This window comes from Aricia agestis, chromosome 14, assembly GCF_905147365.1.
Source record: "Aricia agestis chromosome 14, ilAriAges1.1, whole genome shotgun sequence".
Classification (NCBI taxonomy): domain Eukaryota; kingdom Metazoa; phylum Arthropoda; class Insecta; order Lepidoptera; family Lycaenidae; genus Aricia; species Aricia agestis.
In genome coordinates this window covers 7,774,030-7,846,118 of record NC_056419.1, presented here as the reverse complement: position 1 = coordinate 7,846,118, position 72,089 = coordinate 7,774,030, and the positions used below count along the sequence as shown (strand labels likewise).

Here is a 72,089-nt window from a genome sequence, read left to right as displayed (position 1 = left end):
TTCTCACAGAAAAAAGCGTGAAACAGCGCTAGCGCTGTGTTTCGCCGAGTGAGTGAGTTTACCGGAGGCCCAATGCCCTAACCTATTCCCTTCCCTACCCTCCCCAATTCCCTTCCCATCCCTACCCTCCCCTATTACCCTATTCCCTCTTAAAAGGCCGGCAACGCACCTGCAGCTCTTCTGATGCTGCGAGTGTCCATGGGCGACGGAACTTGCTTTCCATCAGGTGACCCGTTTGCTCGTTTGCCCCCTTATTTCATAAAAAAAAAGAAATATATCACTTGGAACTCATTTAAATAGTTGGAGATTATCATACTAAGAGTTACCAAGAGGTTTTCCGATGAATCTATAATAGAAGACAAAAGAGTTCTTTTTTTTTCTTAACTTAATAGAATGCAGTGCGAGCATTTTTCACATAGCTAGACTAGAAAGGTCAATGACCGCTGGTGCCGCCTTAAATTATTTTGACTTAAAGGGGGCGACTAACCCTAAAGTGTCGATTTTATAATTCATTTTTATACTTGAAAATAAGCCCCGAATTGTTTCATTTTCTAAAATTAGATACTACATAATTATATTTCCGAGAATTCGATCTGAGTCAAAACACGATATTTTAAAATTTTCTCGATAGAAAAAAATCACAAAGATGCATCTAATTTTCACGAATTTTTCATTTATTGCCATAATCATGCATTGAACTAAGTTCATATTTTAACACATTGTATATAATTCTATCATTGAGAGATCGACCTAGCGGATTTTTGAAATGTTGTATATTTATCGAGTTATTGAGAAAAAACTCATTTGGCGATGAATCCGCGTCGTCCTTTTTCACCTGACATATGAAAGACGGGCGTGAGTATGAAGAGAGAAGGACGATGTTTGATTTTTGGGGTTAGTCGCCCTCTTAATAGGTCTCTGCTGCGTTCAGAAGATGGTAGTAGACGAAACGCTACCTAGAATACATACTCAACTTTTTACTTTACATTAAATTCTTACCCTAGGCACAAATCCCTTATAAGTACTGAAAACAGCCTACTTTTCTTGCGTAGTAACTAAATGCCGCCCACTTCAAAATTATTGTTTTGGCAAAAATCTTATTGATATACTGACACTTTGTAGGCTTTTCCAGATCATAATTTATTCAATCACGGCCATTGGGATAGAAAATTATACGTAAGTTAATATTAATAAGGTGCTATGAGGCTAAGGAGATGAGGCGGCCCCGCCAGCCGCCTACACTCAACAAATCAACAAACTACATTATTACTTTCTTATAGGTTAATATTACGTTCTGAATCTATTTATACCGAATTGGGAATATTCTCGCGAAGGTGAACTGGAAAATTTAGGTTTTAGAAATTATTTTAATAAACGGTAAGTATATCAAAACTAAGTGTGTGCTTTATGGTGTTCCTTATAAAATACAGGATATAAAAAAATATTAATTATTACGATCAGGGGCGGATCTTGAATTTGTGGGGCCCTGGGCTAATACTGCTTACCCTACCTAATTACTCAACTAATTGCCATTTTGACAAGAAACTGTTTTCTGTAGTGATGTAATATATTATGTTAAGTACAGGAAGAAAACAGGAAAACAAAATATTTAATTTTTTTATCTATACTATAATATTATAAAGCGGAAGAGTTCGTTAGTTTGTTTGAACGCGCTAATCTCAGGAACTATTGGTCCGATTTGAAAAATTCTTTCAGTGTTAGATAGTCCGTTTATTGATGAAGGCTATAGGCTGTATTTTATCACGATAAGACTAATAGGAGCGAAGAAATAGAGAAAAATGTGGAAAAACGAGGAAAATTATTTGAAAGGGCTAATTTGAACGCGCTAATCTCAGGAACTACTGGTCCAATTTAAGAAATTCTTTCAGTGCTAGATAGCCCAGTTATAGAGGAAGGCTATAAGCTATATTTTATCATGCTAAAACTAGTAAGAGCGAAGAAATAGAGGAAAATACAGAAAAACGGGGGAAATTATTTGAAAGGGCTTATCTCACGAACTACTAGAGTATTTTTTCTGTTATTTGGATCAGATAAGAAGTAGACCATTCTAAGATTTTTTAACTGAATGCACTCATTCACTAAATATTCGTCTACGGCATTTGGATAATGCGCCAACCTTATGATTGGACTTTTTTAAATTCTAGATCATTTTTATTATTGACAATATCGTCTATTGGTTTCAGTTCGGTTGGGGGCCCTCTGTATTTGCGGGGCCCTGAGCTGCAGCCCAAAAAGCCTTATAGTAGATCCGCCCCTGATTACGATATGTATAATGAGTCACAGCTGTTTAAAGTTTACTGTGAGAGAAATATGTGGGACACATACGCACCCTACGGGGTTAAATTAATAATAATAATATTTATGGACGCTTCATACCACGACGTGAACAAACTTGACTCTAGATAGTGATACTCATAATATTATAAGGTAATAAAATCAGCCAAGTGCGAGTCGGACTCGCGCACGGCGCGTTCTGTACCGATACAGAGCAAAAATAGGCTAAAAATTGTGTTTTTTGTATGGGAGCCCCCCTTAAATTTTTATTTTAATTAAATATTATTATTCAATATTGAAGTATACATATAACAAAATAATTTCTGAAAAATTCAAGTGCCTGCCTCTTACCATTATTGATATAGAGCGAAAAAGGCCAAAAAAATCACATTTGTTGTATGGGAGCACCCCTTAAATATTGTTTTCCATTTGTTTTCACTATTTGTTGTTTTAGCGGCAACAGATATACGAGTACACAATCTGTGAAATTTTCAGAAGTCTAGCTATGGCAGCTCTTGAGATACAGCCTGGAGACAGACAGACGGACAGACAGACGGAAACAGACAACGAAGTCTTAGTATTAGGGTCCCGTTTTTACCCTTTAGTTACGGAACCCTAAAAAAAGACGAAACGCGTGTAAAGTCCTATTCTATAAAATACACGAGTGTGGGAGTTAATTTAAATACAAGATAATTAAATATCAATACCAATTTCGAGAATAAATAATTGAACGAAACTCGTTGCTTCCTTATAAATTGTAATGTGAAACCGGTTAAGTGCGAGTGGTGCAATTAAACCTTCCGGCCAAATTTCGATATAATATGTTATTGATCCTTGTTTAAAATAAAAATACACGTATTTTGCTTTTAATCACTCAGTACTAAAATGTTGAGAAATAGCTTCCGAAAGTTATCTTAAAAAAACACTACAATTAATGGACACTACGCGTCACCGGCGCGTGCTTTCCGCTCCCGCCCTGATGCCACCCCCCTCGTTATCCCCGCTCTACCCATCGCCGCGAAGTGACCGTTCTGCAACGATTTTAAGTGGGATACAATATGTTATTGTAAAAAAATTAGCACCCTATTTTTATTGGTTAATGGACTCTCCTAATGATACGTAAGCCCTAAAAAATTTGGCCGGTAGGTTTAATTGCACCCTGTATATACGCAGATAATAATGGGCCTACGTGATGTATTCGGATTATACTTAACATATGCATAAATCGCAGTTTAGGATTCATAACTTATTATAACCCGACCAAATAACGTAGGTTATCATACTTCATCATGTATGCCTGAATCATTTCTGATGGTAAGTACAAAGCGTGATTTTAAATTTTTTCGTTATGGGTCTTGTTGTCTTCACGAAGTAGCACGCAACATATTATTATTATTTTGTCATTATGTGTGGAGAACACTCGCAAAATCTGTATGCGTGTTAAATAAACATAAAGTTATGAGGTTATATACAAGGGTGGGCTATGATTGATGATATTCGATTAGCAAGACTAGGGGAGCCGGAAAGGGGATTTCGCGACATTCTCGAGCGTGTCAGATTAAGATTTTATAGACTTCCGACATATTGTATCTAGTTATCATGGTATAGAAATCAGATTTCTCATATGGTGGGTTAAAAAAAGTTATTTTCGAGTATTAAAATGTCATCGGATCTCTCAGATTAGGTAGGGGATGTTTAGTATACCCCAAAGAAGCTTCCACATAAAGCACTGGCGATTTAACGGTTAGGTGAGCCTGTAGGGACATTTTAAAATATAAAAATAAAGCTTTATGTTATCCTAACTAAGCTTCGCAGATATTTTATGTTGCACTAAGCTAAATGATTTAGTCCTTGCTGTTTAAAATCTTGTAATAATATATCTAAATAAGCAATATGCCCCGAATATATTTTATTTTTCATAATTTTAAAATGGCCGTAGTTTTTGAACTCAGTAGAAAAATAAAAAAACGATCTTGTTTTTTTATAGTTTTACCTAACCTAAAAAATCTACTAGGTCTCCATGACGCTTGAGTAACTACACGATTAGCACTCTGGGCGCCCCTACTATAGCGCCATTGTTACGTATACCCACCGTATACGGCTGTTAATATTACAAATTACCGTAAACAATGTTCAACGATTTAATATAATGCTTTGTATACTTTATCTAATTAGTAGGCTCTTATTAGTTCACATGATATATTTAATTAAACTGTGAGCGATGTAGTGTAAACGTTACATTATATATTTTTATTATAATTATAGTAATTTTGTATTATATACAAGACTAATACTAATATTATGATAAAAGTATTTTATATTTTTGAATCGAATTTGATTTCAAACTGATTAATTTAGCATTAAAATAACAATATGAATAAGTACATTGGTTACATTTGATCGTGGTCAAATCCACGGCTGAATGTGGAGTTCACCCGAGACCTCCCGAGCCTCATAAAACCATTGTAAAATTGTTGCATAGAAAAATAAATCTGGGTGAGTTCTCCTAGTTTTATTAAAATAAAAAAGTTTGTATGCAAAACGAAAAAATAACTAGTGAACGTGCCTGACACCCCGGTACGAGAGATATAAAACGCGGGCAAATGATTCGCATTTCCACGAAAATCTGTTCCGGTTACAATACAATATTATGAAACATAAAATATAGAGTTTCACTTGAGAATATACTTCAAAGAAATGCTAGCTACGAACGAAGTCACATTGCTTCATCAGCTATGTCCACACTGCACTTTCATCTTCAATTTTCGTCATCAACTTTCATATTGGCGCATTCAATAATTGAATGCGTCAAGGAACGCAACGCCAATATTTCGGATACGGTCAGAGGGCATGCGTCGCGGGCATGACTCACGTTCGCAGTTGACTGCGCTATAACGCATGCCCTTGACGAACAGAAAAAGGCACAGTGTGGATAAAGCTATTGCGTTTTAATATAGCTTATATACAGGATTTAACGAAATAAAGTGAAAATACTTTGAGATGTGTATAAGTCCCTAGTATAGAGTTCACTGTGTAAGTTTTGTATGGACAAATTCATGAGGTTAGAGTCCGTTACAAATTACAAAAAAAAAATGTTCCTTTAGCGCTGCTATTTTTACAGTAAATACTATTTTTAAAAGTGATATTTTTACAAAAAATATACCCAGAAGTTGTATTCTCACTTTGGTTTATTACACTCTGTATATTTTTATAATAAGTATGTTTTGTTGATGCTTTAGACGCGGCCTTTGTTGAAATGACGAACATTATAAAACTTGTTCACATTATAACGTAATGAGGCGATGACATACAATTTTAAATAATCTATTCGAAATTGGCATTTCACCCCGGGCGGCAAGTCTATCAATATCAATTCAATCTATCATGGAAAATATCTGCGTCTACTCCGGATCACATTTTTACGAGCATGGATCGGATTCGAATCAGATATAATATGAAACCGCTCCAGCTGTTCACAAGACTTAAAATCTTTGCACTTTTATCTCCATATATATATAAATTAGAATACTAAGGAATATTTTCGCGTAGGTGACATAAACCACTTACTACTCTTAGGGGAAAAAGAAAAAGGAATTCGTCGTACTCCTTCAACAATAAGAAATATTACTAGATTATGACGTGTATACAATGACAATACCTATTACTTTATATTCTCAGTGAATTCACTGTAAATATTTACTTCTAAAATCTGTGGTAAATATAAATCGCATATTGATATTTGCCTTTACCATTGAACATGTTACATAAAAATTAAAAAATATTCATTTAATATACTTAACTCATACTTTACAAGTATACTAATACACTATTATGTACGAGATTACGAGTTTATTAACCCTTAGCTGGTTTTCCAAAAAAAGGCAACGCATCTGGTATCGGGGGCAAAAAGTGACCCCACACCAATGAAACATAAAAAATATATCAAAACAGCTTTCTTTCAAATTAATTAGTTTTGTATATTGAAATAAATCTCCTAATCTAAATAAATTTCAGCTATTAAGGCCAATAACATTAATGTATAATATTTTTTTCTTTTTTTAAAAAAATTATCTGAGTTTTCGATCATACTTAGACGACTGTAATTACTTTAGGAGCCCATAAATATATTTAAAAATAAACTTATCTTTTTTTTTCTAGTTTTTATATATAAGTAATCTTAATAATAAAACACATGAATTTCTTTTGATATCGACTAAAAATAAAAAATGACAGTGCGAAACAAGAAACTAAAAACTACTCGTAAAATTTAACTATTTTCTATGTGATTTTGGCAAAATTTTCTTTACATTACAATAATGAATTGTTTTACTCGATATACCTTCTTCGCTTTTAGAATTTTAAGAAGCCGAAACTGTACCTATTATAATTTCGCTAGAACAGCTGACTTCCCTCCTCTCCTTACGATCGTAAACTTCGTCAGCTACGTGCTACGTCAGGTACGTGCTACGCCACTACGTGCTACGCCGCTACGTGCTACGGCAACTACGTGCTACGTGAGCTGCGTGCTACGCCGCTACGTGCTACGCCGCTACGTGCTACGGCAGCTACGTGCTACGTCAGGTACGTGCTACGCCGCTACGTGCTACGCCGCTGCGTGCTACGCCGCTACATCAAAATATAAATAGGAAATATTCTTGTGTTTGATGTTTTTTCTAAAATTTTCAATTTTAGGTATACCAATTATAAGGTTCCTTGCTCTTTATTAAAAGAATTGAGGACTTCGCCTAAAGATTATTAATAATCTTGTCCAGACTGAACTGACGATCGCAGATCGCCATACACGGCCCAATCGGCATGATCCAATCGCCATGATCAAGCCAAAAAAATTGAAATTCGATTATACCGTCAAATATAACTGTCATGCCAATCCACTCCCACACAAGTTCTAACTGATCCAATCGGTAGCGTCAAGCCGATTGGACGATAGGAAGCATGGTGTATGGCCGCCATAAAATGCTCATCCAATTTATGAGAAAAATGTAATATAACAGAAAAATTGTTAAATAGGCAGATGGCGGACTTACGTAATTTGGCCAGGTTATGCCAAACTCGACCAAATAACTGGAACTTTCGATAGCTTAAAACAAACCATTAAATGATTATATTCTATGAAATGTAATATTTGCTTTAGAGATAAATCCATAGACAACATAATGCTTTCCATTAGCTCGCACTGCGATTTAAATTAAAGCCTGATCAGTGACGAGGGTACAACTTTGTAACTATTGTCTTGATACTTGTCAGGACTAGTCCTATTCTCCCTAAATAACAATTTGTAAGTATAATGTAATCAGCTCCTACTCCAGAGATTATTCAGACTGAACAATTCGTCAGCGGTAAATTACTGATTTTATGAAATTTACATCGGAGGTATTATTACGGTACAAATATAATAAATAATGTTTCGTGATAATTTTTTTTTTAAAAATTACCTCCAATATTATAACTTTATAAGTGACTATTTTTTATGGGTAGAAAAATATTCCTAATATGAAAACTTTAAACTTACGTTAACATGCTTTGCGGCTTTTTCGCTCGACCGTGGCTTTTGCATAGTGTTGATGGAATCTATATATATAAAACTCAAAGGTGACTGACTGACTGATTGACATAGTGATCTATCAACGCACAGCCCAAACCACTGGACGGATCGGGCTGAAATTTGGAATGCAGGTAGATGTTATGACGTAGGCATCCGCTAAGAAAGGATTTTGATAAATTCCAACCCCAAGGGGTTCAAATAGGGGATGAAAGTTTGTATATGATAATACTTCTTAACGCGAGCGAAGCCGGGGGCAAAAGCTGCTATATAATAAGTAATATAATAAATATCGTTCCATTTGATGGAATACCGCCGAGTTTTGTGTAGGGCTTCGTCTACTTACCATCTTTTGGAGTATAGGTTGGCGTCACGGCAAGAAGCAAAAAAGGAGAATATTCTTTTTATAATAGACGCCGTATATTATTAATAAAACTTAAAACGGAAGAGCCACCTACATAAGCGCTTTATGTAGGTGGCTCTTCCGTTTTAAGTTTTTCAAGCGCTTCTGTCCTGATTTATGTCATAACTGATAATAATAATTATAACTAATAAACTAATAACCCATGGACTATGACGTAATTTCACAAGAAACCTTATCGATGCTAAAACCCAGCAATCAGTTATATTGTATTTCAATTATAAGCTTCAGACGATTTATATTAAATCTCTTATTGTAAATTGAAGCCTAGTCTGTAATTTTACCAACGACTTCGCCAGTTAAGAATATTTTATGTACTAATTGGGGGCATTTATAAAATAATAAAATGACATTTAAAATAAACTTTTAATTTTATGTCAACATATTAAATTCACTTTTGAGACACAAAATACATTATTGTATTGAATTATAAACATTGGTTTCCTCAACAGTAATATAAATACACATATCACTAAGTTTGTCCACATTCTATGTTACATCTAAGTCTAAGCTATTAACATTTTTTTTTATTTCATACGAATAAAAAAAATAATAAGGAAAAATAAAAATTGCCACCCTAATTGGGGTTGGCCAAACTATGACCACAGACACCCAAATGCCAACTTTGCCTAACGCCTTAGGTGGCGGTACGGTTCTAAGTTCCATGCCACGGCATGGTACTTAGAACCGTACCACACGATGCGGTGCGGTGCCGGTGCGGCGTCTGACCGGTGCCGTTTCGGTTTCCTACATACAACAATGTATGGTATGCCGTATGACACGCGGCGCCATCCGGTGCGCTCCGGCGCTGCACCGCACGCGCACCGGAATCGAGACGAGGCGGGGAGGGGTGTATTTATTGGTGGAGCTCAAGTCCGTCGCTGATACTATACTCACCGTGTGGCCGGTAGTCCGGCGAGATGGCCTCCGGTGCGGTGCCGCACCGCGTCGTGTGGCATGGCTGTTACTTTGTAATGCGAACGGATAATAACGACGTTTGTTTTCTTACGACTATGTAGACACACTAAGTATCTAAGGTGTTTACAGTGTTACTAGAAAATATTCATTTAATTCATACAATTACACTATTAAAAATCATATTATGATTTTTTGAATTCGTAAACTAGCCAACCATTTACATAAGTATCCGAATTTCTTTGAAGTGAGATTTTAATGTAAGAGCCGCCAATTTTTGCACTGAATTACTGCGTTAGTAGCGTAGATTTCTACTAGAAGAAAAAATGTCTACGCTACTCTACATACTAAAATGGTAGCGAATTTTTATTTCTACGCTACCGTAGCGTTAAGAAAATCAAACTTATCTCTATAAATAATACGCAATGTGGTTTGTATTATAGTCCCAAACATAGCCCTTTTGACTACTCACATGATGGCATTGATAGTTTTATGTGAAAAAGTATTTTTTACTTACATTTTGTGTCACAAAAACACTTCCTTTGAAAAAACTGTGTACACAGCCCGCCTGAGGTTCAAATGGGAACTGTCGAAAAATAGCGGATAATTACGAGATTTTCCATAAGAGTACGTAAAAAGTCAACATTGCCACCTTTTTTTTATTTTTTTTACCTTCCCTAACACTTAACGATAATAACAAATCGGTATTATTGATGCCGTTTAAAATGTGGGGTAGAATTGATGTTTCTAACGATTCATTTGATTAAAGAAATTTATCTTAAAATGGTATAAAAATTAGGAGAGGTAATAGCCATTTATATTTATAGAGTATTCATAACATATCCGATTTATTTCCAAATCTGTCATACCTGCTACAGCGACAGTTTAAGTGCACCTCTTCCACGGCGGATGGCATATTTTAAGCCATTTTCTTATCTTCTTTATGTTATCGCTCTATATTTTTTATGTTTAATTGTAAATATATTTTTAGACTATGATTTGAACCGTTTGAACCGAAATAATTCTGATGCATTCTTGAATGCTTTATTTTCTTCGTTAGAATCAGTTATCGAAATAATTTTTAAAATTGCGAGGGCGGACAAAAAATATTACCAAATCAGCAAAAATTGGCGGCCTCACCCGTAAGGTATACATTAACCTTTCCTGTGTACCTTACATAGGAACGGTTAATATAACCTTTTAGAAAATCTCCCCAAAGCCCTTACGAGGTGGCAGGGATGAAACTGGACACTAAAAACCTCTTGACCTAATTAGACAGATGGGTCCCATAATTATTTTCAGCCCCTTAAGAACGTCTTTGATCCAACATCTTATACAGGTACTTCCTAAGCTTAGTTCTGGTAGCAAAACTAAATTTGCCTAAACAACCGCAATAAATATACATTTGTAGCCCCGGGGCAGACATAAATATAAATCATATTATAAAGGACGCACATGACGGATAAAATGGAAACATTTTAACTGTGCAAATAATAAATATTAACTCAACTGAGAGTCGCGTTGGGAAGAAAAACGAGTGATCGTGTTCAATATAGGACATTAATATTATAAATATACATCCGATATAATCATTATACAATATACCTGTTGCTCTGCGTCATCGTTCTCTCATTACGGAAAAAATATTTTATATCAGCTGTCTCGGCAAACGCTTTTTTGCCATATAAAGTATTTCGCCCATTTCATCAAAACAGATTGAATAGTTTAAGCGAAAATCATAAAAGGGACAAAAGTATCCCTTGTCCTTTCCCGAGACTCAAAGTATCTCAATACCAAAATTCATCAAAATCAGTTGAATAGTTTAATGCGCAAATCATAAAAGTATATTGTGCAGTAACCGTACATTCTTCCGGGACAAAACGAATCCTATGTTCGTCTTCGGGACTCAAAGTATCTCTATGCGAAATTTCAGCAAAATCCGTCAAGCCGTTTACGCGTGACGTCGTGACTACGCGAAAATGGATTCATTTTATTTATTTATTTATATTTATAGACTCGCCAACAGAACAGCATTTGTGATATTTTAAATTTCAAGTACATAAAATTTGTTTTAAATAGATAAAATGAGTTCTAATGACAGGTGAAGTACAGCGTGCGTATGCGACAAAAATTAGACGAGATGAGACGTAGTGAATATTATTATGGTGATAAATGAAAATGATAAAATATGTGTGTAACAAAAATGATTTCTTATTTTTTAAACAAATAATACTTTGAAATAAAACTAAGTATTAGTTTTATTCCAAAGTATTATTATATCACAAAATTTGAAATTATAACTGTGACAGTACACCAAGTAGTTAATTATATCTTATATCTTAAAACGAGCTCTCTCTCATCTTTATCTAACAATTTTCATGAAATTTAGTATATAGGGGGTTTCTGGGGCGATAAATCGATCTAGCTAGGAATCATTTTCAGAAAATGTCTTTTTATTCGTGTTTTATCGATAATCGATAAACTGAAAAATATGACTCTTCCTGACATCTATTGGCGAATAATAATACCATTTTGTGAGCAACTAATTGTTTTAACGACCAGCAGATGGCGTTATTAAGTAACACGAATTCAATGAGTGTTTGCTATACCGAGCAAAGCTCGGTCATCCAGGTACTTATCATTATAGTAGTAACTTTACTCGCCTGTTTTTATTTTTATATAATATACAGGGTGTAACAAAAATAAGTGATAATACTTTAGGGTGTGTACGTGTGCGTTGAAAGACCAAAATTTTTTTTTACTTTTGTATGGGGAAACTCGTGACGCTCGGGTCCTTACCCATACAAAAGTGAAAAAAAAATCGTCTTTCAGCGCTGCTACTTTCACAAGGAACACTCTACAAGGAACACGTACACACCCTAAAGTATCATCACTTATTTTTGTTACACACTGTATAGATTCTTTCCCAGGACCTCATCAATTGATCAACACACGCTAGTAAAATAAATATTACAGTAATTGCGCTGTGATGTCTAGGTAATTTCTACATAAAATTCTTATCACACACTTATAATTCAATTCTGGATATTTACATAAACTACAAAGATAATCATAATTAATAGGATTTGTAGATATAAAACGGGCAAAACAGAATAACATTCGTTGTACAATGATAAAAATACGACTATTGACTAGAATTTATGACATCAATTAACTTTATCTATATTGTAGACACTTTTATTTATTCACTACTCAAAGTATCATCTACCAGACGGATAAAAAAAATCGTTACTACCCGTTTGCCGCTGTCAACTACCGTTCTCTCACTCACTCACATTCACTCACAGAACCGAGTGAGTGAGAAAACTGTAGTTGGCAGCGGCAAACTTAGCGCGAACGGGTAATACATTATTTACACTACACTTATAGCCTGCTTATAGGTTTCGTGTTTCGTGTGTTCACACTTCACGATTAGTCACTGTGACAACCACTAGTTTATATCCTATTGGGATACAGTAGTACGCCAGAAAGTGCAGTCAGCAATGGCGCTGCGATGTGTGTGTGCGGCGCTGAGCAATAAGCGCGCGGTTGTTGCGAGCAAGCGGCAACATCTTGCGCGAGCACCCACGCCATCTTGCGCAACAAGTTGCCTGCGCCCGCCGAACACGATCGGCCAGCGTGTGCGACGCACATTATAAACGCGTCACGAGCGCTAGAAAGAAAAAAAAAAGTTAACTAACGCTAGAAAAAAAATGTTTTGTTTATAATCTTCGTCGATACTATGATTTTTTTAATTTAGATGTCATGATTTTATATTTAAGTTAAATAAGTGTAGATTAAAATCGGAACATTCAATGTGTCATGGCCTTATTACATACAAAAATTTCAGCCAAATTATACAGCCTGCCAAACAAAGAATAACAAAATTCAAAATCCTGTAAATGTTGTGTAAGTTGTTTGTTATAATGTTGATAAAGCAAAATATTTACTGTCTGCAAAATACATGTTTTAACTTTTATCTAAACAAAAAAGTTTTTCATCTCAGCTTTCGGGGTAAAATGTAAACATCCTTGTTTGCCTTCAAAGGTTAATGATGAGATAAAAAATAAAACAAAGCTACTTCAATATCGAGGATCGAAAAAACATTCATCAAAAATATATTATATTATTCTAAACGATTAAGTACTAAAAATTAAATAAAGTTTGTTTAGTCGGGTCGCTTAGAGATAATATTTTTATGCTTCGAAAGAGTTTTTAATTCTGTAGTCCCAAATAAGTATACTTTTATTTATCCAAACGGGGTTCTGAATCATCGGTAATGTAAATAAATGTCTTTAACAATTCCCCAATGAGAGTGAGAGCCGTAATGGTTTTTTAACCATATGATTGATCCCACGATCAATCAACAATGGCATCGCACCAGCTTGTATGCAGCTGGGGCCTTTGTGTTAGGTATTTGTTGTATGCCTTTGAATTTCCTATACAATAAACTTATACAAACTACATACATAATTAGTTCCTGAGCTCATGTACTATAGCTGTTACGATTACGGCAAGTACATAATTGTAATGTGATAACAGGGGGATGTGCCAAAATCTTTTCGTTTTCGCTTCGTTATAGAATCGCCGATAAAAATGTATGGAATTGACATAAGCGTTCGCTAGTATGATGTTGACGTTCGACTCGTCTTATGTCAATTCCATACATTTTGACCGGCGCGGACGATTCTATAACGAAGCGAAAACGAAAAAGTTTCGGGTAAATGGCCAGGTATCATGTCATTATATCCTAAAAATTTGAACTATCTGGCATTATCCAAACCAAAGTTATGAGGGTTCAAAAATACGACGAAACGTTTTGAGAGAAGTCGGTTAAAAAGGTAGGTAGTGCCCTTGAGCTTCGCTTGGCTCGCCTTGGCGGGGGCACTAGCGTGCACCCAGATCTCTTTTCGACGTATCATTATATTTTTTAGACAAATTTTATATCATTATTATCTTAATGTGTTGCTTATTACTTGTTATTTCTTATAAAATCAAAAGTATTATTTAGCAAAATTAGGATTTTACAATACCAAAGTTACTCAATTCAATTAAATATGTATTTTGTGTAATACTTTCACATTAAGGGATCGCTCCTTCTTTTACATGAAATCTTATTTAAGGGCTTTTGACGTAAATATAAGAGACAAGGCGCCAAAAATTAAAGATACCTACTGGCTTTTACTCGTCAGTCTTCAACGGACGCTTCTAATCTTGACATTACATTTTGTCTACTGCCCACTTTGAGAGCAAAATATTATGTTTTAGCGCCCCCTTTGTTTCAATTTATCCCGATGAAATACATTAGCCCCAACTCCCAAGCCTTTACATAACGCCCCCATTTTTTTCTGGGTCCCACATCTTTAGACCTTCAGCGCCCACTGGGGGGCGTTATAACCACTTTGGGAAAGACTTATGTAGATTGTAGCTAAATAGAATAATTTAATCTTATTTTTTTTGTTTTAAACGTACACATGTTTTAAGATCCCGATAAAAAGACAGTGGTAAATGGTAAACAGTTGTTGTTCATTAGAATACACATTTTTAATTACTATAATCAACTACGAATAACAAAAACTAAGGAAAAGTAACTCCGTCAAAAAACATGCTCCACAATACTTGTCAAAAAAGTGTACCAGGTACACATTTCAATACATTAGCAATATTTAGGTGACCTTGAGCGGTACTAGGCTGACGTTACATGACAGATCAAAAGGAACCAAATTTAAAACGGTAATAGTATGGGGGTTACGATTCCTTAGTTTTTATTATTCGTAGATAATCAATAATATTATAAACCCTGCTTAGGCAACGCTAATCTAATTTCCAATCTAGAGTTTCCTAGTGTGTTTGCCTTGATTATAAAATCGAGATATCAAGTCGGAGATGGAAAATTCTATTTGTATTTTGAATTATATGCTCAGTACAGTGTATAAGAACAATATAGTGTGTTTTCTTTTTGTATTTTTATCAATTAGTATAAGTAACAATAGCATTTATTATTTAAAACTAGCTGTTGCCCGCGACTTCGTCCGCGTGGACTTTAGTTTATAGTTGTCATCAGGCCCGATCTAGCCATTTAGCCGCTCCAGGCAAAGATCATTTTCGCTGCCCTTTACATATACAGGAAACATATTTGTTGGGGGAAATTGGGAGGAGCATTTAAGTAAAATACTCAAATATTTCCACTAGCAAACTTAAGGTAGGTTACCTGGTAAAATTCTCAAACTTAAGTGGTGGATGGCTAGGTTGGAAGATAGGAATAAGTCAATTTCGCCGCCCCCCATTTTTGCCGCTCTGGGCAAATGCCCGGCTCGGCCCTGGTTGTCATCGATTGAATAGTTTACGCGCAAATCATAAAAGTGCGGGAAGTATTATATTTTCCAGGACAAAAAGCATTCCTTGTCCTGAGATTCAAAGTATCCCCATGCCAAATTTGATCGAAATAGATTAAATAGTTTGGGCGAACATCATAAAAGTTTATTGCGCGGGAGCCTTTCCGGGACAAAAGTATCCCTTGTCCTTTCCCGAGACTCAAAGTATATCCATACCAAAATTCATCAAAATCGATTGAATAGTTTACGCGCAAATTATAAGAGTATATTGTGCAGTAACCGTACATTTTTCCGGGATAATATTATGTTCTTTTACGGGACTCAAAGTATCTTTATACCAAATTTCAGCAAAATCGGTCCAGCCGTTTATGCGTGATTTCGTGACCAAGGGATTACCAAGGGGCGTAGCCAAATGGCAAAAAACGGAACCCTTATAGATTTGTCATGTCTGTCTGTCTGTCTGTCCGTCCGTATATTACAGCCACTTTTCTCCGAAACTATAAGAGCTATTTAAATATACTATTGAAACTTGGTACCTAAGTAGATGTAGACTGTAGTCTGTGAACCGCATTAAGATTTTGATACAAAAATGGAAAAATTTGTAAAAATTTTAGGGGTCCCCTGGATAGGTACTACTGAAAAAAAACCGGCCAAGTGCGAGTCGGACTCGCGCACCGAGGGTTCCGACAGCTTAAAGGTATTATAGACCTGAGTATTTGGTATGAATTTCAATTTAATACCTCTACGCGTTTATGAGGAAATGGGTAGTAAGTTTAAAATTATTAAAAAAAAATATATTATGTGATGTAACTAAAAATTTATGGTTTTCGTAATTTTTCCTTTATCTATGCTATAAGACGTTGCTTCGTACCAAATTTCAAGATTCTGAGTTCACGGGAAGCACCCTGTAGGTTTTGATTCCCTTGCAAGTGTCGAAAATTTGCGGCATAAACGGCTGTATCTTTTGATTGCGTTGGCTTAGAAGTTTGATTTTTTCACAGCTTCAAGGGACAGTAGACCTGAGTAATTGATATAAATTTCAGCTTCATACCTCCACGCGTTCCTGAGAAAAAGGGTCTTGACAGACGGACAGACGGACAACAAAGTGATCCTATAAGGGTTCCGTTTTTTCCTTTTGAGGTACGGAACCCTAAAAAACATTTTTTCATCTAACCTATAGTTTATTTTAATCTAAACCTAGTTTGCGAGAGAGACTCCTCTAATGTGGTAAAATGTGTCCCCCCCCCCCTTTAACTTCTAAAGTAGGGTTCATAATAAATCTAAAAAAATATGTGATGTACATTACTATAAAAACTACCAACGACAATTGGTTTGAACGAGATCTAGCAAGTAGTTTTTTTATACGTCATAAATGTTAAGCCTTAAACTTGTTTTTTCATCTAACTTATGCGTGTGGGGTATACCTAAATAGTTTGCGAGAGAGACTCTTCCAAAGTGGTAAAATGTGCCCCCCCGCCTCTAACTTCTAAAGTAGGGGTGTGATAAGTCTAAAAAAATATATGATGTACATTACCATAAAAACTACCAACGAAAATTAGCTTGAACGAAATCTAGCAAGTAGTACGTCATAAATGGTAAACCTTAAATTAACTTTCACAAAATCAACCGAAATATAAAAATATTTCAAAAACCTTTTAATTTCATAAAAATAAACCTTACTACTGCTGCGGAACCCTTCATGGGCGAGTCCAACTCGCACTTGGCCGGTTTTATTTATATAGATAGCCGAGGAATTTGACCTATGTTTCACTTTAATAATTATTTAACAACATTTAGGTGACTTCTAAATGATTTTTAAGAAAGTAAGGAGTAAAAAAGAGGGCGGATCGCCTGCTGGAAAGCGACCTACGCCTACGCCCATAGACGTTCGAAGACTTGCGAGTCATTTTAAACTCCTTTTCCCTTAAAGGTTTAAAAGTCGTATACTGCATAGTTTTTAATAACGCTTACTAAAACCCTTACGTTATAAAGTGATCGACCAGTTCAATTTTAGTAGTTAACAAAGTTTAACAAAGTTCTAACACATTTACAAGTTGTAGTTTGATGCTGGGGGCGACACGATGCCATAAATTATGCTCGCATTAAAACCAAACTCGCTCCAAACTTCGCGAGTTATAACGATCGAGACATGTGGACACCGCTCTTGGTCTAGTTTGTTTCCGACATTTACATAATTTACTCGAGTTTTGTGCTGTACTTTATCTGTTACATATTTTGTTTGACCAATATTGAATATTACGTATCAATTAACCATAATCAATCTTCTCCAAAGCAGCTAAACCGATTTAAACGAAATATCGTATGGAACATAAGTAGTTTTTACCCTAAAAATGTACGGTTCCCGCATGATATACGTATAATCTAGTGATATTGTAGAAAGTTGATCGCACCTAATATTATAATACTCGTAATAGCACTATACTGAGCTTTGGTTGAAGAGGTGATACGATGCATAGAAAGACATAACTCTGCGTCCGTTTTCTTGCACGTGGAAGCAGTTTGTCTACAGTCGAGCCTTGCGTGTAGAAATCTAATACCAGACACCTGTTTCTTGAATAGAGCTAGGCCATCCATAATCTATACTTATAAAATTACATGTCCTGACTGACTGACTGATTCATCATCGCTGAGCAAAAACTGTAAAAGTTACAGCCACGAAATTTGGTGAGTAGGGTTATTTTATTAAGTAGACACCCACTAAGGAAGGAATTTTGAAAATTTTACCCCGAAGGGGGTGAAGTAAGGGTTGAAAGTTTTAATGAAAGTCCGTCATTTCTTGAGTTAGAAACATGAAACTTTATTTTTGGGTTATTGATTAAAAATGAATGGATACGTATTTAAGCGTTTTTGGAAATTCTACCCCCAAGGGGGTGAAATCGGGGTTGAAAGTTTGAATGAAACTCCGTTATTTCTTGAGTTAGAAACATGAAATTTTATGTTTGGGTTATTGATTAAAAATGATTGGATACGTGTTTAAGCGTTTCTGAAAATTCTACCCCCAAGGGGGTGAAATAGAGGTTGAAAGTTTAAATGAAAGTCCGTCATTTCTTAAGTTAGAAACATGAAAGTTTATTTTTGGACTGCTGATTAAAAATGAATGGATAGGTATTTAAGCGTTTTAAGAAATTCTACCCCCAAGGGGGTGAAATTGGAGTTGAAAGTTTGAATGTAAGTCCGTCATTTCTTGAGTTAGAAACATGAAACTTTATTTTTATGCTATTGATTAAAAATGAATGGATACGTATTTAAGTGTTTCTGGTAATTCTATCCCCAAGGGATGAAATTGGGGTAGAAAGTTTCAATGAAAGTCCGTCATTTCTTGAGTTAGAAACATGAAAGTTTATTGACGTTTGCGTTTGACGTTTGCTTAAATAGGGTCCGTTTTTACCCTTTGTATAAGGAACCACAAAAACAAAAAGGAGAAAACTATCCATCTTTGTTATTATACTATGTTAACGCGGATGAAGTCGCGGGCAACAGCTAGTATCATAATATGGGGGGTTCAGTGGAGTTGTCGTTCGTATTTCTAACCTACGAGGCGGCATAAACAATGAATTTAAAATAAAACCTACTAAAGGACTAAGTTCTAATTTCTAAAAATATCTTCAGAACCTCTTAAATTGTTTTAGAAACGAAAGTTTCTACATTGTACATTGAAAAATGTACAGGTAACAGAACATACCACCAATTTAAATACTACAAAATTAAACCCGAACTGGTTTAATTTTGTAGTATTTACTTATCTGACTTCACCGCCCAGTATCGGCTCTTTTGGAAAGTTAGCGAAAGTTTCTGAAACTGTCATTATTCAGGAACATACCAGCACAGCTCGGCGTTTCTATTGAAATTAAACTTTTTAATCGGGACTTAACGCGACTTATTTAAGTAGTAATGCTACTACGAGTACATACTTTTTCTCGACTACTTAAATAAGTCGCGTTAAGTCCCGATTAAAAAGTTTAATTATAAGGCAACGCGAAAGTTAAAAATGTTTCTATTGAAGTGTAGGTGATGTGGTGTGACCGCTCGGAGATGTCTCGCACCGCCTGCTGCAGCTCGTCCGCGCAGCGTGACCAGTCCGGCGACACCATCGCCCAGCAGGTCGGCTGTTTCAGAAACTCACAGTGTTCAGAAACTTACCAGCACAGCTCGGCGTTTCTATTGAAGTAGGTGATATGGTGTGACCCAATGATATTCTACTTATACAGATATGTTACGTCCATACCATTTTCCGGCTTAAATCTCTTCCGAATAATTTTCAAATTCAAAATTGCAAAAATTGAATCGTATGTTTAAAAATAGAACTGTCTCTTTCTTCGCCTGAGCTGTGACGAAAATTCGATTTTTTCCAGATTGTTCGAAAAAATGTAAATAATCGAGGTATTTATTGCAATCAAAACATGTGGTAAGAGATTCCATGTGTTTTGTTTACTTTCGAGTCATAATTGGTACATTTTCGAAACACGCACGACGTCATTTTCAATTTATTTAGGTAAGACAAGACGTGGCACGTTCGTGACTGCAGACTAAATAACAGACGGCCCAATTAAGCCGTATTTGATCTTCACAACGCGCGCGGTATTAACATATCTGCTTTGAGTTTTTCATCATTGGTGTGATCGCTCAGAGATGTCTCGCACTGCCTGCTGCAGCTCGTCCGCGCACCGTGACCAGTCCGGTGACACCATCGCCCAGCAGGTCGGCTGTTTTATAAAGTTTCAGAAACTCTCAGTGTTCAGAAATTTACCAGCACAACTCGGCGTTTCTGTTGAAGTAGGTGATGTGGTGCGACCGCTCGGAGATGTCTCGCACTGCCTGCTGCAGCTCGTCCGCGCAGCGTGACCAGTCCGGCGACACCATCGCCCAGCACGTCGGCTCTTTCAAAAAGTCTGGGAAAAAGTTTTAGAAACTTTATCGGAGTTTCTATAGGTGATTTTACTGTTAGGTTCACTGTCTAATTAGAATAAATTATCTGCGTTGACCACTACGTGTTATTCAAAAATGCTTCCTAGAATTTCATTTGCCTCGCGCCATCAGCGCCGATGCTTAGCTTTTTCAGAAAGTCTGCGAGAAAGTTTCAGAAACTTTAGGAGCTTGGTTCGCAGATTTTATTGTCGCGCAGACCGCACGCAGACCGTTAGCGACGACGCCGAAATGTATGAATCATTATTATCAGCGTTGACCGCTACGCGTTGTTCAAATACGCTTTCTATAATTTCATACATAGATACAGTCTATACTAATTTTATAAAGCGGAAGAGTTTGTTAGTTTGTTTGTTCGTTTGAACGCGCTAATCTCAGGAACGATTTGAAAAAATCTTTCAGTGTTAGATTTATCGAGGAAGGCTATAGGCTATATTTTATCACGCTAATACTAATGGGAAGAGCGAAGAAATAGAGGAAAGTGTGGAAAGAACGGGGGGGAATTATTTGAAAGGGCTTATTTGAACGCGCTAATCTCAGGAACTACTGGTCATTATATACACATATAATTATAGTAAATATCGGTATCAAAATTGACAAAATTTCATGTTATTTTAATTAATTTTCAGGGAATTTTCATTTTTGTTTAACAACTGAAATATTAACTATTTTGTACAAATTTCTCTTACTGAATATTCCGTTTATTTTGAAACCGAAAATAATAATTTTATAAATATAGATAATTGTGAATATTGTAAGTGCCTCCCTATTCCCATTATAAATTATTTGCTAAGAGTAAAACGGGACCATATTACTGAGACTTCGATGTCTGTGCGTCTATCTGCCTGTCTGCCTCTACTCTCCAGGCTACTCTCAAGAATCGCTACACTAGTTGTATATTATAATTGCTGCCTTTTATATACGATACGGAACCCTAAAAAACAAAAAGTGCAGTTAAACAAAAACAACTATAAATTGAGTTTACTCTGTTAAAAATCCAATCTCACCGTGTGAATTTATATAGCTCAATCCGTCTGCATACTAATAGTGCAACAAAAATGAAAAGCGACGCGACGTTCCTTTTCAATATGTCGGCTCTCGCTTTTAGAAAGTCGCTAACAATTTGAAATTGAAAGGAAAATTGGTGAAGGCAGACAGAACCCAGTTTATTAAGTTTAAAATCAAATAAAATGAAACCCCAAAGGAAAATTAAATATTCTCAAGTAAACGAAATTTGTCCGAAACGAAATTTGAGTGGTTCAAAAATTTCGTACTAAAAGTTTTCCAGAGTTTTAAAGCAATTAGCTCCCAAGTAAGATGTGAAATCAGTTTTTTAGTTCATCTCATTACGAGTAGGAATTTGAAATAAAGTCCAACTAAAAATATAAAAATTTGGTATTTTATTAACTGTGCAAGTGAATGAATACTAAATTTTTAGAAACTTGTATTTGAAATTTAAAAAAATCATTCTATTTTTCTTCCGTGTAGTCTACTATTTTAGAAAGTACAAGACGGTATTATAAAGGTAGCTTTTCGCAAGTCTCGGGCAAGAACATAATATTTTATATTAAGATAGTTTTATCCTGATTCCTGATAAATATACTATCCTAGTGTAAATAGCGAATTCTGGTGCAATAAAGTTGACAAACAATATATCGCACCTCCAGTCGTAAACTGGCTCAATTCAAAATTCATGTTTTTTGGCAAATGACCAAAACGTGTTTCGTTACTCGTCAGTTTTCTGGTATTCACACTATAACTTAATGAAATATTGAGCTATTCTCTAAATTCAAAGTGGTATTGATTATTTGGTCTATCCACTACACGAACGCATTAAAATTTTTGTATAAATAAAAAAAAAAATTAGTAAATTGGCTCTGAAAAAAAAACTTCAATTAAGGAGTCACTTTAGTTCTAAAAATATTTTTGAACGTTTGACTTAAACACAAATATGTCTCTTTATTTCTTAACAATATATTTGATTGAATGGTTTATTTATAAAAAAGTCACTTTAATTCTTAAATTTATCTATTTTTGCGGTAAAATACTAACTTTACTTATGTATATTCACTTAGGTGATAGGTATAATATATACTAAAATATATATTATGGTATGCGAAATAAAATATAAACTCAAATCAGGGTTATTTATTATCTGTTGATATAAAATTCTTAATTAATGCCTTAACAAAATATTTGTATAATATTATAATATAGTAGTGTTTCATAGTTTTGTACTTATTACAGACTGTCATAAAAAGTTTTGTAATAACTTGGAATCATATTTTTTTTACCAATTCTTTTAAGTCCTTATTTTGTTTTCTTTTAAGCCCAGTCCCTGTGAATATAACTGCTCCAATTCAATCTCGTTATAATCTCCTTTTCTATGAAGCTGTGTACGTTATCCGCTTCATTTTGAGTATGCCCTTCTATTAAGTATTTGTGGGTTATGCTCTCAATGTTATGCAATGAGGCTACAGCAAATGAATATAAGCTAGCGATTACTTTGTTTTTATTTTAACCGGCACAATTATCGGAGTAAAAAGTGACGTGCAACTTCTTATCGGGGTGCTTTTGACTCAACTTTTACTTGACTCCTTTAAGTAGTCATAGATACAGGATCCTATTTCATTAGGCCCCCTCATTCCTTGTGTCTCGTCCCAGAAGTAACAGTTTACTTGTCCATAAGAAGCTTATTTGTCTTGTTTTGTATTCAGTTCAGTTATCGTGAAGTCTAAGCAATTAATTTTAGAGCAATAGTAAAAATAGGATGGACTCGGGCATAGCATTGCAGACTGTTAGTCAAATCATCAGGGTCCCTTTTACGTTTTCTAGATAGGCGAGGAATGTCGTCAGATCTTGAAGAATTTCTAGGAGGCGAGGGTAATGAGGAGCTTGATCGCGAATACCTCACCCACCTCTACGTCTATTATTTGCGTATGTTGGGTCCGAGTCACTTAAGTCTGCAGCACTTTCGTTAGAATTAATTGGTGATAACTGATACCTGATAGTTTGGACGATTGTTAATCGTGAAGTTGATTTGGTTGAACTTGACTGATTTGAACTTGACGAGGAAGAACTGGACGATGACGAACTAGACGATCTCGATATGGTTGTAGCTTCCGCTATTGTAGAAGATGTTGGTGATCTACTTTCAGTTCTTTCCATATTTGCTTCTTCCTCAATTTGACAGGTATCTACTTGCATGTCAGTCGTCTGTGTGTTTTGTGGAAGACTGTTATGTTGTATACGTATATTCAAGCCTCTTTCTGAGGTGTTTTCAATAAAAGATGAACAGCTATCGGACAAATTTCTTTCAGTGATCTCTTCTTCTTGCGCGTTCAACATGTCAAAAATATGGTCAACTCTTCTCTTCATTATGTTACTTGAAAAAATCTGAAAAAAAAGTTCATCGTTTTATTAAAAAATCATAATACTAAACTGACCTAAACCTAAGTGCAACATCATGATTTAGACAATATTTATTCAGAAATGGACTTAGGAACAATAAAATCTAAAAAATATATAAATTCATAATTCAAATACAGACTCAAAGTATAAAAAGTTAAAAATTAATATAATGTTTTCAGTAATAAACTAACGATTTTTGCTTAAGGTCACAAAAATTTTGCTATTTACAATTGTAAAGAGACTTAAAACCATATTCGGTCACTTCACGAATGAAATAGACTTAAGTGGACTTACCGCCAGTTTTGTACTACAGTGACAGATAGAGACTTGAGCCACTTCTCCATTAGGTGCGCAGAGTCTCACTCCAACGACTCGTCCCGCAACACTAAATACGCCATTACATTAATGACCATACGTGCTGAATTCGCGCTTTTTTAAATCGTTCTGTATACTCAACTCAATTTATCGAAATTTTGGATTGAGGTGCGATATTATTCATGGATTCACATAGATGGATTAGTACATGATTCAGGCGTTACGTTAAATAAATGAGTTGTATCGATCCCATAACGCCCGTAGTTAAAGATACTAGAGATCGCCCAATGGTCGAAATTCGACCTTAGTTCCAACGATATTAGGACTACCTACTACCTATATTTTGTAAAAAATATTGACTTTTTTTTAAAACTCTTGTTGATCTCTCAGCTGATCTCAGACTGGCCGTGTAAGCATTGTCTAATAGTATCTCAGATTCAATAAAAAAAAACTATAGTCCATTTTCAATTTGTCACCTTGTTGTCAACTTCAACCATAAATAAAAGAGTATAATTCGTATGTATAGGCTTGTCACTCAAAAATCTGTCATTTTTCCTAGTGTGCGTGTTGTAGTATGTGTAATGTTTTATTTGTTAAAAAAATGTATGATAAAAGCATAATTTCAAAATAATATTAGCTCGATGAACTCCTTCACCATATAAACAGTGCAAAATTTCATTCACCCACGTTTCCCCATTTTTCGTCAAAAGGGATACAAAGTTTTTGGATCACGTATTAATATAGGTATAGATGAGCGAATGAAGTAGGTAACTGTTACGTTAGTAACATAGAATATCATTGAGGTAACTATTATCTAACATTTTATAACAAATTAACTCATTTTTTCCCCTTATTTTTTTAACAAACCTTGTAACCTAGGTAGATTGGATGACTTAGAATCCACCATCAGTGAGTTACGTAGTGAATTATTACAATTAAAAAGTAATAATTCATTATGTAGGTCACCCGAGCATCCGATCGACTCGATAAATATGCGTCGCGGAGCTCAGCGTGACACGCCGTTTTGCACGTCAGCGAAATCGAGTGGGTCAGCAACAGAAGTCGCCGTCAGCTCGCCGTCCGCGTCACCGCGTGACGTCGACACGAAATTGAGGCCATCGACTCAATCGAAAAAAAATTATGCGAGCGTCGCTGCTTGCCCCGCACCGCCCCCGCGGGCAAAAGCGAGGGGTGCAAAGGAGGGCCGCAAGGCTGAAAATCTTCGACTCGACAGGGACGAGAGCAGGAGGTGCGATGAGGAGGGCTTCGTTCTGGTGGAGAGGAGGAAGAAGAGGAAGCCCACCGTCCGCAACCACCGCGGCACCGCACCTTATGTGCCCGAGCTGCGCCTGCGGAGCGAGGTGCCCGCGACGCCGCTCTACGTGTCGCGCCTGCACTGGTCCATGACGGTCGAAGACGTCGTAAACTACATCCGCGAGAAGAGCACCTACACCTTGAGGGTGGTGCGTCTGCACTCTCGCCACAAAGTGAATTTCAGTTCCTTTGTGGTGAGAGTGCCGACTCAAGTTTTATCCATCTTCGAGGTGGAGGAGTTCTGGCCCGCCGGTGTAGTTTACCGGAGGTTCCGGGGGAGGCTCCCGAACGAAGCGCGCATCACGTCGCCGAAAGAGACTTTACGTGATAAAGTGTAGTGTGATTGTGTGTGTGAATGTGTAAATAATATACATTAGGATAAAATTGTTCGGCGTGCATCTGTTGTCTGATTGCCATAGCACAAGTTTTTACTTAGCATGGGATTAGACGACGTGATGTACGCTACCTAGCTTTTATCAAATCAAATCATTTAATCATTTAATTCAGGCATCAGAGGCCCATATAACAAATACCTTAAATCAACATACATATAATTATATAATAAATACCTTAAAACTAACATACATATTTTATATATACTTAATAACTAACACTGTCACATTTTGCCGGCGACGTGACTCGCTTCGTTCCGGAGTCTCCCCCGGAACCTCCGATAGACTACATCCATCGGCCAGAACTCCGGCGCCTCGAAAGTCGACAGAAGATTCGTCGGTACTCTCACCACAAAGGAGCTAAAGTTAACCTTGTGGCGAGACTGCAGACGCTCGACCCTCAGGCGCAGTGTCGTCTTCTTCTGGATGTAGTCCACGACATCCTGGACCTCCATGGACCAGTGCAGGCGGGATATGTACAGGGGCGTCGCGGGGACCTCGCTCCGCAGACGCAGCTCAGGTACATATGGTGCGGTGCCGCGATGGTTGCGGGCGGCGGGCTTCTTCCTCCTCTCCACCAGTATGAAGCCCTCCTCATCGCACCTCCTGCCTTCGTCCTTGCCAAGCCGAGAAGATTCCACCTTGCGGCTCTTCGTAGCCTTGCGGCTCTCAGTCTCGCGACTCTTCGGAGCCTTGCGGCTCTCATTCGCCCCATTAGTTTTCGCCCGCGGGGGAGGTGCGGGGCGACCAGCAACAGTCGCAAAGTTTTTCTGAGTCGCCTGAGGACTCGGGGTCGGCGCAACCGGGAGGGGAGCGGGGGCGGGGGCGGCAGCGGCGGTGTTCGTTGACCCGTCCGATGATAATGCTGACGGGCTAAACGTGCTCGCTTGCGCGCCACGACGAGTAGTGACGAATGCGGCATCAGCATCAGGTGACCTACATATTGAATTACCACTTTTTAATTGCGATAATTCAATACGTAAGTCACTGATCGTAGACTCTGATGCCTGCAATCTACCTCGAACTCCGGCCAGCTCCTCCTTCAGGAACCTGATGTCCTTCAGTAGGCTGACGACGTCGACGTGGTCCAATGTGACGGGTGGCAGCTTGTGGAGCTCCTTTGCCACAAAAGCCGGCACCTCATCAGGATCCGTCTGCTTCAGCAGGGAGATGATGTCCTGCACGCTCCTTTCCGTTCCGTCTCTTCGTCGCGACGGCATATTTGCGCTCTGTCCGAGCGTCTCGTATAGCAGCTGCTTGCCCTTGCAAATCTCCTCACTGGAGAAGGAGGACTTGCAGATCTGCATGATGCTGACCTCGTCCATAGTGTCGATGGCGTGCTGGATAAACGCCAGCAACTCGTTGGCCACGAGCGCCATGGTCACGTGCAGCGGAAATGTGCCGCGCGATTCGCAAAAATATTACTTTTGCTGCGTGTGTAACGCGGAGCACGACCGGTCGCTAACTCGACGCATTACACACTGTAAATTTTTTATACTATTGTAATTATTGTATGCTTAATAAAGAACTTGAATTTAAATTTGAACCTACTTATACTTCAATCATACAATCTACAACATTTTCCTGATTTCAAAATAATTTTCTCGGTCAGTAAAAAATAAAATAAAAATGTAAATTTTCAAATTGTTATTTACCCACTTCATCCACTCTGGTCTTCAGTTGGTATTTCAGGTTTAATTAAGCGGAGGCAGCTGACGAGAAAGTGACTGTACGAACAGACGGTTGAATTAATGGCCTTTTGTGTCTCAAATATAAAATATACAATCGTGCGTTGAAAGTAGCAGCTTTTTGTTAGTCAAAATTAGATGAACTCTATCCCAAACTGCTAAAAACTGAAATGTGATATAACTTATCTGGGAGGACGAGGCACTTCCTACCTTTTCTCGAAGTTTTTCGTCGTTTTTTAGGTTTAATAGGTTTAATAATGTTATTTAGGTGAGACTTTTAGTGAATATTTTGTATATTTTATATACCCAAACATTTTATACGCAATAATTATTTCTTGGAACTAGGATTAATAGTTTCAAAATTACATTTTAAATAGCTCTCTACCGATTTATGTTTAAATAGTATTTGTGCATCATTTGAAGTTAAAATATTAAACAGCACATTAGTAGTAAGTATAATATTATATTAAAACCGCGAATTATGCAATTTGAATTAGGGGTTTTTAAATATTCGTCAGGTTATCCATGCAATATTTTAAATCTTTTTTTCAACCGTCGCGTCGTCCGTAAAATTATGTAAAGCAGGGGGTTAAAAATCCAGGCGTTGAACATGGAATAACTTCGTTGGTCCTTATTATTATTCAGGACAGTTTTGTTCGTCAATTCATTACAAAGCCATCGACACTTCTTACAATTACTTTGTTAGGATTATGATAAAATTAAATAATCACTTTATTTTAATTACTTATATAAAAAAATATTGACATAAGCTCAATGACGTTTTTTGTAAGCTCCACATCAATTTAACTAATCATGAAATATTTCTGATTATGACTGTTATAAACCATCATAAAATCGCATTAAAACGGCAAGATTTAATAATAACTGAAGAGTTATTATTTGCAAGAGCGAGATTTAATAATAACAGAAGAGTGCAAGAACTTAAAGAACACAATAACTAACATTTTGGAACATACGGACATTTACTAATTTTTTCTTTACAATTTGAACAAACCTTGTAATTTATCTACTTCATCACCTGGCTAATATCTTGCTACTCATATAATGCACAGGTTTTTAATTTCAAATCATTTTTCCTTCCCTAAAGCCTCCATTTACATCGGAATTTTTTTTTACTGTTAGTAAGGGCCCTTCCACACGTCAGAAACGTGGGTCGTCAGTGCGCAAAAAATACGTCGTGTGGAAAGGCCCTTATCGTGTTCATCCCATAAAGTTAATATACATAGCGGAATAGAGCAACTATCTCGAGCTGTCAAACGAAACCGAAATTGGTTTCATCTGTGTGTAAAAATATGTGTACGTATACACTTACACAAGCATGATTGAACATGATTTCTATGAGATTAAATTGTCAACGTGCGGCACGTGCCGACTGGACGTCAAAAAAAGAGTGCTGGTGTCATGTATCACACGTCCCTTTTTACCACGCAGTGTTACTGATAGTGCCATCTCTCTTGCTCAGGCCTTTGTTTTTCTATTCCGCTAGGTATATTAACTTTATGGTTCATCCACTCACGTCTTCAAATAGCGAGGCTATTTGCAAAAAATATTGTGAATTGTCCAATGTTCATAGCCTGACCGTTACGAAATCACATATCATACGTAATTGCCGTATGGGATAACCGAGTGATCTAGTATGCATAGAGTTGGGTCATATCTCGTTACTCGTTACCACAACCAATAAAGGTAATACCAGTACACCGATTCTATTATTTTAATGAAATTAGCCCGTCGATCGTGGAAAAACGAGACACAATAGAATTTCTATTGTGTTTCGGTCACCGGTGACCATGTGTCTGAGATTGTTCTGGAACCTTTAGTCAAGAAATAGTAATTTCTATTTTCTAATTTCAATTTCTATAATTTTATAAAGAAGCTTGTTTGTGGACAGTAATTTTATAGCATAACTAGCTGTTGCCCGCGACTTCGTCCGCGTCAACAAAATGATTTTAATAACAAAAATAATTTCCCTTTTTATTAGGGTTACTTTTCCCTAATTTCATTTAATTTCAGTTTTCGTCAAGCATTAAATGGTAGGTAATCACTAATCATACATTTATGGACGTTTCTAATATTATTATCTAAGTTATGGGCATTAAAAGTAGTTTTCTACCCCCGTCTTTTCTTATATTTACCTAAAAGTGCACTTTAAAATATGGTTCAGATAATTCAATATCAGTGTCCTTTGTAATACCAAACCATTTGTTTCTGCTATCACAATTCAGTGGAGAACTGGGAGTGAACTGGAGAGGTGCCAATACTGTAACTCACTACCTTTTGCTGAGTGAGTCGCCAATCTCAATTTACCATCGAAATTGCCTAGGTGTACCCGCATTGCTGGCAATTTTAAAAGGTTTCCTTTGAATAAAAAGTTAGTTTTCTGCGTCGAAAAGTATCACAAGTGACTTTTTGACCGTTTTGTTAGGGTTGTTACATATTCGCAGAATAAGCAACGCATATCCGAAAGTAAGTAAGACAAGCTTAATTAAGTTTAGAAACTATAACCCGACTTTACCCGCGGGCGGTATTATTTCTAAGCCATTGACACCATATTTGTTCAAATCGTACTATGTAATGTAAGGGGGTGTCAAAAAATTACGTGAGGTGTTTAAGAGGGGGTCGAGTCAAATCTCATCTAATCTTACGTTGGAGAGAGGGGGGTCTCGGAAAATCTCACGTATTTTTTTTTCTCATTGTTACAAGAAAAATATAGTACTTACTTTGTACGTATGCTTAAGATTTAATCGTAAGCGTAATCATAATACGATTAAGATCATTCACTAATTCTTTCGAAAGAAAATAATTTCATTCATACTTTGACGTTATACATCTACTGACTGTCAAACAATCCAATGCGTTTACGTGAAACCTACATTTTGAAAAAAACTCACGTGAGATTGGGGGGTGGGGGAGGGGTTTGAATAAAATCTCACGAAATCCCACCAGGGGGGTAGGGAGGAAAAAAAACACCTCACGTAATCTAGATTATATATACGTGAGCAAAAAACTTTGGACACCTTTTGACGAATAATGCGGAAACGTAGGTGCATGAAATTTCGCACAGTTTAAATATTTTATAATATGGATAATGAGTGCATCGAGCCAATATTGTTTTAAAATTATTCTTTTATCATACCTTATTTTAATAAATAAAACATTACACACACTACAATGTGCACACTATGATATTTTGAATGACAAGCCTATGTTATGTCTATTGTGCCTATACACACGAATTATACTCTTTTATTTATGGTTAAAGTCTGTTTTCAAATAAAAAATGTTTTTTTTTTTTATTAAATCTGAAGTAGTCATTACTTTAAACGAGAAGCCAAAAGAAGAAGAAGGAAGTCAATATTTTGGTAATAGAATATTAACAGCATTGAAAGTTATAATTAAATTTAAGGCCGAATTTCGACCATTGGGCGATCTCTAGTATACTCAGATAAATTTCCCTTCCATTGCGTGCTTCTACCAGAGACAAGCTTCTACTTAGTTGTGGGAGTATTTTTTACTCTAGTTCCATAATCTATACTAATATTATAAATGCGAAAGTATCTCTGTCTGTCTGTCTGTCTGTCTGTCTGTCTGTCTGTCTGTCTCGCTTTCACGCCAAAACTACTGAACCGATTGCAATGAAATTTTGTACACAGTTATTCTAGAGTCTGAGAAAGGACATAGGCTACATTTTGATGTGGGAAAATATCTTATTTCCATGAAAATATCGATGAAAATTACTTCGCATTGCGCGTGGCCAGCGCTCATCCCGGGGGTCCTGGGTTCGAGTCCCGCAGGCGGAACAAAAAGTTTTCAATGTTCCTGGGTCTTGGATGTGTATTAAAATAATATTTCAAAAATCTTAAATATATTTTATGTATAATATTATAAAAAATCCAGAAATATATCGACGCGATGCAATGAACATTTTAGTTCTAATACGATTCAACAGATGGCGCTTTTTTTACTTCGTTGTAACATAGAACTAATCATACTTATTAGTTATTATGTTTTTGTTTATAGTTTTTAATACGTTAGAATATTATGTTTAATAATGTTATCACTTGCTATAATAATAATCAATCTATCTTATCTTATAGAACTCCTACTGCATTTCTAAGGAGTTCGAGTGTGTTGTGTTGGTCTATATTCCATCCAGAAAATATATCAATGCAATCAACATTTTAATTCTAATATATGAAAACAGATGGCGCTTTATTTTTTTACTTCATTATTATAACAGAACTAATCATACCTACTTTATTATATATTATTGTTTTTATTCATAACTAGCTGTTGCCCGCGACTTATAAATACTGCGAAATATACTGCGAAAGTATCTCTGTCTGTCTGTCTGTCTGTCTGCCTGTCTGTCTCGCTTTCACGCCAAAACTACTGAATAGATTGCAATGAAATTTTGTACACAGTTATTCTAGAGTCTGAGAAAGGACATAGGCTACATTTTGATGTGGGAAAATATCTTATTTCCATGAAAATATCGATGAAAATTACTTCGCATTGCGCGTGACCAGCGCTCATCCCGGGGGTCCTGGGTTCGAGTCCCGCAGGTGGAACAAAAAGTTTTTAATGTTCCTGGGTCTTGGATGTGTATTAAAATAATATTTCAAAAATCTTAAATATATTTTATGTGTAATATTATAAAAAATCCAGAAATATATCGACGCGATGCAATGAACATTTTAGTTCTAATACGATTCAACAGATGGCGCTTTATTTTTTTACTTCGTTGTAACATAGAACTAATCATACTTATTAGTTGTTATGTTTTTGTTTATAGTTTTTAATACGTTAGAATATTATGTTTAATAATGTTATCACTTGCTATAATAATAATCAATCTATCTTATCTTATAGAACTCCTACTGCATTTCTAAGGAGTTCGAGTGTGTTGTGTTGGCCTATATTCCATCCAGAAAATATATCAATGCAATCAGCAATCAACATTTTAATTCTAATATATGAAAACAGATGGCGCTTTATTTTTTTACTTCATTATTATAACAGAACTAATCATACCTACTTTATTATATATTATTGTTTTTATTCATAACTAGCTGTTGCCCGCGACTTCGTCCGCGTGGACTTTAGTTTATAGCGCGCGGTGTCAACAAAATTTGTGTCAAATTTAAAAACTTTTTAAAACCCTGGTAAGTGGTACCCCTCTTAGGGCCGCGCAGCGCGCTACACCGGAATGGCAGCGCTGAAAGTGCTTGCCTCGCCGCTGCCATTCCGGTGTAGCGCGGCCCTTAAGAGGATACAACAGCGGCTAGAGAAATGAAAAAAAAGTACGTGTAATATCTATAGCTGTCTCCCTTACCTCAAGCCTATACCGCAGAACGCGATAGAGACAACTGCAGAAAATCCAGAAAATCAACGATTCGTTGTCCCCTGATTCCTTCTCCAAAACTTAACCGATTTAAGTACTTTTTTCATTAAAGATTAAAAAAAGGCTTGAGCTGTGTTCCTATGTTTTGCTTTTTTTGTATAATCTAGCCAAATCTGTTTTCTGGACGTTTGAACACAGTGGAAAATCTGGCCATTTTTTTGGGTTTTTGAACGTTCATATCTTATTTAATAATTAAATTATGAAAAAAAAAAAAAAACATAGGGACATTGTATTAGTGGCCGTAGATATTCAGGAAAAAAAAATATAACTCTACTAGCATTATCCAGGGAGGAAACAGGGGACAAGGTTTGTATGGAAAAAAGGGCGGTGTGGAATCCTCTTAATTAATCAAAATACCCAAAAACAGCTGTGCAGTGTGCACATAATCTGTACTAATATTATGAATGCGAAAGTATCTCTGTCTGTCAGTCTCGCTTTCACGCCAAACGCCAAAACTACCGAACCGATTGTAATGAAATTTTGTATACTGATAGTCTAAAGCCTGAGAAAGGACATAGGCTACTTTTTTACTGGAAAAAAGGGTTGTAAGGGTCGTAAATTTGTTCAAAAAATTCATAATAGATGGCGCCGTGCGTCTTCTACATCGCGCTGACGCTTGCTCAAAAGTCTTTCTATAAGAGGTGGTATCATCTTACATTTAAGTCTCGATTTTTTTCGATTGTTATATCTATTCTACGGTATTAAATAACTCAGTACTTTATCTGTGCAGGCAGTGACGTAACCTTAATACCAAATTTCACCAACGACTGTTAAAGTTAATGCTCGAATTAGTATCACGTTAGCTGTTTCGTTTTTCATATGAATGAAAGAGAAGACAGGATATTTTAACAAGCTGTTAACACTAACAGACGTTGGTGAAATTGGGGCGAAACCTATCAATGATAAATAGTTTATGGGTAAAGTTGTGTAATTGGGGGGCTAAATAAGCTTTAGAATTTGGCATAATATATAAAGTTTAACATACAAAAATGAAGTACTTATTGTTTGCACGCTGCACAGCTGTATTGATTTAATGGGTACCAGGGTTTTTTTATAAAAGCTTTTGACACCAATTTTGTTGACATCGCGCGCTATAAACTGAAGTCCACGCGGACGAAGTCGCGGGCAACAGCTAGTATTTTATAAACCACAACTCAATAAAATAATTTTACTTTAGTGGTTACTAGGTGTTTTTACAAAATGACAAATTAAAGAATTTTATTATTATTTTATACCCAGGCTCCGTAATGTGATAAAAGCTTTTATACGGTTATAGACAGTAACAGGATAATTCCATTTAACGTTCTTTGTTTTTTGGGAAGCCGGTCATTTTTAATACAATAAAAGTATTTCATACACCGTGAATAAATGCGTTTGTCGATATTTTGCGATCAGAATAAAAACTCCTTTACAATTTTCGTTGCGTTGGTTCATTGCAGAGAATGTAATATTTGTTTTTAATTACTCGTGGGCCATGACCAACTGATGATCAACGTTGATAATACGTACCTACCGTAAGGGCTGGTTTACACGTATTAAGTTGATAAGTAGTTAACTAAATGTTATTTATTGCATGTAAACACAAAATTTAGTAGCAAGTTAAAATTTAGTTGAGTACTAAACAAGGGAATAAGATATATGACAATTTTCTATTGTGTTGGAAGGCGGGGCTTGTCACTTGACACATTTCGGGCAGGCACTTCAAATTAAGTTAAAATTTAGTTACTACTTATCTACTTAATACGTGTAAACCAGCCATAAATCATAATCATGGTGGCAATCATGTTTATCTATGGATTATGATAGCACAATGTAAAGAGAAGTAAAAAAACCGGCCAAGTGCGAGTTGGAATCGCCCATGAAGGGTTCCACAGCAGCAATAAGGTTTATTTTTATGAAATTAAAAGGTACTTGATTTATTTTTATATTTCAGTTGATTTAATGAAAGTTAAATTAAGGTTTACCATTTATGACGTATAAAGAAAGTACTTGCTAGATCTCGTTCAAACCAATTTTCTTTGGTAGTTTTTATAGTAATGTATATCATATATTTTTTTAGAATTATCATGCCCCTACTTTAGAAGTTAGAGGGGGGGGACACATTTTACCAGTTTGGGAGAGTCTCTCTCTCAAACTATTCAGGCTAGAAAAAAATGATATTAAAAATCTCAATATGATTTTTAAAGACCTATCCATAAAACCCCACACGTATAGGTTAGTTGAATTTTTTTTTGTTTCAGTTGTATCTATGGGGACCCCTAAAATTTTTAATATTTTTTCCATTTTTGTATCAAAATCTTAATGCGGTTCACAGATTATATCTACTCACCAAGTTTCAATAGTATGGCTCTTATAATTTTGGAGAAAAGTGGCTGTGACATACGGACGGACAGACAGACAGACAGACATGACGAATCTATAAGGGTTCCGTTTTTTTGCCATTTGGCTACGGAACCCTAAAAATAAAATATAAAATACTAGATGATGCCTGCAAGTCGCAACTCCGTTGCGCCAAAATTAGTTTATCGCCCACATTTTTTCGGAATAAAAACAGCTATCCTATTTCTTTTCCCGGGGCCCAAGATATCTCAGACTCTGAGATATCTTGGTGTGTCTGTCTGCCTCTGAGACTCAGAGGCAGACAGACACACTTTCGCATTTATAATATTAGTATGGTAATAAGTACTACCTAATATTACTATAAAATGCAAACTCTGCAAGACTCGCGGTAAACGTCTCGACGCGATAAAAACGGTCGTTTGGTAAAAATACCAGCAATAGGAATGTCGTAAAAAACAATGTTTGCACTCACTTATTTTGATCACATGAGCAAAAGTAATAGATTTTTATGTTTACCTAATAAAATATTGATGTTATTTCGTATATGTTTACATTTTGAAACACAACGTGTAAAAAATACGCTTTTCTAAAAGAGGTTAACGTAAATCTGACAAACCGTTACCATATTTTTGAACAAACTGAAACTTTTAACTAAAAAGTACCCATTTATTTTAATCTACAAACACATAACCGTCTTCACCACACATTATGAGCGTATATAAACTCTGTTTTTACTTTTTAAACAAAAAGCGTTAATTCACCTCGCCGCAGCGCAGTTTCGTTGGTGCATAAAAAGCGCATGAGGGCTCTGGCGCCGCCGATCTGTTGCTGAATTAATTTCTGGCCGTCTGTGGGTAAGCACCGTTTTATCCACGCGTCCATGCACGCCATTCCGGTCTGGTATGCCCTGAAACAAGTAAATACTTGAATAATGCAAAGAGAAAAACGATGACCGTTTTTGTTTTGTACTATCAGAGAAGTTGATTCATAGGCCGATGGCGAACGTAATTTGGTTGCATTATGTCAAACCCAGCAATATGTATAATATGAGTGTGATCGTTACACTGGGACATTTTAGAACTGTGTGTAAGTAGGTACGAGTCCATCTTAAGATAGTCCAGTCACGCCTTGCCAGAATTGCCACACACCCTTTCCAGCTAAGCATCCGAAATATCATATCTAAGCATTTGAAGTATTTGCTCAAGAAAGCAAACAAAGACAATTTTCAGTCCTTGGTGGAGTCCTTACGACCTCTACCCGTAGGTTGTCGCCTGTCAAATTATAAAAAAAAGTCACTTAAAACCTTACACGTCGCGAATGTTTACGTGAAAAAATTACGTGAGATTTGCCGAGGCCCCCCTCTCCCCAATGTGAGATTAGATGAGATTTCACTCGACCCCCTCCACCCCTAAACACATCACGTAATTTGTGGATGCCCGACGCCTCGTCGGGCTTCGCATGAAACCTGTTTATGTTTGTTTTTATGTAAACACTGCAGTGTGCACTGTAATTAATGAAAAACACTAATTACAAACATAACTATTTATGAGAACTAGAAAAAGTTATCTTGTCACGGATTTTTTTTACGAATAAATTGCGGAAAATAATATTCATTGATAAATTAGGCAGCACGTAATAAGTAAAGAGGAAACGAATATCCATTGATGCGTTTCTAAGGTCAGAAAAGAGAAGTATTTCTTAGATATTTTATCGGCTTTAGCGAAGATTGACGGAAATGAGAAACTCATCCCTCTGAATAGTTCCGTATTAGAACCTCGTATTCAGGATTTAGCTAAATAATTTCCTAAGAAAATGTTTCAGTAAATTCCTCGTGTGTTTACACGGCAAGTTGATGTAATGTTCAGTAAACAATATCGCCCGAGACTTATTTAAATGAGGGTTGAATTAATTATACTATAACCTTGAGTGAAGCTAACATGCTACGACGTTTGCTAATTCATTCATCTTAGGTAGTAAAAATTTAATGCATACTTTCATGTTAGAGTAGTTAGTAGTATGTTGGGAAATTGTAGACTTCATTTGAGTTGTTAACAAGAGTTTGTCCCGGGTTCGAAATTCGAAACCGTTCAGACAATCCTTTTTTTGAGCTGTGTTTTAAAAAATAAGCGTCTTTTGTTTAGATTTATGTGCTGTGACTTGTGAGCCTGTGACGGAATTGTGCAGTTTTATCGTAACATAGGTGGTAAGTACCAGTATTAATGACGTTCAGAAAACATGAACATTGAACTACGCAGTTCGAACACATTGCACAATATTTAAAATATTATGCTAGTTTCATCTTTATTCTAGACCGCCGTGCCGACTATTTAGTAAGATCTTACTAAATAGTCGGCACGGCGGTCTACCACAATATTATATTGTGAACACCGATGTAACCAATTTCTTCTTCTTACATTATGGCTACTAAATATAAGCTATTCCGTTATCGTTGCTGACTTTAATATAGCTTTTAAGTGCCTACTAGGTTTAATTAATTATATAAGTGTACTATCATCAGAAAAGTTGATTCATAGGCTGATGGCGGACCAATCGTAATTCGGTCGCGTTATGTCAAACCTATCCGACAGATCTAACAGCTAACATTGAATTGACGTACCTAATCAGAATAAATAAGGTAGGTCTGTCAACTGCCTTTTTCCTCTTTTTTTATTAATTAAGGGGGCAAACGAGCAAACGGGTCACCTGATGGAAGGCAACTTCCGTCGCCCATGGACACTCGCAGCATTAGAAGAGCGTTGCCGGCCTTTTAAGAGGGAATAGGGTAATAGGGGAGGGTATGGAAGGGCAAAGGGTAGGGGTTTGGGCCTCCGGTAAGCTCACTCACTCGGCGAAACACACCGCAAGCGCTGTTTCACGTCGGTTTTCTGTGAGCCCGTGGTATTTCTCCGGTAGAGCCGGCCCATTCGTGCCGAAGCATGGCCCTCCGACGTCAGTCTTCAATGGTACTTACAAGCAGCGCGCGTCCAACTCATCTTTGGTCCGGGGCAGGCCGACGGGGGTGCGGGGGGTCATTTCCACGCACCTCTTCAGCTCGCCCGCGTCACACGCTTCCTCCGGCAGTTGGGCTCTGCCCGCTGTTGACAAACAGTAAAATAAATAATTATTATGAAAATTAAATAAGATCCGACAGTACACTCTGACAATGGCAATTCAGTATGAAGCCATATTCAAAAGAAGAAGAAAGTTATACTAGAGGACGGCGTCGCAAACGGAGTTATCGAGAAAAACCATAGGGCTAAAACATGCCAGATTTGGAATCTAAGTAGTCTAAGATCTAAAATACATACTTACTTACTTTAATATAATTATGGTCGCTGTTAAGCATAGTGTCCCAAGTCCTAGCCCACAATTTTTTTTGTTGTAAAATTTTGAATGCAGTCTTGTTCTAAATCATCACATTTTTTGTGGGTTAGTACTTTAACTTAGTACAAGAATGCTTAACAGCGTTCATATAATACAATACCTAATTTAGATTATTTATGAAACTACCTTTTTACCTGTTCTCGAAATTCAACTACCATTTAAAATCCCATCTCGAATTATTTTAAAGCTTCAATTGATTATTATTTTCGTTTCTTTAACAAGCCGAAGGTAGAAAGGATTTAAAAAGGGGAAATTCAAATTACTAACTTTACAAGATGGCGAATCTTGTTATTTCGTGCGAAATAAAAATATCATTTGAATAAAGCTTCTGCTTGAATAACGTGACTTTTGAAACTTTTAACGGACCAACTTTGTATCTGCTATTTTGTTATTTCACCTTTGACTTTACTTGAAAGGGTTAAATGATAAAGAATTCGAGGCCCACTCACAAATACTTTGAGTGCTTGTTATATTTGTCTGTTTAATGTAAATAAAATTCTAATCCTACTTAAAGATTTAGGACTTAGAAAGATTAGGCTTTTGTTTTTAGTTTTTTGAACTGGGTTAAAGTAAATCATAAATGACTAAATACCTAAATACCTTTTCCCTGAAAAGGTCTATTGAAAACTCCGCGATGGTTTATCTCTATCTCTTATGCATATCCCACAATAACATTTTTTTGTCATGTACTTTTGTAATACTAAAGTTAATTTGTTAGAAGATTTTAGATTATTATTCATTAGCACTTTTAATAACGGCTAATGTTGCTTCAATATTATGATTGCGGACACAAATTGTTCAATAATTTAAGCAAAAGAAACTATTCACATTCTAGAATACATAATATAAAAATTTTATTACAGAAAGAATCAAACTGTATCGAGGAAATCATGTGTAAAACTAAAGTCATAAATAATATAAAAGAAGAAAAGAACTATCAAAGGTATTTTATTACTTCCTTCACTGATAATAGCTTTCTAAGAACATCCTTGAACGTAATAAAACATGATATCGAAATGCCAGAGAATGGACACTTGTTTCATCCCGATTAGGCTTTCATGGGCCGAATACGTTGGGCGAATAGGGCGGGCATTAAATTGACAAGGGCATATCATGTCAAGTTATATCACTATCTAAGGATGCCATGTCAAGTTATATCACTATTACGGGGTGAGCCTGCAGCTTGCCGTATATGGCTCATATTATAAAATATTTTTGTGTTTCATATACCTCTTTGAGTTATGAAGTGAAAGTGAACATAAAATTCACAGAATTTTACATACAGTCAGTACAGAAGCGTTTTATTTTACTTTAACGATGCTACAAATAAATTAGATCCCGCCAAAAACATTTTATGTAAAATGTTGCCACGACGACCACATAAGGATTTCTCTGTGAAAAAGATATCAGATCTCATGTAGAGCCAAGCTTTTGAATCTTCACGGCCTAACTCTACCGACCCTAACTTCAACTAATTCTACATAATATTATTACCTACCGTCGTGAAGGTGATGCGAATATTTAGTTTCTGATCTGAAGGAAGTAACGGAACAGCCAAGCCATACATATTTTCCCGTTAGCTAGTCCCAGATTTTCGTTTTTAAGCTCCCGAAAAAATATACTCCTTTATACTATAGGAAGTATATATTCTTGGAGTCGAATTTTGGAGAGTACAATTATAGCAATACAATAGAATTTTTTATTACAGGAAGTCGGTCAAAAACTTAAGGACACGTTCAAAACTGAACTTTAATTTACCTCACTGTTGACGTCTTGTATAATTAAATGGCTAATTTTAATAAGAACATGTTAGCTGTCATCCCATTATTATTTCGGCACCCTTTATTTTTTTAGAATACTTTTTAAATATTTAGTATGAACTGTTAAAGTGCTAATAACTGGGTGTTTTAACTTAACTAGCATGCTGAGGTATATTTTAGCTAACCGTCTCCGGAAATTGGCTCAGATAGATAACTGGGTTATCGGATGTTATATTGGAGATGTAATATTGCCACGATCACCACTCCATTTACTGTTATTTTAACTCTAACAGCACTTCTATGCCGACGATATAAGGATCATTATAGGAACTCTAAACTAACACGATTATTTTGAATAAGATATATAAAATATTTCTTAAAACACTACGAAATAAGTTATATTGCCTGCATCAGCAACATTAAACTTATTAAAGTTAAAAATAATCTAACTTTTTTAATGTTGCAATTGTATATTTTCCGGAACAACATGCTGGTATTTAACTAGGTCATACTCATTTGCGTATGTCATATTAAGCTCCAAATTTTTTCGCGCACAGATTAAGCTGTTATTTGCACATGACATCAATCATAGATTATTCAAACATTGTACAGATTGGATGATACGGGGTGATTGGCACAAACAGAGTAGTGATGTCATCGTGGGCGTACCCAGGTACTAGGTAGGGGGGCAGGGGGGGAGAGATGGAAGATAAAATAAACGTCAATTTTTCTGGCAAGTGGGAATCAAAAACGTGTTACCTACTCTGCGCAAAATTAAGTGTTGAAACAAAATTTATTTTCAGTCAGATTAATAAAAGTCAATTTTCATAATTTTTTATTTCAATATACCAGTCCGACCATCTTCTCGATGCAGGTATGCTAATTGCTATGCTCGTTGACGATGACCCAACGCACGGTAACACAACGGAACGGAACCATATTATAGCTTACTACGAGACTTCGGCCTAAATTAAGTATGTAAGTATATGTGAACAATGTGATAACTGATGTAGTATTATTATGATTTTACCCTTTTCAATGCCTAGACTAAAATATCTTAACAATGTAGGTAATCTGTATACTGGAATATACATTCAAATTACAATACAAAATAAGATAGTATTTAATAAACGCTTTAGAAAACTCATCTGTAAAATAAGAAATGGTAATTACGGATATTGGATTAATAATTACAATGTCAATAAATCGAGTTGATTATTATTACTAATAATCAACTCGAATTTATTACATAATATTATAAATGCGAAAGTATATCTGTTTCTCAACGGCGAAATCGACTAAGTGGTTTGGGCGTGAAGAAATATGGAGATACTATTGAGTCCCGGAAAAGGACATAATAATATGATACTTTTTTTTTCTTTTTTTTAATCTTTATTAAGGACTTGGTTCACAAACAGAGGCGACCATGTCGTCCTCGTAAGGCCACAAAATTACAATTTAACAATTTCTTACATCTAAACCAAACTTAACTAACTTGTACAAACATATAGCATCACTAGACAAAGGTTCCGAGAGTACAATATTAACGCCCCCTACGCTATTAAACATAAAAATATGATACTTTTATCCCGGAAAAATGTACGGTTAACGCGTGATAAACGAATTTTGGCGCAACAGATTTGCGGGCGCCATCTAGTTACATAATATTATAATAAAATAAAAATAAATAAAACCACTAGAGACAAAATTAACGAACCTTTGGGTTTTCTTCATGAACCCTGATGACTGATCTACTTACACAGTAAGATTTTGGATGTCTGTTATCAATCATTCCCTAAATCCTAATGAAACGAGATATCTAAGATGAAACCTCTTGTAAATGAAGAATTAAGGCTTTCATATCATTTGATTATTCTAACGTTAAATAATTACTTATGTTTTATGAATAGTTAATGTTTATTTGATTAAAATTGATTAGTTTATTTTCATTTGATTACAACCAAGATTAAACGAACTTTTGGTAGTAGGATTGGCTTATAATATTGAATACGTATTACTTTTTATAAGAAGACACAATCTTATATAGGAAATTAGCATTAAATCAGTAATTATTAATGAGTAATTTATGACAGAAACATAAGCAAGTTTTGTCTTAATCTTAAGCGAGATCTGCCTGGATCGCAGAGCTTTCGGAGATATTGCATATTTTTCAGCCATCGCAAACCTTCAACAGATATCTGCTTCATCAGCTGTTTTTGTTGTTCGCAATTAAAACCCAAAATGTCTGGCTTTACTCGCCCGGCGCCGCTAGTTCAGAGTTTCGACTCATTAACCCAACCGTAACAGTGCGAAAAACTTTTCACTGTTTAAATAAAATTTTAATGGCCGGAGTTTTTTTTTTTTTTTTAATCTTTATTATTAAGGGGGTTTGATCACTTAGTGATTAAGTCACCCCCGTAATCAAAATCACTTTACAATAAAGGACTTATGAATAAAAATAGTACTAACTTAATTAAAATAAATAAATCTAAAGCCTGTTTTCACTACAAATTTTGACCATTTTGTATAACATTCTGGCTTTATCCGACGAGGGTGAAGCCAGAATGCTATTAAAAATTCCAATATTATAATTAAATGGCCGGAGTTGTTAATAAAGTAAGTGACCATTAAAAAGTTTAAAACATGTTTAATTATTTACTTATAAAGATTACAATCTTTTTTGGTCACAATTATCCAGATTCTTGACTCCAGTGAGTAAATATTTTTAATTTAAACCAAAATAATATGATTGTACGGATCGCCTGATTGAAAGCCATTAAGCTTAGGCCAAACCTACGCGAACAGGCGTCTGCGAAGCGGAGCGTCAAGTTGTCAAATGTGTTTTGTATACAAAACACACATTTGACAACTTGACGCTCCGCTTCGCAGACACCTGTTCGCGTAGGCTTGGCCTAAGCTTTATCCATCATCTATATAACACGTTACATGAGACCATTCACAAGTGCGTTAGCGGCCTTTCGACAACATAATATTTAAGCGTTGGTTGACCAGCTGGTTTGGGGATTAAACTTGGATTATTTGATTGGAATACTCCTGCTTGTATACTACTGTCAATAAGCAATGTTATTGACAGTTGTATACAATAGACTTGAGTATTGTTTAATGTTTAAAATTGTGCGTTCGCCAATTAAAAGCTGTGAATACATAAAATTTGGTCAAAAACTGGGTCTAAATCCTTTCATAACAATTACTATAATAACTTTACTAGATAACACTCGCACCTCAATTGAGCCAAAGTTGTTTATCGGGAACCGTAAATTTTTCTGGAATAATTAGTATCATAATAATATCTAGCAAATTCTCTTTAGAGGATTAGACGTGAAGAGGTAGCAGATAGAACGACACACTTGCGCATTTATAATATTAGTATGGATATCGTTCTCGAACTTAGCCAGAGTTAGGGAGATCGCAGACGACAGACTTTTTGTGCGATCGAGTCTGCGGCGCCCATACAGTCGGTATGGCGCGGCAATGCCGACTGTATGGGCGCCGCAGACTCGATCGCACAAAAAGTCTGTCGTCTGCGATCTCCCTTATGCAAGTAACAAAAATCTAAGTGTAGAATGTGTTAGAAAGTGGCGTCATATGAGCGGTGTATGTTTAACTTAACAATTTATTTTCTAACGCTAAGTTTGTTGCTATGTCATCTAGCTTGAAGAGCTCACTCGATCCTATTTGAATACATTCTCCAGGAACAACGATATTGCATGTCTTTTACTGAGTTTTCTTATTACATTTCCTATATTTTCAGGATAAAGAGAGGTGCATGATATTAAAAACGAAAGATTCATTCTGATTGTGAAAATCGAGATAAGAGAGAAATATTTTTGCTTCTCTTTTATTAATACCTACGATTAATGCCTTTTGCGATTACAAAAGAAATAAAATATTGTATATTATAGCTCCTTGGAGAGCATAGAAACAAATTCTTTTTACGTCAGGTAATTGCGGCCTTTAGTTAAATATACCCGTAAAGTGCCTTTAAGAAAGCATTGAATCCATACTGAAACCAATATTCTCAAATATCTACAATATATAATTTGTGATTTGTGTAGAGCCCTCGGTTAACGGTACAAAAAATATCCACAGCTGAACATGGAACATCCATCTTTTCTAAGTCGGTTAAAATAGTAAGACATTTTAACTACCCACCAACATTTTGCAATAACTAAACGGGCGTGCACAAACGAGCTGAACTCAAACATTTCCCTAAGCTTTCATAATGACGAAATTATAATAAATTACAGACGATTATAGACTTGAGCGTTTAAAATCGTCTTTGATCGCGATGTTTTATTAAATCGTCAGTGATTATGTTCAGGGACGAATTTTATTTTGTAACTGCAGTAAAACTTTGATGAGTTTTCAGTTACAATGAAATTTCATAATTTTACAATGTACTTAGTGTCGATAACAATTGCTTTACTGTTTGTCGGTAAGGTAACTTACATAATATTATTATGAAGCTAAAGTAGGCAAGTATCAGGTAAACCGTAATTGTTACGACGTCATACGACTCATGTAAAACGTTAAATTATGACATGCACATTGAGATGACATTCGAGGTGCAGTAGGCGTCATGGATTATGCAGGTACGTTAGGTATTTTATTATGCCTTACACCAAACCTGTAAGCCGTAATAATATGTGAGCAGGCTCGCTAGTTCAATAGGCAATAGACAAGCATAATCGAGAAAAGAATGGTACGGCCGTGCCTTTGCTAAAAAGCTTGGCTGGGGCACTGCCGTGCCCCCAGATAATGTCCGGTAGGACTCGTATTGTCACATAATGGTAAACGAATAGTATTTCTATGCAATATGTAAGAATGTATAGCGTATTATTTGTTATTAGGTACTTTCGCAGCGTTACCCATAAATTATAACGCATATTATTACATATTATACACACTATAGACCTAGGACTAGTAACATCACAGTTATTATTAGAATATAGACCGAGTGCATCATTTTTGGTGCATTCGTTAGGTTAAGGTTTTAATTTGACATATTATATTATATTTATAGACCGAGTGCACTATTTTTAGTCTACTCGTTAGGATTAAGGTTTTTAATTGACAGACTGACTGTAATTAGTAATTACTATTGAATAATATAATTTATTAATATATTGCTATTTTAAATCTGCAGGGACTTAATATTAAATTAGTACTAGTAGGAAATCAAAGCCCCTGTGAAAAATAAAAAGCAACGAAATTCTGCGTGATCGCATTCTGCTTTTGAAATACAAAAGTTTTATTCTAGTTAAAAATTAAACCTAGTCTAACCTATTTTATAATATTTTATTTTTACAATTTTACTACTATATACAATTTTACAAGCAGACGCATTCCCCCTTCAATTTTAATTAAATAAATAAAAACTTACATTTCTCTTTACCAAAATGGCAATGGTACGTACCCCAAAATTTCCAAAGAAACCCAAAAACAGACCGTCCCTCGACGCTTCCGGCAGTAGCGCGGGCGGCGCTAGCAATAGCTTAGCAGAGGAAAATAACCCGATAGACAATTGGGACGCGGTACTGGAGGAAACGTCGAGGAAAGTAAAGAAAAGTATTTATCTGCTAAACCAAACGAGAAATATGAAGGGTGAGCTGAGGGTTGGTATAGCAGATAATCTTACTGACGTTTTAAAACAGTTACAGAAAATAATAATGATGGATGATAGGCAGGAGAAAAGGACAGTAGAGAGGAATGATGTAGAGACACAGTGTGAAATACAGTGTGAAACACAGTATGAAACACAATACGAAACGCGAAAAGAAAATAACTGTAACTGTTTTGAAAAGGTAAATACGGTACTAAGTGATTTTAGGAAAGAGTATAGGCGAGATTTAAAAGAGATTAGGGACTATTTAACAGAGGCGGCAGTAAGGAATGTGGAAAGTTTACATACAAGGATAGAAGAGGAAAAAGGAAGGGTAGTAAAAACGGTAACACACGAGGTAGGGAAAGCGGTAAATACACTGAAAGACGTAATCGGGGAGCGGGAAGTCATGATACATGAGCTTAGGGACCATTTAACTGAGGCGGCAGTAAAGAATGTTGAGAGTATTCACACAAAGATAGAGGAGGAAAAGGCAAAGTTAGTAGAAACGGTTACACAAGAAGTAGGGAAAGCTGTAAATATGTTGAATAGCACAATCGGGGGGCGGGAGGTCATGATACAGGGCGAACCGGAGCGGGAGACACCCCCAACATATGTCGCGAGTGTCGCCCGGGGCAAGCCTAAGTACAGGACCCTTCACTCCCTCATTGTGGCAGACAAAGAAAACTTCATGCCGACCACTGAAATAGTCCAGGAGATGGGAAAGATAATAGAGGCGAGAAAGGAAGGCATACAAGTTGATAGGATTAGAAAAGGGAAAGGGAGAAAGGTCATTGTGAGCTTCAGAGACAAAAAAGATAGGGACAAAATTTTAAATAAGATAGAGAAATTGGAAGGAAAGTTGGAGGCACAATAAATAGAGAATAAGGACCCCCAGGTTGTGTTGTACGGGGTGCTTAAAAATAATACTGATGACGAAGTGTTAGAGGCCATCAGATCTCAAAATGGCCACCTTGTGGAAGACATCCTGGGAGGGGGGGAAGATAGAATGAAGTACAGGAGGAAAGGAAAGGATGATCACACTGAGCATGTGGTGCTTACTGTGTCTCTGGGGCTGTGGGCGCGTTTTACCGAGGCAGGACACCTATATATAGATGTCCAACGCGTCATGGTCGCCGACCAGTCCCCCCTAATCCAGTGCTCACGCTGCTTGGGGTACGGACATGGGCGGCGATTCTGTAGTGCCACCGAGGAGAAATGCGCACACTGCTCCGGGGCGCATCACCAATCTCAGTGTGATGATCGTAAGGAGGGTGTCAGGCCGTGCTGCACTAACTGTCATAAAGATCATCTAGATGACACAGGCCACAATGCACTCAGTGCGGAGTGTCCGGTACGGCAAAAGTGGGATGTCATAGCGCGTGCAACAGTCGTTGGATGTGATTTATTATGTAATTAAACACACCAATGCAAACAAAAAAGACAGGATTACACAATGTCAGACAATAGAATGTATATCAATATATGGACGATAATAAATAAATGAACATTTGTAAAATGAATCATTAATGTCGCAAAGAAATTTTATGTAAACTAGAGATAATAAAAATATATAACGATCTAATGTCTAATTTAAATTAATTTTGAAACTTAAAATATCAATAATGAATTTCGCAAATAAATATGAAAGGAGAGACAATAAAAATGTATAACCACTAATGTGTAAGTAATTTAAAAAATTTAAAATCTGTATTATGAATTATGAATGTCGCAAAGAAATTTTATGTAAATGAGTGATAACAAAAATTTATAACAATATAATATGTAAATTAGAAGTAATGAAAAATTGGCAATATGAATTATGAATTACATACAGAAATCTATGTAAATGAGAGACAGTAAAATGCTTTTAAAATGTATGTAATATAAGAAGAAAGGTAAAATGAAGTAAAGAAATAAATGTCAAATTAGAATATAAATCAAATATGATATGTTAATATAAAGTAAAAAATGTTAGTAAATAAAACCTAAAAAATTAATACAAATGTAAAAAAGTACATATATGTAAGTAATTGTCCCTTCTCCTTGAAGGGGGGACAAGAGGTCGCATAACAGGGGCCATAAAAAAAACGCATATTATTATATCCCATGATAATAAAAATCATACTTTATTTTGTCATTAGGCTAATAGAAGCCTCCATAAAGCGCTCCCTAATAAAAACTCTCAAAAATGCGTTACAGCATAAACTAATTTATAATTTAGTCTATGGTTACAGTTTTAAATGAATTTTAACTTTGTTTTATGTTAATCCAAATAATATACACAAGGAGATATAAAAAGTTAACAGTATTGATAAACGGTTTTGTTTGCAGAACTACAATATTACCTAAAATCCCTTATCCATTACAGCCGTCCCATTTTCGTCCTATTTCTATTCTTCCCTATTTATCCAAGGTTCTAGAAGCATGTGTTCAAAAGCAGCTCTCCGCGTTTGTAATCCAAAACAAAATTCTCTCACCATTTCAATCTGGATTCAGACCAGGGCACAGTACCACCTCTGCTTTGTTAAAAGTAACTAATGATGTAAGGGCTGGCATGGAGAACTCAAAAATTTCTGTCTTAGTTTTAATCGATTTTCCAGCGCATTTAATAACGTCGACCATGACATTCTTCTGTCAATTCTTTCCCGTATTCTCTCACCCGAAGTTTTAAATTGGTTTTGTTCCTATCTCGAGGACGCCAGCAGAGTGTAAGATTAGATGATTCCTCTTCTAGTTGGATGGATCTTGAAGCTGGTGTACCTCAAGGCGGTATTCTCTCTCCCCTTTTGTTTTCACTATTTATTAATCTTATATCCTTGGTTATACTTCATTGTGCGTATCACCTTTATGCCGATGATTTGCAGGTTTACATTCAAGAGAAGGTTGAAGAGTTACCTGCTGCGATCAGGAACATGAACCGGGACTTAGAGGCTATAAACACGTGGTCTGCAAATTTCGGTCTCCAAGTAAACGCCAGTAAATGTCAAGCCATCTTTATTGGCAGTCCGCGCTTGATGAGTCGAGTTGATATTGGAGCCCTTCCACCCGTCGTCTTTGGTAATAGTGTTATCCCTTTTAGCTCCAGTGTCAAAGATCTTGGGCTACATATAGACAGCAGTCTCGATTGGCGTACTCATATTACTAACGTCTGCCGTAAGGTGACAGGCTCTTTGCGGTCTCTTTATCGACTAAAAAACTTTTTACCTTTTAATATAAAGTCGCTGCTGGTTCAAGCCCTTATAGTTCCACTATTGGATTACGGTGACGTTTGTTGTTTCGAACTCCGTGAAGAACTACTTACTTAACTTGACCATATGCTAAATAACTGCATCAGGTTCACTTTCAATCTTCGTAAGTTTGATCATGTCTCTCAATACCGATCTAAGTTGCAATGGCTGGCAATTCGTCAACGTCGTTCACTGCGTGCACTGTGTATGCTGTACTCTCTCCTTTACTCTCCCAGTGCTCCTCTATATTTATCTTCCCACCTTGAATTTTTCAGTAATACCCACAGTCAGGAACTTCGATCATCCAAAAACTTGCGATTACATTGTCCCTCTCATAATTCCAGTATTGTCCACTCCTCCTTCCATGTACAGTCTATACTCCTTTGCAACGCCCTCCTCCAAGAAATCAGGATGTCCCCTAACAAAAATATTTTTAAACGCAGAGTTCGTCAATTATATTTAAATCAGTTGAATAATAATTAGTGATTAGATTAAGGTTCCACTGGAATTCATATTTGACAAATATATTATTATATATTAAATATTTTCATTTAGTAATTCAATTCCTTAATCTATGTAGGTATATCTTAATTATATAGTTTAATTATGTATAACTTATGTATGGTATTATAATAAGCTTATAGTGTGTATTAGTATGTATAAAATAATTATATAACTATTTATTTAATGTCTTAATCAATTCAGTCTTAGAATGCGCCTATTCTACACTTTCATCATCACCCTAAGGTTGGCTGGTAGAGAATGCCACACGGCATTAAGCCCGCCTATGTAAATATTTGCATAAAGTGTTTTAAATAAATAAATAAATATTACAAGCAAAATTACATTTTAATAATATTCCACATTTCCATCAAATTTCCCGTCTCATGATGGAACTGAGCAACAGTTTGCAGCCGCGGGCTACATCCGCGGTCTGTGGTGCATCCACCACAAGTAATAGAGGAATGGTAATTGGGTTGAGGTTTAGAACGTATGTACAGATAGTATATGGGGTGTAACAAAACTAAGTGACTTAGGGTGTGTATAATAAAAAGTTCGCTGTGAAAGTAGCAGTGCTGAAAGAGTAACTTTTTTCACCTTTGTATGGAAACATGCGGAGACGCTTGCCCATATGGACAAATCACATAAAAATTTTGCTCTTCCAGGGTTGCTACTTTCACAGTGAACATAGAGTTCACTTGTGGCCCGCATGAAAAAAAGGTTGCCTTAGACAGACAGATACGACGATTACCATAGAATACCTATCAAGATTTACACACACTTAAACAAGAATTTTAAGAAGAATCATTAAATTAAATGAATCTATAATATAATATTATAATTCTGCAGAGTTTGTTAGTTTGTTTGTTTGTTTGTTTATTTGTTTGAACGCGCTAATCTCAGGAACTACTAGTCCGATTTGAAAAATTCTTTCAGTGTTAGATAGCCCATTTATCAAGGAAGGTTATAGGCTATATTTTATCATGCTAAGACTAATAGAAACGAAGAAATAGAGGAAAATGTGGAAAAAACGGGGGGATATTATTTGAAAGGGCTTATTTGAACGCGCTAATCTCAGGAATTACTGGTTCGATTTGAGAAATTCTTTCAGTGTTAGATAGCCCATTGATCGAGAAAGACTATAGGCTATATTTTGTCACGCTAAGACTAATAGGAGCGAAGAAATAGTGGAAAATGTGGAAAAAACGGGGGGGAAATTATATGAAAGGGCTTATTTGAACGCACTAATCTCAGGAACCACTGGTCCGATTTAAAAAAGTCTTTCAGTGTTAGATAGCCCATTTGTCGAGAAAGGTTATAGGCTATATTTTATCACGCTAAGACTTATAAGAGCGTACTTTGTTTTTGTGATAAGTATCTGTTTAAAAGTTTATTTTTTGATTTTTATTGTATGTATGTGAATTCGGGTGTCATAATCGCTTTGCGATTAAACCCTTAAATAAAGATTAAAAAAAAAAGAAGTTAAACACTCGTACCCTAATTGAGCTCTCTTAATTCACAAATTGGCTGATCAATAAAAAGTATATTAATTTTGACATGATACTTAAAATTTAATAACGCTTTTTATGAAGGTACGTCGGTTATGAGAGTTTGAAGCACTGTTAGTGATGTGAGTTGTGTAGTTATTGCAAATTGAAGCAGTTTAATTTGCAACTGTGCACTGTTTGTAATGAGTTTTTACTTAGCATGGGATTAGACGACGTGATGTACGCTACCTAGCTTTTATACTATTGTATATTATTGTATGCTTATTAAGACCCTGTATTCCCAGAAACGGACGATTTTCAAGATTTAAAAGTGACAGGAGACATAAAAATATAGTAATTTAAATTCTGAAAAAGGTTCGGCTGGTAAGCTTTCAGTCACACACTTTGCGCCCGCAATTTTATAGTTTTTTTATCGTCGTTATTTTATATATCAATTAAATCGAATCAAAAAAACGAAACGCCCTAGGTATATGCTTTGTCTTTAATTCAGTACAAAAATATCTGAAAATTCCAAATAATTTGGACATAGTATGGTAATTTCGTCAAAAGAAGAGGTAAGTTTGGGATTTTTTTCTATCAAGTGAAGTTCATGATATTGCATAATGGAATATAAATTCCACTGTGTTAGATCCTTAACTAACACATATATTTTTTTCAGAATTTAAATTACTATATTTTTATGTCTCCTGTCACTTTTAAATCTTGAAAATCGTCCGTTTCTGGGAATACAGGCCCATCAAAAATTTGAAGAATATGAAGTTTCTTAATTGTTAATTGTATGAATGTTGATAGTTGTTTATAGCGATATACTAAGTGCAATATTTTCACGCTAGAGATAGTGCAGCACCACCATAATATACAGTAAACACAAAGTTTTGTGAGGCGTTTGACAACGTCTCTGATGGTGGCACTTCACATGGCTATTGGTATTTGCTATTGACTATTTGTTACACTCGGCAAAATTATTAACGTATACACAAACAAGTAAATAAAGGCAAATACGGCTTTCCACACATAGACGTCAAATACCAAACTTTCACTTGATTTTGTTTACGTGCCTATTTCACTCTTTTAATGTGCGTCAAAAACCGACAAAGGTAAATAGAGGGAAGTGGAAGGTAAAAACCGAGAAAGGTAAATGCGTGTGTTTGGTATTATTGGTCATATATTTTGTCAAATAGGTAAATAAGACCAATACTTTGCCAAACATGGTGATTGTTGGGCGAATACATCAAGTATGCAAATACAAATATAGCCATGGCAAGTGCCACCATGACAATATTCTGATATATTATGACGTGTGCAACATCTCGGATTTTAGTCGGTTTTTTAAATTAAGTTATTATAAATAAGGGGGCAAACGAGCAAACGGGTCACCAGACAGAAAGCAACTTCCGTCGCCCATGGACACTCGCAACATCAGAAGAGCTGCAGGTGCGGCACCTTTAAGAGGGAAAAGGGTAATAGGGTAGGGAAGGTGATAGGGTAGAGGATTGGGCCTCCGGTAAACTCACTCACTCGGCGCAACACAGCGCAAGCGCTGTTTTACGCCGGTTTTCTGTAAGCCCGTGGTATTTATCCAGTCGAGCCGACCCATTCGTGCCGAATCATGGCTCTCCCACGGTAAAAATATTTAGTATTTACTGTTTGTGCGAGTAGCGCCCTCAGCTCCGACCTTTGCTTAATCTTATATCTTTAAATGAGCAATTCTTGTATATAATTGGAATCTCGGAATCTGCTCCAACGATTTTCATGAAATTTAGTATATAGGGGGTTTCGGGGGCGATAAGTCGATCTAGCTAGAAATCATTTTTGGAAAAAGTAATTTTATCCATGTTTTATCGAATACCGAGCAAATTATGTGAGTTGTGACAATTATGTCACAAGTACTACTGTCGCCACTTTGACCGAAGCTCACGAGCTTCACGAGCTCACGAGTTCTCAACTCCTCGCCCCAGGGCAAACAAAAGTAACAAATCGTTCTTCCAATAATTGCTCTCGCAGGACTTTCGTTCGTGTTTCGGTCGATCCTGATTCCTGATAGTTTTATCCCGCAATAATACAATTTCTATGCCCGGATAATAGTGATATAATTATGTAGAAATATCGAAATCGTATTGTAAAATATTTTAAACCAACGCTAACTGCACTATAAATAGTTAAACTGTATGAATATTTTTTTTATTTGGTCTAGTTTTCAAGATATAAAATTAATTAATGGGTGGCGCTAATGTTTGCAGATTGTAGGTATGCGCTGTAATAAAAACCATAAAATATTTTATTAGCAGCTAAGAGGAATGTTTCTAGAGTGAAGAGGAAATTATTAAAGAGCAATTATTAATTAATTCCCCTTCTGCAGTAAGTTTATAACATTTAGTCGTCTCCGGCAAGTTGGCCGGATTTAAAATGAGCCTAAGAAAATTAGATTCGGTTAAAGCGGACTTCGGAATTAATTCTAATGAATTAAAGAGGTACCACAAACAACCAGTGAAAGGGGCCCTTTTCACTTTAAAGGAAATTTATTAAAGCCAAGTCTGGTCAGAATTCTCGGAATAGTCGAGAAGTTTAATAATTGGTTGAACGAATTCTAATAAAGACAAGAAAATTTATGTTGATCAAAGTAAAAATAAAATAAAAACGTGATTGGTATCGTATTAAATTGCGGCAATGGGCATTGTCCAAAAAAATCACATGTACTTTTTATATTTTTTTCGTTAAAATAGGGTATTTTAAGAATATAAATTAAATAATTTTGAAATTCATTGGCTAGTTTTTTCTCAATAAATTTTTAAAGTTTCGCTCTGACGTCATCATCGGCGGCCAATAATTGACCTCTGCAGTATGTTTTTTCCTTTCAATCTTATTTATAATGGCCGGTTCGTCAAATGCAAGTTCTCATTATGTGAAAGCTGATACGAGAAGCTTACCAAAAGTTCGAAACGTAATGTTGGTCGAATTTATTGCTAATTTAACGCCATTGAAGGTCAAACAAAGGTTAAACATATTTGTTCAAAAATATAAGTACCTAATGGGTATTTTTTTCGTTTATATACAGAAAAACGATCACTGACCTTATTCCTCGAAATGTTTTTGTAATGAACAAAATAAAAAAAAATGGACAATCCCCATTCTTGCAATTGTTTTTAAACAATAACTTCTAAATGCGGTAGTTTTATGTGATGAAAAATTTGTATAGGTAGGTACTGTTTGTTCACCATTTAGTTAGGCGAATCCATACTCTCTGCTCTCTAGATCTCTTTTTTCCTATACTAATTAAATTATAATATTATATTCATCTGTGGTCACTGCACCGCCGCGCCGGTGGTTTTATATATTTTAGTAAATCTTATAAATGTACTTATAACTTTACTTTATTATAAAATGTAAGACTGTTTGAACACCCCAATAAACGAAAATACTTACTAATATTATAAATGCGAAAGTGTACATGTCCGTTACTAAATTGCTAATTAAATGCTAAGCCGATTTTGCTGAAATTTGGTATGGAGATACTTTGAGTCCCGGGAAAGGACATAGGATACTTTTTATCCCGGAAAAATGTACGGTTCCGGCGCGATAAACGAGTTTTGGCGCAACGGAGTTGCGGGCATCATCTAGAAGATTATAAATTAAAAGTAAGTATATTTTGTCCAAAACTTCAATTGTGTAGGGGTATTGGCCATTTTTTTTTTATGAAATAGAGGGCAAACAAGCAAACGGGTCACCTGATGGAAAGCAACTTCCGTCGCCCATGGACACTCGCAGCATCAGAAGAGCTGCAGGTGCGTTGCCGGCCTTTTAAGAGGGAATAGGGTAATAGGGGAGGGTAGGGATGGGAAGGGAAGGGAATAGGGGAGGGTAGGGTAGGGAATAGGGTAGGGGATTGGGCCTCCGGTAAACTAACTCACTCTGCGAAACACAGCGCTAGCGCTTTTTCACGCCGGTTTTCTGTGAGAACGTGGTATTTCTCCGGTCAAGCCGGCCCATTCATGCCGGAACATGGCTCTCCCACGTATAAACCGTAACCGGTAACAAGTTAGTAGTATTGCAGTACCCTAATTAATCTAATTATATTATTTTAACGCAACATTAGTGAATTTTCGTTGCTTATTTCCATTTATATGGCAGAGCTCGGGAAGGCCAAAATAATATCAATGTAAATGTCACCATGTCACATCACACAATATGTTTGTGTACAATAAAACTTTAATACAATAGAACAGTTATATTTTTTCTTATATCTACTTCATGTTTTTTTTAACGTTTCGTTATAAGGCTTTTCTATGCGTTTTAAGGAAAACGCATTAAAGATTTCCACCGTTCTTTGTATCTCCCTTATCTACCAATATCTCTGCCTAATACGATTTTTTCGTTTATTTGCAAATTACAATATATTTTTTCCTGATTTTTAGTATAGACTAAAACATCATAATATTCTGTTAAATGTAGGAAAGGAAATAGTTAAAATATTCTGACAAGGGCAGAAATATTGTTCCCAAAGTTAGTGATAAGTTTTATAGGTAGGTAATAATCAAAAGTTAGTGATAAATGAGGTTTGTTTGAATAACTTTATGAATTAGCTACAAATCGGTCGCCGTGGTTTTGGAACGTACCGGAATTACTATAGGTCAGGGGTTCCCAAACTTATTTTGTCTATGCCCACTTTGTGAGCAAATTATGTTTTAGCGCCCCCTTTGTTTCAAATTAAAATGCATCCCGATGAAGTACATCACCCGCCTCTACACAACACCCCCATTTTTTTTCTGGGTCCCTTTAGACCTTCAGCGCCCAGAGGGAGGCGTTATCGCCCACTTTGGGAAGGACTGCTATAGGTGGTGAGTGCGGTGACGTGTCAAGAAAATAGTATAGTCAATAGGTTCTTCATGTGCGACATGCATCTTATCTATAGAGATTCAAGATATATCTTATATCTTTAAACGAGCAATTCTTGTATATATATATATATATATATATATATATATATATATATAATTGGAATCTCGGAATCGGCTCCAACGATTTTCATGAAATTTAGTATATAGGGGGTTTCGGGGGCGATAAATCGATCTTGCTAGGAATAATTTTTAGAAAATGTCATTTTATTCGTGTTTTATCGAATACCGAGCAAAGCTCGGTCAAATAGCTAGTAATATATAATATATACAAGCTCGTTTCAAGATAAAAATACATGATACTTATTATATTTTAATTTTATTAGAATTTTAGACAAGTCTAATCTAGATTTATAGTTTACGTGTGTTCAAATTATTTTTTATATCTATATTTCATAACAAGTTAATTTTTTTAAGTTAATACAAGACTGGAATAAAAAAAATAATCACAAGATAATATCACTATAGAAATGATACTGACTAGCTAAATATAAGTTACTTTCGAAACCTTTTACTAAAATTTTAATTAAGTAAGTAAATAAAAGTGTTAAAGTATTCTGAAGTCTAATTATTTGTATTTACTTACTCGCAACGAGAAGTCCGGTAATCAAAAACAAAAACATTTTGAACTCACACTACGATATAATATCGAGAAGCGGAAAGTTTTAGCGAAGCGGCCCGCGCGCGGCTTCGCCGAAGTCTTTCGGGTAACTGAAGCCTCTACTGAAAATTCGTTCAACTAAGGTCTCGGTTACACCGTACACGTGTATATCGTCCGTTCAGTGTTACCATTAATACAGGCTGTAATAAAACAAAAAACTTTAGGGTGTGTATGGCACATCTTATGTATAGGGACACCTTATATGCAGTGTGTCCCGACACCAGTGTCAAGCTATATAATAAGCCATACATCATAACATTAAATAATGTTATGATGTATGGCTCATTTTATCGATAAATTGGCTCTTAATGAAATATAATCTTCTTTAATTTTTTCTAACTTGAACTAAAACTTACTAATATTATAAATACGAAAATGCGTAACTATCTGTTACCTCTGCACGTTTTAAAGGTGAAGCTATTTAAATGAAAGTGTGTGTGTGTGTGTGTTTATTTTACACTTTACGTCTACGGTTTCGCGCCATAAATAAAACATTTTGGCGCAAACGGGTTGCAGATGTCATCTACTATTAATTAATTTTGTTATAATAAAATACACGGCATGTTTTCCATTAAATTGATCATCAGATTGTAATTAGACTTTCAAATTTCAATCATACCGTTTAGGTAGTAATCTGTGATCGTGCGTGCATACCGTCTCTGAGTCTGTAAGAAAAGTATGTACGAATAGTAAATTTATACATAGGTACTTCTGTATGCTTTTAGACAAAAAAATTACACTAGCGACATACGAAATTGGATACAATGACACGGGTCGTGAGAGATGGGAATACCTTTAATGTGGTCTCCGCGATCATTTCTACAAGAGGATAAGCCTTTGAGAACATTTCTCATAAAACTTTTTCCATTACATCAAATTGCGGTAACACCATTTTACTAATGTTACTCGACTTTTTTACTGTAGAAATGACGTATGAAAAAGGATGTTTGCATTACGACTCGTCACCAGAGGAGTTATACATATCTAACTGGGTTTTTTTTTCAAATCCTCCTAATTTCTAACACGAACTGACGCAGGTGCTATGTAAATCCAGTTATCTGTGCGGCTTTATTACTTATTTTTTTATTACTATACCATTAATATCTTATTCATATAAGCACCAATAATATCTCATCTTCGCCCATATTATATCTAACAGGCTAACATACATAATACAATTAATAAGTATATTAAAACTAACACTAAATACGTATTGTCTGCGACCAATGTCTTATAAGTTAAGTATGCCTATATTATTATCTCTAATGTCTACAAGAGAGTGCCCCAATAAGGCCATTCATGTTACACACATTTTACTCACAGAATGTTTTGTCCTTACGCCTGTAATAATGTTTACTCTATATTCCTCATAAATATTTAAAAACCTGGTTACTCTGTGAACCGAAATATTGATACATGAGCTTGACTTGACCTGAACCATCAAAGGACCACCTAATCCATAATAAATAAGGCCTCTTATTTCATTTAATACAATATTTATTTGAATTGCGGTCAAGCTTGAAGAATAAAGTTTTTACAATTTACATAGTGTACTGTTCGTGCTCTGTTTATCTTTGAGGTGATTTAAAGGTGTCTGGCAGTGGGAAGCAATCGTCAAAAATGGCCGGCAGTGGAAGGCTAGTCCTCAGTTATCCCGGAGAAAATAAAATACTTTGAGCTTATTATTCATCGATGGTTAGGTAGAAATTCAGAACTGGATACGTTTTAAAGTAACCGCGACTGGAATTCCATAGTATCTGGTCGTTCTTGCTTTTATAGTTTATACGGGTCATAGACAGGAAATTCAGTTTTTAGTTCAGCTTTTATAAAATGGTTGAAGTCCGGCTGTCACCAGCTCTCGGGCTACTGAAACGCGTTTGTATCGCTCGTCGCTATATGTGTCACTTTCTATTATAACTTTCTGCTTGCTAAACCTCAAATATTGTTGTGCATTTTAAGTTTAGCAAGCACTAAGCAGCTAGGCCCATTATAGGCCATGCTTGGACGTACGCTCTGAATACGGGATTCATCTTAAACTTTGAACTTACTTCCACATTCAAAGACTTGTCAAAAGCAAACTACCAAGCTAGCTAGGAAACAACAAATATTTACTCTAAATTGATATAAATTTCGATTTAAATTTTTAAATTATATTTATTGAAATTTGCTTCACAATGTGAAGTAAAAGTAACACAGATTAATTTCTGTTATTTATCACAAGTCAATTTTGTTATCTTTCATATTAAATTGTATAAAATTACGACAAACGATATTAATTCTGTAGAAAGCTTCAAACGAATTGTTTGATTAATACGTAATAGGGTCCGTACACACGCCTACTCTGTGAGACTGAAAATTACTGAAACCTATACGATGGCTATTTGTATGTACCATCGCGGAAGCTGATTCCTAGGCAATTCACGGACCAACGTCATTTGATCGGATCATGTCAATTTAATGTTAAATATGATAGGTCCGCTGGGTTTGATGTAACGCGACCAAACTACGTAGGTCCCCCATCTGCCTAGGAAAGGCTATATATTATCACGCTAAGATTAATATGACCGAAGAAACAGACGAAAATGTGGAAAAATATTAGAAAGGGTTTATCTCACGAACGACTGGAGTATTTTTATGTTATTTGGCTCAGATATAGAGACGACCACAACACGACCACGGACATATGCAATTTTTTGCAGGAAAATGTACAGTTTCCGTAAAATTCTTAATTTACGCGGACGAAGCCGCGCGGGACATCTAGTTAATAATAAATAGGTGGGTATGCGATATTTTAAATGGTACCGTTTGCATTGTCAGAGTATAATAACACTTTGTTTTTTATAATATTATTATGTACCATCGAGGAAGTTGATTCCTATGCAATTGACAGACCAACGTTATTTGGTCGAATATGTCAATTCAATGTTAATTGTGATCTGTCAGCTGGGTTTGACGTAACGCAACCAAACTCCCCCGATTTGCATAGGAATCAACTTCTCTGATGGCGGCTCTCGACATAGGCGAACGCGTTGGCCAACGCGTCTGCAGACGCGTTGGCCCAATGTGTAGAACGGGCGTTGATAGTACTTAGATATTTCCGCTACGACGTAGCGCGTCTACGGCGTAGCCTTAAGAGAATACAACAGGGGCTAGAGAAATGAAAAAAAAGTACGTGTAATATCTATAGCTGTCTCCCTTATCTCAAGCCTATACCGCAGAACGCGATAGAGACAACTGCAGAAAATCCAGAAAATCAACGATTCGTTGTCCCCTGATTCCTTCTCCAAAACTTAACCGATTTAAGTACTTTTTTCATTAAAGATTAAAAAAAGGCTTGAGCTGTGTTCCTTTGTTTTGCTTTTTTTGTATAATCTAGCCAAATCTGTTTTCTGGACGTTTGAACACAGCGGAAAATCTGGCCATTTTTTTGGGTTTTTGAACGTTCATATCTTATTTAATAATTAAATTATGAAAAAAAAGAAAACATAGGGACATTGTATTAGTGGCCGTAGATATTCAGGAAAAAAATCATAACTCTACTAGCATTATCCAGGGAGGAAACAGGGGACAACGTTTGTTATATGGAAAAAAGGGCGGTGTGGAATCCTCTTAAAGTCGACTACAGACACTACAGTAAATAATAATTCTATTTTTTTTATAATAATTAATATCATAGTCAAATATTTAAAATACTTATTTGGTACCACAACTCACAAGGGAGATACTTTGTACACAAAACTAGATGACTCGTTAAACGTTTCACTTCCCTTCGAATATAAACCTTCCCTGGACTTAAACGATTATATTTTCAAGACTAAAATTATCCAAATCGGTGCAGCCGTTCCCAAGTTTTGAAACTAAAAAAATTAAAAATTCCTTTGTATTTACATATTCAAGACTTAATTTTGTGTGCCCCAACCTTTAGAGCTTTGATAGAAACCGCTTTGTTACCCCTTGCTAACAAATTAATTACACATTGTGAAATTATTATATCGTAACATAATTTGTTCTTATCTGACATTTGTTCATTTGTTCTATTAATTAATTTCTGACGTGGTTTTGATCCAACAATTTATACTTAAAGCTAAAAATATAATTGAAATGGTGGAAATGGAGTCTGTTTATGTTGAAATATTTCAGGCAATATTCATAATGTTATTTCATTCGTCTTCTGACATGACATGAGTATTTAAATTACATCTTGGCAAAAATGAATATTTATGTTTTAAAATAACGCTTTTCTTTTAACAAGGGCAACCCTACGTTACGCCTTATAAAATCTTATATATAAAAATCCATTTTTATATATAAGATTTTAAAAATCCGCTAGGTCGATCTCTCAATGATAGAATTTTATACAATGTGTTAAAACATTAACTTAGTTCAATGGAAGATTATGGCAATAAATGAAAAATTCGTGAAAATTAGATGCATCTTTGTTTTTCTATCGAGAAAATTTTAAGATGTCGTGTTTTGCTCAGATCGAATTCTCGGAAATATAATCTAGTATCTAATTTTAGAAAATGAAACAATTCGGTGCTTATTTTCAAGTATAAAAATGAATTATAAAATCGACACTTTAGGGTTAGTCGCCCCCTTAATGCACTTTTGATACAAAAATAAAATTAAAAAATTAAAAAAGTTGACATAATAAAAAAACCGAAATCGAATTCGCCGTCTTACAGCTGGAAGGAGTCTCTTCGAGGCAACCGAAAACCAGCACTACTGTACTGCAGTTGGATTGGCAGTAGTAGCCAGTAGGTACAGTACTACATGAAAACTTTTAGTTCTAGTTGTCACCGCGCCAGACTCTTTTTTGCCTAGCTGCAGCATACTTATTGTGTACTTACAATGTGATTACCGAGAGTAATTTAGCATTGCATATGAAGCAAACAAAAAACCAGACATAATAGTTTTGTAGATAAACTTGCAGATTTTTAGGAACAGAAAATCATAGTCTAAGAGCGAGTTTTCCGTGAAGTAAGTAGCAATCTCCATAATTTAATATTATGGAGATGCCAGGTATACTGTTTCATCTGCCGTTGGGCATTATGAATAGTTAATACCCATTGCATCAACAGCAGAAAACTCGTTTATAGCGCGAGAACCGTACATTTTCCGGGAAAAAAGGATCTCCATACCTTATTTTAGCAAAATTGCTTCAGCGGTTGGGTAACAGACAGACAGACACACTTTCGCATTTATAATATTAAGTATGGTATTTCTTTCTTCGTAAACCTTCCGCTCCATTAATGTTTTCCAATAGAATTGAAATTGCCGATTGAAACCGGGCCAGCTGCTATTTTTTAATCTCCGAAGAAAAACTCGCCTCAAAGCCTCAAATTAATATTTTTATACGGCCTATTTACTAAATTACATTACTTTTGGACCTCATTACGAACTTATAATTAAAAAACGAAGCCGATGTGGGCGACCGTATAAATGAGTTAAAATTCCGGAATGGTTAGAATTTACTTTATCATACTTTATTGCGTTTTGGCTGAAAATTTTAACATTTACCTACGGAGGAAACACGCCGGTGTATTTATTTAATATTTATGACGATCTACTTCCTGAAACTGAACATTTTCCTAGACATATTTAACACTTTTTGCAGCTTGAACCAAATATTTAATGGTTTATCCGACAACTATTTTAGTTTTTACCTACCTAGGTACTTTTTACGATACAAAAAATACAGATTCAACTCATAACAAGTTTCGTTAACGGTTGTTTTCCTTTTGCCAAAATATAAAATGTTATTAATTAACTTTACATAGTATAAATAATAGTACCTAAGTATCAACTTCCACCGGCCACGAATATTTCGTTAGTTAAGACCAATGGGTTTCTAAAATACTAGAGTAGCAATGTCTTACAAAAGATTCTCAGAAATGCGTAACCACTTTTTTGTTCAAAAGACAATGTCAAGTCATATATTCGTTATGTCATTATGTATGTGAGATATGCCTGCAGGCATCTTCGAAGTGGCAACGCGTTGCTATCGTAAACTTCCAATCTAGTTACGTTAGTAACATAGAATATCATTGGTTAAGACATAGACAGCCACTAACTAGGTCACACTAGTCGGGTGTAGGTAATATAATACCTAAGTTCTACATAAGTACTACATAGGTAGGTACTTGGTACATAATATGTGCCTACTTCAAACAAGCTACGAAGCAATATAAAGCAATCAATTTCACACAATATGCAAAAGTTGGGACCTCTACCACTCAACTTTATGGCCTTTGTTGCCAAATGTGTTCTATCACGTGAATATCGTTTGACTTTTCAACACAAGTGAGCCCCTCAGGTATACTTTGTGAATTGATATGTCAGCTTCTGTGAAATATCAACGGCAGTTTCTTCTTGTCCCTATTCAATTTCACATATTACTCTTGCTGTCGTGACCATGTCGTGACAAATTCCGTATGATTACTTTTTGTCGAAGTCTTTTATAGTCCGCGCAATCCACGAAGACGCTACTACTCCTCCTAATCGTTTATAGTATATGCGTGTGTGAGATATTATCCGTTTTTGAACATATTTATGAATATGAATGGCTATTAATTCAATAATATCTAGTCTTAAAAGAAATAATTATTTATGGTAACAATGGTCCTTATTTAATTAATTAATGATATTTGGACGACAAAATATAACATTTTATCTTTAAACAGACAATATTAATTAAGGTTTCCGGTTATGATACTTTTGTTACAAAAAGTAAGTACTTAAATGATTTAATTAAAAATCTAATAATTGAATAGTTGATTTATGATGATTTTCAGGATGATTGTAACTACAAATCATTGTGTTTATGATATTAGATGCAAATCCTGGATAGTCCGACGCGGGGCGGAGTGACACGTCATTGGTATTGTATATAAGGCGGGTTGTCTGATGGAGGGGGCTCACTCTCTCTCTTGCCGTAAGCCTGGTCACTCTGCCTCCTGTCAATGTGAATTGGCTCTGAGTACTTCGAACAAAGATCGTTATAAGTTAATTATTGGTTTAAACGCTTCTAGGCTATAAGTGTTAATATCTGTTCTTTTCAGCTTGTTTATTGGTTTTTCAGAAAAGTTGTTTCGTTTGCTTATGAAAATGAGGAAAAGCTAAGTGAATAATTGTACTTGTAAAGTACTAAAGTGTTTGTATTGTATTTACTATTGTAATGAATGTCTTATTACTGGTGTTTATGATTTATACAATACTTTTATTTTGAAGCCCTAAGCAATTTCTGACACGTGCAAGCTTTCGCCAATGTTATCGGTATAAATAGACCAATTAAGAAAAAGCGTCACTGTCAAACTAGGGAAAAATGCTCACCCAAAAAGTGGTGGGGCGCGTCTTCGTGGATTGCACGGACTATACGAGACATTTAACGCTGTATTATAATGTAATAAAAATATATGTAGGTAATAAAATCGATCAAAACGCTCGAAATAAGAGGCATTTTGAACGTTTTGTTCGTTTTTAACATCAAATGGAACGCGGATTGTCTGTGCCGTTTTTTATCATACATACTGTCAGTCTGTTAAGTTTATGCTGGGAGTTTTGTCGGGAATGTGAAAGAGTGACATGTTGTTTTTGTATTATTTTCCTAAAATTGTGTTAATGGGGTTTTTAATGTGTAATATTGGTAGGATATTAACCATTAGATATTCGACGTGCAAAAGTGTAGGAAAGTGATGCAATATCCAGAAACGAGCTATTTTGTGTTCCCTCCAAAATTCCATCGAAAGTTACAGTAAAGCGTCTACCACTTAATTACTGAATCGACCGACTTGACTCCTTGACTGTATTGACTTTTTACTTCGACTTTGACTAGACTTTTGACCTGACGATATAAAGAAACAATGCTGAAAATTGTATGCAACAATACTGTTTTCCCGCCATTTATAATACTTGACACTGGCCATTGTTATTTAGCCGAAGTGCCATAATAAGAAAAAAAAGTTTATGCTGTCAAGTGTCATTAATTTCTGCTTTTGAGTTTTGTGGTGACAGATGACACTTGTGGCCTGTGACTGTGGAGTGTGGGCTGTTTTCAATAATTATTTTTGTAGTATCCAATTTCCAAAACAATTGAGTGGTTTTACCTAAGTTAAGCGTTGTGACCAAGCTGTTTTAATTGTTATTTATTTGAAACAACAACTTGCATCCATGCACTCCACACAAGACTGAAGTATGGATTGTATAACAAGGATTCGAGGTATGACGTCTTATAATAGAATAGATCGAATTATTACATCTTCCTTATACTGTCTCTATAGTTTCTTGTAATTACCAACTCGGGCAGAGATGATGAGTTTTTCCACTATTGTTCTTCACACAATATCTTCAATCATTTTGACAAAGGTTTGTTTAATTGAACAAATTTAAATGGTTTTGACAACTAATTTCTTATGTATTTACTCGAATGTGTTATAATTTTCCTTGTATATCAATATCAAAAGTGTATAAATAATTATGTGATACAATTAATACTATAGATATTTTTAATATTTTTTTCATTGTATGGCTGTTGCCTGGCCCTTTAAATGTTTAATAATAACAACCCCCTGCTGAGAAACCTAATCTGTTCATTATTACCAGTTAAGCTGCAAGTTTATCAAAGCCAATCAAATTTTATTTTAACGAATTAACATCATATTAGATCAAATTCAAGGTTCACATTTAGTTAAATTATAATTAATAAGTTATAAATGTTTAATTACACCATGTTATAACAAACTCCTTTTATTTGAATATATCAAAGTAGATCAATTATTGTTGCCAAAATGTATACTGCTATATTATTTTTATGAATATATGAGTAATATATTTCAATAACTAAATCACCACATTACCAGGATTTTACTGTTAGTGATAATTGAGATTAAATTACCTTTTATCATGAGCTGGTATTGCATTAGGAACCTGATATGTAATGACCAGTGTCCACCCACATTTTTTATTAAAATAGTTTCATATCAGGAAATTTACTACCTTGTTTATTTTTATGAGAGCTTTGCACAGCAATTGACTTTTTAATTATTAGAGGAAATACTACAGACACACAAGTCTAATAGATTATTCATGTTGTAAATATTGTATTCAATTCAAGAACAAAGACTTTGCATTTTACTTTTTAAAGTTTTTTTGTGTGAGTAAATTTATTGTATTACAATACTTAATAATATGTATTTATTGTATTGTAAAACCAATAAAAGATTTCATATCAAAGATCTAACTTTTAAACTATTCACATTTGTTATTTACAGGTTTTAAATTAAGCTGTTCTTTCAAAGACAAGGAACTGAACAAAATTGCAGCATTCTTCAATGTGTCGACATTTCTGTTGACTTGTGCTGCATTGGTCCAGCCAAGTTGGTTCCGCATCAAGGGGCTGCACTGCACCCAAAGTCTTTCCTTGACACAGTTCTTCAGTTTTGATGATGATGATGATGATGATGATAGTGACCAGATAACTATACGTCAGAATGAATTTGGGTCTATGGACCAGAATGCTGACAGTGGTAAGCTTATATATTGTAATAATAATATCATTGTATAAAAGTTGTCATATTAGGATATTATAATATTATTGCAATGTTTTCCCACTAGACTGCAGCACTAGCATGAGCAGTAAACAAAAAGTTTTGTTTGACGTTTGACAATGTTTCTGTCAATATTCTTATGAAATGTGTGCAACAAGTTGGAATTTGCTTGTATTATTAGTTTGCCAATTAATATACCTTAATAAAACCATCCACACTGTGTAATACAGACATTGTGATTAACAATACTTTGCTCTTGTCTGACATGTTACAAAAGAGACCTGACAGACAAGGAACTATGCATTTTTTATACAGTTTTCCTTATGGCTGGTTTTATCGTTAAGTGTTTCGGCAGCGCCGTTCGAAGATGTATACGGGTAGTAGTAGCGTTTTAAAGTCGCACCTTTCGTCCATGCATTTGTTACAGCTTCGAACGCGCGGCGCTCCAACGGCGCTGCCGAAACGCTTAACAATAAAGCCAGCCTATCTGTATGTACACAGTGTGGATAATATTTTATTCGTCAGGAGTATTACATACTAAGATGATTAAAGTCCTTTTTATCTCATTACAGGTTTGCCTCCATGCATCACAATAGAGATTATAACTCTTATGAGAATACTAATTCTGCTGTGTTTCATGGTGTTACTCTGTTCGAGCATCGGTGTACTGATCAACTTTACCAGTCTCAACAGTAAAGCTATCAAAATGCTGCGAAGAAATGCGGTGCCAAGCATAATGTGTGTGTTCTGGGTTATTGCGATAGTTGGTGTGTGTTATTACACAACTGTCGTTCTTGGTAATGAAAACAACAGTGACCCGAATACAATACAAGTTGACTATGAATATGGATTTTACACAATTACTGGTGCAGGTATGTTATCTGTTAAAAATCCGTGGCATTTCTATTAAATGTATTTTGGTTGTTGGGTAGTTTAAACATCTTCTAAGAAGCTGTAAGATTAAAAGCATCTGAAAGCTAGCATATTAGGCTTAGTAGCTGTTAAGTAATCACAACCTTTTTTTATTTTAAAATATCAAAAATCAAACAATAGTAATGGTGGGTATTTTGATCTATTTTAATAATAATAATAAGCATTTTGATTTTATTACTTTTGGTAGTACAATAATTATGCATATAAATATTGTAGATTATGTAGACATTTAGTGCTTGATACAAGCCTATATTTTAAAATACTAAAGAGACAGGTGCAAATACACCTGTCGCTCCAGCTGCCATTTTTGTTCACTGTGTGTTGCTACTTGCTATACAGTATTAAAAATAGCCTACTAGAATATTATTATGTTGCCCACAACTTTTTTTTTATAAGTTTATCGCACAGGAACCTTACATTTTTTCGAGAAAAAACAATGTATGTCTTAGTCCTGAATCACTGATAGTGTCTCCATAATCTTTAATAGGTAACAGACAGACTATTTTTCTAATTATGAATAATGCGTTGTTGACGTTATTGTACTGTTGATGACCTACTTGGTCATTAATCATTATTATTATTGAACAACTTTCATGATAAAATTATTATTATTGAACAACTTTCATGATAATAATGAAAAGGTTTTGCACAGTAATTATGTTTGATGTTATTATTTTATTACTGACGCATGATGCAAACAATTCAATTTTTTCTTCTAGTTTTTTCAATCGCAAGATGTATTACATTTTTGAACACATACTAAAAAACTTATTAAAATATTTCAGGCGCCCTGGCTCTGTTGGCATCTGCAGCGAATCTCTGGGGTGCTCCTCTGTCCAACGACGAGGACATACAGAGACGTAATCTCATGGAGGACTGGGACGGCTACGAAGCCCACAGTGTAGGCCCTACACCAGCGGTACCAACACTACCTCCGTACACACCGACCGCTGACTACGTACCTAGTGTACCCACGTTCCCCGCACCTGTACTGGGCTCCCAACAATACTTCCCCTTTGATGACCTCTCCATATTACCTCCTCCTCCACCCTATACTCCATAGACAACCAAATATATTTTTATAGAGCTTTTGTCTGTAATGGCTAATGTTTTCCGAATACATATTTAAAGTTAGCTTGTACATAATGTAGACGACTATTGACTTAGTGATAGTATTTAATTTATAAGCAATCGAACGCCTTGTAGTTTTACGCAAAAGTTTAAAGTTGAGAATCTCAAATTTAAGTATTGTTGCAATGTAAGTTGCGTGACACGAGATTGATTAGTATTTGTCTATAAATGAATTTTGCTTCAACTAATTTCAGTTGGTTATTTGATTTAACCCGTCGATCGTGGAAAAACGAGACAAAAGAATTTCTATTGTGTCTTGGTTACCAGTGACCATATGGGGCTTGATGAACTAAACTAGGTTTTATAGGAGTTTGTCTGTTTAGCACTTTTGGGTCGTTTAAATTACATTACTCATTAGCCATCAAGATATAATCTCTTGGACACAGATAAACCCCTGTCAACTCAGAAACTGGCCATGAAACTATGTATGTGTTACAAATACATGCATAACATGTTAATCTATTATCCCCAAATAACAATTTGATGTGACAAACTGGATTTTTTTTCTGCATATCGCATTTTAAATTATCTCAAACATTTTATGCTAAAGGCCAGTTCACACTGGGAGGAGATAAGACGATGCGCGACGCAGCGATGCATAATAATTATGATATACAAAATTGAAATAATATAGTTTTGTACGGCCTACATATTTTAATTCAAATATTTTATTGTGTGAAGTATGAAGGCACCGGTTAAAACTCGCATAGAAGCTGTTGGCTTCAAAAATCAAATAAATTTCCTAAGTATATAGTTATGTAGAAAGGATAGTTATGTGAAAATTAACATTTGTTTGCCTTCATTAATTGGACTACATAACATGTTTAGGACTACTTAAAGATGCTTATTTATTTTACTGTTAATTCTAGGTATGTAATATATTATATTATTGTATTGTATTTGAAAATATTAACTATTGTATTTAATATTAATGGCATTTGGTCCATAATATGAAATACTTTCATAATAATAATTTAGTAAAAACAATCAGTTATAGAATTTTAAATAGATGAAATCTTATCAAATGTTACGAACTATTAAGATGTACTAAACTAAAATGTATTCTTTAAATGGCGGGCTTACGTTGTTTGGTCGAGTTATGACATCGCAGAGTAGGACGTCAAGGGAGTAGGGTTTTTATACCCCCCGGGCCAATATTTATTTACATTAGCCTACTGTTTAGATAAGATATAAAAAAATGATATTGCCATAGCAACAATAGTCAGGGTCCAGGGAACACAAAGTGTGATGCCATAGCAATCAATAATGCATGACATGCTGAATCAGCTTGAAGTTGATGCCAGTCCAGCCCCACCTGCCAAACTCTTCACTGCACGTAGGGCCTTCTCCAACTCTGCTATTCCTCTGGTCCCGCCTGTACCAAACTTCCCGAGCTTTGAAGCCAAGACTGTTATGTTGGTACTCAAGAGTTCACCAAGTGTGACACCTCTATCATTGTTTACTGCAGCAATGCGTGCAATGTTCTCCTTTGTAACTTTACCTGCCTCCAACTGCTTTATGGCACGTAATAATTAGTGGCTGAAATCCAAAGATCTCAGTGAAGTGTTCAGCTCCTGGTGCTGCACTGTAGTAAAGGACTCTATCCCTGGTTACATCCAACCCTAATGAGATGGCCATAGCACTTTTAGGTGAGAACCTAGCTAACCATGGCGCGAATGGTTGCTGCAAATGTCGCGCACATTCCAGTTAATCGATTTAGTGTATATTCGTCATTCCCAATTAGTGCGCCCTGGCCCCCTTTCTTAATCATCAGAGGGCATGTGTTTGACATCAATGCAGAGCCTATTGCCAACTATTGCCATGGATGTATCCCCTTGAGTTGGGACCTTATTTTCTTGACATAGGATTCCCTCTACAATCTCCTCATTTGTCAAAAACAAATCATTCTTCCTCACATTGTAGAATTCTGTTCCCTTGAACGTGGATTCTACAACTGTTGTCTCAAATTTTTTTAAAACTGTTTGATTCCTGCGGTGATTCCTCTAAAAAAGTATTTTTTATGGTATCGACAATAGGTACCTACTTGGGAAGGTCCTGGTTGGTTTATTCTGACTTCAGGCTCCTCAGATTGGCACCTCCTTTTGTTCAACAGTTGTTGAGATCTACGTAAAGTAATTTTGGCAAATTGTTTGGAAAAGATTTATTTGAAAAAATAAACAGTAACACAGTTCACTAATATATAATATTTTTAGACATAAAATATATTCACTTCACAAGCAGGCTCAGTTCTTTGTAACATAGCCAGCTAGGTTTGGAAAAACCCGATCAAATTATGTAGGTCTGTCGTTTGCCTATGAATGGATTTTTATAGTACCTTATCAAAGTATGCTTATTGCTTAATTAGATAGTGAATTAAAGGTTGTTTGGTGTAAATTTTAATAATTTCATTTAACGAATTCTGAATTATTTTCTTCTCTGTATATGTGGTTGTGAGTAAATTTTTAACCAGTATGTATTAATTTTAAATGTGATTTGCCATTTCAGTGCCTACTTGTTAATAAACAAGTATATCTTGCGTTTAATGTTATGTGTTTAGTCATAAGATAATAATTTCATAGGTCGTTTATAGGAATTACATTATTTTTTGTGCTTACAATTTATTTTCTAAAAAACCTAATCTTAATACTACTGTTTGAAATGTTCTTACTCAAAGGTATGAAAAACCTGAAGTTTGAAAAACGATTTTCTAATATTTTACAGAAATAGCACTCATTTTTATTGCATTGCATTTAATATAAACAATATTATATTTTATAATTTTTTTTAATGAAGTGCAGTTTTTAATGAACATATTTTTTGTTTTCTATTTTATGGAATAGTGAAACTGTTAAAATTTTTATTTAAGGTTTAATTGGAAAAATGTACTACAGAAAATTAGCCCATGTTTTCCTGCTTAGATAGAGAAACATAAAATTTTATAATCTCTGTTTCAAAGTCGCCTAACGTGATCTGATTAGCACTAAAACTTATAGAGCTGATAGTATTATAAAGTTTTGTATTTACACTGTATATTTTGTGTTACCAAAAATGTAGAGTTTTAGTATTAATATTGTTTGTTAAACTGAAATTCCTTCTAGATTTAAGCATAGTTATTCCTAGTGTATAGTAACTGGGAAATTTATTTTTACAAAGATAAGATTTTATTTTTGTGTAAGACCAACATGTAATACATATCTAATAAAAATCAACTAGTTTTATTTCACCTGCCCCGCCTTTCAAAGTTTTTATGGCAGTAAATATTTTACAACATATTGTATATTATCTTAAAGCAAATTATCATAGTTAAAATATATAGAAGAAATTGACACACAACAGTGTCTTCATCCTCTATTTAACGCCACCAAAGTGTTAAATAGAGATAAAATTTACAAAATAATGAGAATAATAAACATTTTCATTATTATTCTAATAATTAAAAAAACACAAGCTATGTAAAAAAAATACAGTAACATAATGGTCCAAAATAAGTATTAATTAATGTTTTTTTATTGGTGACATAGATAATAATTATGAAAAATAATACTTGGGATCTTTCTTCAGTAAAA

The 72,089-nt window shown here is 35.3% G+C and overlaps 3 protein-coding genes across 3 annotated transcripts in view; 1 reads left to right on the top strand and 2 right to left on the bottom strand.

Moving 5' to 3' along the window:
* Nucleotides 1–12,140: 12,140 nt before the first annotated feature.
* On the bottom strand, nucleotides 12,141–56,942 carry LOC121733586. Its single transcript, XM_042123882.1, has 5 exons — nucleotides 56,840–56,942; nucleotides 38,327–38,450; nucleotides 36,117–36,262; nucleotides 20,295–20,436; nucleotides 12,141–12,864 (listed from the first exon to the last, which is right to left on the bottom strand). The coding sequence occupies exons 1-5, from the start codon at nucleotides 56,874–56,876 to the stop codon at nucleotides 12,648–12,650; spliced, it is 666 nt and encodes a 221-aa protein (XP_041979816.1). The 5' UTR covers nucleotides 56,877–56,942; the 3' UTR covers nucleotides 12,141–12,647.
* Nucleotides 56,943–64,932: 7,990 nt separating this feature from the next.
* Nucleotides 64,933–68,781, top strand: LOC121733584 (transmembrane protein 127-like). The gene is made up of 4 exons (XM_042123879.1): nucleotides 64,933–65,132; nucleotides 66,184–66,438; nucleotides 67,032–67,331; nucleotides 68,178–68,781. Exons 1-4 carry the CDS (start codon nucleotides 65,108–65,110, stop codon nucleotides 68,453–68,455), a joined length of 858 nt encoding a protein of 285 aa, XP_041979813.1. The 5' UTR covers nucleotides 64,933–65,107; the 3' UTR covers nucleotides 68,456–68,781.
* Nucleotides 68,782–72,067: 3,286 nt separating this feature from the next.
* The window catches only part of LOC121733585 (nuclear receptor-binding factor 2-like), a 953-nt gene continuing 931 nt past the window's right edge, over nucleotides 72,068–72,089 (bottom strand). The window contains exon 2 of the mRNA XM_042123880.1: nucleotides 72,068–72,089. This exon is cut by the window's right edge and continues 732 nt beyond it. The gene's annotated coding sequence lies outside the window, so the exon portion shown is untranslated.

Bases quoted from the DNA above. Each gene is read 5' to 3' on its own strand.
- LOC121733586 (XM_042123882.1), bottom strand. From the start codon at position 56,876: ATGTTTTTGTTTTTGATTACCGGACTTCTCGTTGCGA. The intron at 20,437-36,116 runs GTGAATTAACGC...ACTTTTTCCCAG, and splicing joins CGAAACTGCGCTGCGGCGAG to ACTTTTTGAAAGAGCCGACG. The intron at 12,865-20,294 runs GTAAATTTCTGA...TTTTCTTTCTAG, and splicing joins AGAAACGCCGAGTTGTGCTG to CGCTCGTGACGCGTTTATAA.
- LOC121733584 (XM_042123879.1), top strand. From the start codon at position 65,108: ATGGATTGTATAACAAGGATTCGAG. The intron at 65,133-66,183 runs GTATGACGTCTT...TGTTATTTACAG, and splicing joins TTGTATAACAAGGATTCGAG to GTTTTAAATTAAGCTGTTCT. The intron at 66,439-67,031 runs GTAAGCTTATAT...ATCTCATTACAG, and splicing joins GGACCAGAATGCTGACAGTG to GTTTGCCTCCATGCATCACA.